General features: G+C 41.1%; 1 protein-coding gene across 1 annotated transcript; it reads right to left on the minus strand.

The window, feature by feature from the left end:
- Nucleotides 1-9,396: 9,396 nt before the first annotated feature.
- LOC106602268 (hydroperoxide isomerase ALOXE3) lies at nt 9,397-34,982 on the minus strand. The gene is made up of 15 exons (XM_014194793.3): nt 34,830-34,982; nt 26,254-26,398; nt 25,872-26,082; nt 21,158-21,239; nt 20,472-20,594; nt 18,450-18,553; nt 18,175-18,344; nt 17,898-18,041; nt 15,924-16,127; nt 15,579-15,665; nt 11,778-11,947; nt 11,098-11,219; nt 10,767-10,867; nt 10,461-10,631; nt 9,397-10,312 (listed from the first exon to the last, which is right to left on the minus strand). The coding sequence occupies exons 2-15, from the start codon at nt 26,389-26,391 to the stop codon at nt 10,133-10,135; spliced, it is 2,007 nt and encodes a 668-aa protein (XP_014050268.3). The 5' UTR covers nt 26,392-26,398; nt 34,830-34,982; the 3' UTR covers nt 9,397-10,132.
- Between the last annotated feature and the right edge of the window lie 37,107 nt (nt 34,983-72,089).

The following is a 72,089-nucleotide window of genomic DNA, read 5'->3' on the forward strand; positions in this document are numbered from 1 at the left end:
AACTAAAAATGCATGCATTGTCTAACATAATGTCCTAGGAGTGTCATCTGATGGAGATTGTAAAAGGTTAGTGCATCATTTTAGCTGGTTTTATGGTTTTGGTGACCCTGTCTTTGAATTGACAAAACATTACACACAACTCTTGTAAATGTACTGTCCTAACATACTCTAAATTTATGCTTTCGCCGTAAAACCTTTTTGAAATCGTAAAACGTGGTTAGATTAAGGAGATGTTTATCTTTCAAAGGGTGTAAAATAGTTGTATGTTTGAAAAATGTGAATTTTGACATTTATTTGGATTCAAATTTGCCGCTCTTGAAATGCACCTGCTGTTGATGGAGTGCACCACGGGTGGGACGCTTGCGTCCCACCTAGCCCATAGAGGTTAAATAAACTCAGAAAAAAAAAAACTTCCCTTTTTCCGGACCCTGTCTTTCAAAGATCATTCGTAAAATTACAAATAACTTCACAGATCTTCATTTTAAAGGGTTTAAACAATGTTTCCCATGCTTGTTCAATGAACAATTAATGAACATGCACCTGTGGAACGGTCGTTAACCTGTTGGGTCTAGGGGGCAGCATTTGCACGTCTGGATAATTTTTTTTTACCCGATTTAATCTGGTTACTAATCCTACCCAGTAACTAGAATATGCATATACTTATTATATATGGATAGAAAACACTCTAAAGTTTCCAAAACTGTTTGAATGGTGTCTGTGAGTATAACAGAACTCATTTGGCAGGCAAAACCCTGAGACATTTTCTGACAGGAAGTGGATACCTGATGTGTTGTATTGACTTTAAACCTATCCCATTGAAAAACACAGGGGTTTAGGAATATTTTGGCACTTCCTATTGCTTCCACTAGATGTCACCAGCCTTTACAAAGTGTTTTGAGTCTTCTGGAGGGAGATCTGACCGAACAAGAGCCATGGAACGATGATGTCCCATTAGACACCTGGCGCGCTAGTTCATGTTGGGTACCCTCGTTCCAATACGTTATAAAAGAGTATGCATTCGTCCACCTTGAATATTATTCATGTTCTGGTTAAAAAAGGCCCTAATGATTTATGCTATACAACGTTTGACATGTTTGAACGAACGGAAATATATTTTTTCCCCTCGTTCATGACGAGAAGTCCGGCTGGCTTACATCATGTGCTAACGAGACGGAGATTTTTGGACATAAATGATGAGCTTTTTTGAACAAAACTACATTCGTTATGGACCTGTGATACCTGGAAGTGACATCTGATGAAGAGAATCAAAGGTAATGGATTATTTACATAGTATTTTCGATTTTAGATCTCCCCAACATGACGTCTAGTCTGTATCGCAACGCGTATTTTTCTGGGCGCAGTGCTCAGATTATTGCAAAGTGTGATTTCCCAGTAAGGTTATTTTTAAATCTGGCAAGTTGATTGCGTTCAAGAGATGTAAATCTATAATTCTTTAAATGACAATATAATATTTTACCAATGTTTTCTAATTTTAATTATTTAATTTGTTACGCTGACTTGACTGCCGGTTATTGGAGGGAAACGATTTCCTCAACATCAATGCCATAGTAAAACGCTGTTTTTGGATATAAATATGAACTTGATAGAACTAAAAATGCATGCATTGTCTAACAGAATGTCCTAGGAGTGTCATCTGATGGAGATTGTAAAAGGTTAGTGCATCATTTTAGCTGGTTTTATGGTTTTGGTGACCCTGTCTTTGACTTGACAAAACATTACACACAACTCTTGTAAATGTACTGTCCTAACATACTCTAAATTTATGCTTTCGCCGTAAAACCTTTTTGAAATCGTAAAACGTGGTTAGATTAAGGAGATGTTTATCTTTCAAATGGTGTAAAATAGTTGTATTTTTGAAAAATTTGAATTTTGACATTTATTTGGATTCAAATTTGCCGCTCTTGAAATGCACCTGCTGTTGATGGATTGCACCACGGGTGGCACGCTAGCGTCCCACCTAGCCCCAAGAGGTTAAGACACTAACAGCTTACAGACGGTAGGCAATTAAGGTCACAGTTGTGAAAACCTAGGACAATAAAGAGGCCTTTCTACTGACTCTGAAAAACACCAAACGAAAGATGCCCAGGGTCCCTGCTCATCTGCGTGAACGTGCCTTAGGCATGCTGCAAGGAGGCATGACGACTGCAGATGTGGCCAAGGCAATAAATTGCAATGTCCATACTGTGAGTCGTCTAAGACAGCGCTACAGGGAGACAAGTCGGACAGCTGATCGTCCTCGCAGTGGCAGACCACGTGTAACAACACCTGCACAGGATCGGTACATTTGAACAGCACACCTGCGGGACAGGTACAGGATGGCAACAACAACTGCCCGAGTTACACCAGGAACACACAATCCCTCCATCAGTGCTCAGACTGTCCGCAATAGGCTGAGCGAGGCTGGACAGGGCTTGTAGGCCTGTTGTAAGGCAGGTCCTCACCAGACATCACCGGCAACAACGTCGCCTATGGGCACAATCCCACTGTCGCTGGACCAGACAGGACTGGCAAAAAGTGCTCTTCACTGACGAGTCGCGGTTTTGTCTCACCAGGGGTGATGGTCGGATTCGCGTTTATCGACAAAGGAATGAGCTTTACACTGATGTCTGTCCTCTGGAGCGGGATCAATTTGGAGGTGGAGGGTCCGTCATGGTCTGGGGCGGTGTGTCACAGCATCATTGGACTGAGCTTGTTGTCATTGCAGGCAATCTCAACGCTGTGCATTACAGGGAAGACATCCTCCTCCCTCATGTGGTACCCTTCCTGCTGGCTCATCCTGAATGACCCTCCAGCATGACAATGCCACCAGCCATACTGCTCGTTCTGTACGTAATTTCCTGCAAGACAGGAATGTTAGTGTTCTGCCATGGCCAGTGAAGAGCCCGGATCTCAATCTAATTGAGCACCTCTGGGACCTGTTGGATTGGAGGTTGAGGGCTAGGGCCATTCCCCCCAGAAATGTCCGGGAACTTGCAGGTGCCTTGGTGGAAGAGTGGGGTAACATCTCACAGCAAGAACTGAGAAATCTGGTGCAGTCCATGAGGAGGAGATGCACTGCAGTACTTAATGCAGCTGGTGGCCAGATACTGACATTTTTTATTTTATTTTGACTCCCCTTTGTTCAGGGACACATTATTCAATTTCTGTTAGTCACATGTCTGTGGAACTTGTTCAGTTTTTCTCAGTTGTTGAATCTTGTTATGTTCATACAAATATTTACACATGTTAAGTTTGCTGAAAATAAACTCAGATGACAGTGAGAGGACGTTTCTTTTTTTTTCTGAGTTTATGTATTCACCCTAAAAATATATGGGGGGTTGGAAATGATGCAGACAATTACATTGATGGAAGCGACAATCTGCAATATTAAAGCTGATCAACCCCCCCCCCCCCCCCCAAAAAAAAAAAAAACACTAAAGGAATAAAAAATATATATAAATAAATATACAATTATATATATTTTTAAATGAACAATTCACTCGAAAAGCACCCTGGGAAACCCTACAGTGGTAAAACACCCCCCCCCCCCCCAAAAAAAAAATACTGTAACACAACATGTGTAATTCCCTAACGCTGGATAAGTGTAACAGCATCAGCTCTAATAAAGTGCTAATTTAAGTCGGAATTTGAAACACCCATGGTGTTAGGGACCCAACACTCTGGGGGTGTTAGTTCATCAACATATTGAAAAATGTTAGTTTAACACCATTTCGGTGGGTCAAATAGAATTTCTAAGAAAGTATTATATTTAACACTGTGGGTGTTCAAATTCTAATCTCATTTGCTGTGTACTGGGCCAAACCGAGCCAGGCCAAACCAGGCTGTACTGAGATGGCCTGGTTACGTTGCTGGAAACAGTTTGGTTCGGTATGATAAAGGTGACTTAAAAAAAACGTAAATGAGAGTTGTACTATAATTTCATAATCGTTTTATGCATGTATTTTTTAATTTAATACATGAGGATGTTAGACAGCGCTTCAACCTAAATGAGATGCTGTGCAGGCAAATATCACAAGAGACCGGTGTCATAAGCGTCGTAAGGATTGGACCAAGGCGCAGTGGGTAAAGTGCTCATCTTCTTAATTTATTAGAAATAACACTTAAACAAAAGAAACAAACGACGAAACAGTCCCATAAGGTGTGACTATACAGGAAATAACCACCCACAAAACACAAGTGAAACAAACCTCAACTAAATATGGCCTCCAATTAGAGACAACGACAACCAGCTGCCTCTAATTGGAGGTCCTACCAAAAACCCAACATAGAAATAGAAAACTAGATTTAAATATAGAAATAGAAAACATAGAACCTAAACCAAAAACACCAAAACACACAAAACAAACACCCCCTGCCATGCCCTGACCAAACTACAATGACAAATAATCCCTTTTACTGGTCAGGATGTGACAACCGGAGATTAAAAATATTTGCTTTTAATTGCAAACGAGAGTCACACCTATTTTTCTCTCATATTATTCTGATACTTGTTTAATGTTCATCAACATTTCAGTGTCACATCATTTAGCAGGAGAGCTCATTTTTCTCCAGCAGTCCCTGTAGTCCATAGTTATATGGCCCCAGAAATGAATCTGTAAGAAAGACACTGTATTTATTAACATACATTAACACATACAAATGTAATAATAACATCAACAAGTTTTCTTTGTCCGTGAGAGGGACACCATGTGGTGGTGTGTGTTGGCTTAACACAGTTAACGCTCATGATACAGCGATAACATTCTGACTGAACCCATAGTGAGATTTCCCTTTATCTGATTGAATTGGGACAGTTTAGCGAAGCTCCAAAAATGGTCATGCTCAATAAAACATTGTCTAGATTGAAGGTGTGGCATGTTTACTAGTGTATGACTCCAGAATCATTACATGGCCTGGGTCGTGTTCATCAGGGCACGCAACGTTTTTGGTTTATCTAAATGGCCACTGTGTTCTCCACCACAGAAGGTAGGTGTATGGCACTGGTAGCCCAGAGTTCCTGGCATTGATGGTCTCGCTGAAGACTTTCAGCTCTGCCTGGAATTTCTTGATCATCTTGCATATGGAGACCTTCTTCTGGGTACTGGCCAATGGCCACCTGCATATGGAGAATAATCAAAGTTAGAGAAATATTGCTAGTTACAATATCATTAACATTAAAAAGCACACGTAAATAGGATATTTTGTACCTAAATATAGTATTTTGGGCCTAGATGATATTGATAATAGTTCATGAAAGATGGCGGACTCACAAAGTCACTGGATTGCTTGCTAAGGAGCCACATAGTGGACATGCCCTGTGCTGTTGTGCCGACATCGGGGAGGGTCTTCAGCATGGTGCTCTCAGTAGACTGCCCCTTAGTGGTGGGAGGTGGCTGTTGCAGGGAGATGGGGGTGTTGGGCATCCAGCCACCATAGTCATACTGTAACATGAAGAAGAATGACTGATTATTACTGACATCCAATATGGTGGTATTCTGAAATGATGATATGATAGTGGCAAGGAATTACAGCAAAAACCTTGCAACATTTTTACAAATACAGTACCAGTCTAAAGTTTTTCTTTATTTTTACTATTTTCTACATTATGGAGGCAAAGGGTAGCTACTTTAAAGAATCTCAAATATAAAATATATTTTGATTTGTTTCACACTTTTTTATTTACTACATGATTCCATATATGTTATTTCATAGTTTTGATGTCTTCACTATTATTCTACAATGTAGAAGAAAATAGTAAAAAAAAAGAAAAAACCTTTGAATGAGTAGGTGTGTCCAAACTTTTGACTGGTACTGTATGTGAATCCATTCAATTTACTTAGTTATTAAATACTTGATATTCACTTCTCATGACCATTCAAACGTTTACTAGACTTCGTATATGCATATTACACCATCGGATTATGGGTCTTGTTGAGGTTATTTTCCACTCGACTACATCATCAATCTAATACTAAGCATTGGATTCAATACCAATGTTTTTCGGAGTTGGTGTTTACCTAATCCCTCTCTTTTGTCTGGCTCCCTCTGGCCTCAAGGGAAAAAATTACTGGAAACTGATCTTGCTTTGGATAGGCAAGACCTCAAAGAGTGTGGAGATAGGCCATTTTGAAATGCTTGTGCTTTCTGCTAACACAAGCATTGCTCATAGGAGGGTTTTTCATACTACTTAATGGGACCCATGTCATCCAAAGGGTTGACTCAAGTTTGCCAAAAAACACCTGGAAGACCTTGGATGAACATCAAGACTCTTGGAATAATGTTCTATGGACAGATGAGTCAAAAGTATAACTTTTTGGATGACATGGGTCCCATTATGCCTGGCGAATACCAAACACTGCGTACATAGGGTCAAGCATGGTGGTGGTAGTGTGATGGTTTGGGGATGCTTTGCTGCCTCAGGAACTGGACGACTTGCCTTAATAGAAGGAACCATGAATTCTGCTCTGTATCAGAGAATTCTACAGGAGAATGTCAGGCCATCTGTCTGTGAGCTAAAGCTGAAGAGCATCTGGGTAATGCAGCAAGACAATGATCCAAAACACACAATCAAGTCTACATGAAATACCTAAAAAGCAACACATTTGAAGTTTTGGAATGGCTTAGTCAAAGTCCAGACCTAATCCCACAATTGAGATGTTGTGGCAGGACTTGAAACGAGCAGCTCATGCTTGAAAACCCACAAATGGTCGCTGAGTTAAAACAGTTCTACATGGAAGAGTGGGCCATAATTCCTCCAAAGCAACGAGAAACACTGATCGACAACTACAGGATGTGTTTGGTTGTAGTCATTGTAGCTAAAGGTGGCACAATCAGCAATGACTTTTTCACACAGGGGCATTAGGTGTTGGTTAACTTTGTTTATGAAACAAATGAAATAAGTATGCAGTTGTGTTATTTGTTCACTCAGGTTCCCTTTATCTAATATTAGGTTTTGGTTGAAGAAGGGGCAAATACTTTTTCACGGCACTAGAGTGTTCCCAGGACTGATGGAAAACTGGACACTCAGGGGAACATTACAAAAATGTTCTCTCCCTATACTTGCTAGCTGGGTAAGCCCCCATTTACAACTTGCATAAACATGCAACATGTGATAGGAACATGTGGTGCATGGATCATGGCCACATTGGACCAAATCGGGGACGTATTCATTAGCAAAATGTTTCACAACGGAAAACGAAAAAAACACATTTGTTATTGTTCTGCTTGGATCGTATACGACCCTGGTGTTGTCTAGAAACGAAGCGACATATTTTAATACCAAATGTAGACACTTAAATGTGATCTAATAGTGATTCTACTGTCTTGATCTGATAACAGTTGTTAATATAGTAGCATGTGTATTGTGAACTGGGCCAACAGTTTTTTTTACACTACAACAACAGGACATGATGGGTGATACATTGTGTTGAAATCATCTGGGAAGCATGTTGACACAAGTTAGATGGGTTCCAGAAGAGATGAAATCAGATTTTTTTTTTAAGATTGGGCGTGGATAAGGAAAGAAGGGGAGATCTGGTTCTCAATATGACTAAAAGAGAGGGACGGGCAGTTTAGTTTATTAATGCGACCATTTAAAAAAACAAGCATACATGAAACTTGAAAAAGCCATACATGCACATGAATAAAATCATCGAGGATAACACACAAAGTGTGGGACTTATTTCCATTGTGGTCCTCTTGAGACAAGATGGCTAGACAAGATCGAACACAGGCAACTGACTATTTCTCATTTCAGTTGTGTCAAACTTCCACTAAACCATTCAGATCACAACAACCTTCAAGTGACGCTCTAGCTTAAAAATGAAACAATAACAAGTATATTTTTTTGTTTAAAACCAAAGAGCCTTGACTGTGTTGGCATGTCACAATTTTACATTTTAATGCCACTGAGTTGGTTCCAGGCATCCTTTGTGTCAAAAATATCTCCATGTCAATTTGTGTAAAATCGTTGTATCCATTCCTGGAACTTACATGAAAGCATTTCTATGTTGAAAAGGACATTCTTTTCATGAGTGTTTGAGTTCAGGTCTGTGCTCTATCTGCATAGATTGCTTTCAAGGTAAGGCTTTGCGTTACTCAGAAAATGCATCAAAATAGGTAAGACTGAATATTTTTTGCAGTGTATCTCCTGAGTCGTTTTAGATGGCTACAATGTTCTCTACAGTCTCAGAGTTCAAATAGGTGTAGGGCTTCATTACAGACAGAAATAATCCTCAGTTTCATCGGCTGGTCTCAGACAATCCCGCAAGTGAAGATGCAAGATGTGGAGGTCCTTGACTGGTGGGGTTATACGTGGTCTGCGGTTCTGAGGCCAGTTGGACATACTGCCAAATTCTCTAAAACGACATTGGAGGCAGCTTATGGTAAATAAATGAACATTAAATTCTCTGGCAACAGCTCTGGTGGACATTCCTGCAGTCAATGTGCTGATTGCACGCTCCCTCAAAACTTGAGATATCTGTGGCATTGTGTTGTGTGACAAAACTGCACATTTTAGAATGGTCTTTTATTGTCCCCAGCACAAGGTGCACCTGTGTAATAGTCATGCTGTTTAATAGGCTTCTTAATATGCCACACCTGTCAGGTGGATGGATTATCTTGGTAAAGGAGAAATCACTAACAGCGATATAAACAAATTTGTGCACAAAATTTGAGAGAAAGCTTTTAGTTAAAATTGAACATTTCTGGGATCTTTTATTTCAGCTCATGAAACATGGGACCATCACTTCACATGTCGCATTTACATTTTTGTTCAGTGTATTTGCCGCCATCTTTTCGAGGTCATTGATCGAGACAGGTGGGTGTCATTCAAAGCAACTCTTGATTTCTGAGTCAGGCTCATGACATGCAGCACTTTAGGGTGGACCATCTGTGGGGTGGACACCCATGGAAGTGTAGAAGACACTAGTGCCTTCCAAGTTGAGAATTAAGTATCACCTAGTAAAGGTTAGTTGAAAAATGGTCCCCTATTCAATATCCAAAGCCATGACCCTGTTCATGGGAGGATAATCAATCACATTCCAAGTTATTTCAATAGCTGAATCATAGTGTAACATGAAGAATAATAACTGACTACTGTATTAACCACTATAGTCTTGTGGATATATACACGTTTCACCATCTGCACCTTTTCTTTTTTTTATTTCACCAGGTAGGCTAGTTGAGAACAAGTTCTCATTTACAACTGTGACCTGGCCAAGATAAAACAAAGCAGTGCAACACAAACACAGAATTACACATGGAACAAACATACAGTCTATAATATCAGTTATGTCCTTGCGCGCTACTCAGTTTAAGGCGCCGGTATGTAAGGGTCAACCAGTTGAACAAAACTGCTTGGGCCACATGGACAATGAACACTGAAAGAGACAAGGATGATGATTAACTAAGACTTTATTGCATGAAATCAAAAAGCTCTTGATCAGCCAGCAAATAGAGTTAAAGTTATAATCTCTATCTTGGCTGAATGGACAGTAGTTTCCTTTTGGCTCTCACACAATTGAGTGGGTTCAAGCTACACTGCTAATAAATCAGGAACGTCACATGCAGTTTCCTCTCAGCAGCAAGGCACTATGGGAAGTGATGTCTAAGTGTTGTCCATTTGGTAGTTTACTCTCAACACTCCCCTTTTAGAGGGAGGCAGGTAGCTGAAATAAGTTATCCTTAAGGTCACCTGTCTCTATAGGAACCACATACCACACCTCCTGCTGGTTAGCTGGAAAATGGAAGGCCAAATAATGAGTCTAGGTGAAGCAAATACAGTAGATTCCTGTTTTGCATGCAAGGTTAGGTTTTGCCAATAACAGGAACGGGCCCGAGGCACAAACTTTCAGTTATACAAGGGTGAAGAACCCAACTAAAGACTTAGATAAAAAGGATCAGCTAGTGGCATTCACAACACAGAAGTAGAAACATTTAACTTGTCATCTTGGCTGCATGTGGCTATTAAAAATAAAACGTGGACTGAACCGCAATTGACTAAACTGCCTGGGTCGTAATGATTAGGGCACACCATAAGATAAATGTTTTAAAACAGGTTTCAACAGAAAACATTTTTTAAAACGTTTTTTTTCCCCCATTTGGTGCCTAATAAATACGACCCCGATTCATTTTACAGGGCCACACTGTTCTCGACATTGTTGGGATTCAGGTAGGTATATGACAGGGGCAAAGAGACATTCCTGCCTTGGATTTCAAAGTTGTATTTCTTCAGCACGTCTTGAGTTTTGTGAATCAGTTCCAGAGGGGTCTTCTCGCTGAAGTGATCCTGATAGCCATTTCCAAGAGAGACCTAAGTAGGCAAGAGTTGACGAAATTCGAAATTCATGAACCACTGATATACTAATTATGACTACTAAGGAAACAATTCGATTTGAGATTGTCATGAAATGCTTTAACGTCATATATACATTTTTAAATACAGTTTCTCGTATACTCACAAAGTCAGTGGACTGCATGCTCAGAAGGTACACCGCTGCCATGCCATGGACCGTGGTATTGATGTCAGGGAAAGTCTTCAGCATTGTGCTCTCAGTACACTGCCCCTTAGTGGTGGGAGGAGGCTGTTGCAGAGCGATGGGGAAGTTGGGCATCCAGCCCCCAAAATCAAACTGGAATAACAATGGCGAAATAGATCAAACCACTGCTTTTCCAATATAATTCAACAGAAACAAACTAAAATCACATTTTGAATAACAGCGGAGGATACTGCACACAGGTCTTTCACATGTTTCAAAGTTTATTACCTGTCCATTGTTGACTGCAGCATGTTGGACAGTCACTGTGAAGATCACCATGGTGAGAAACTTGATCAGCTCTGTCACTGAACTGAAAGACTGAGGGATTCCTGCACAGAGGAGACAGTATGCCACAATGATCCGACACCGAATTGACAAATGATCCAGAATATAGTTTGAGATTGATAAGCATAAGGGAATGGACACGTTTATTATGAGAAATAATTGAAGTCTAGTCTGTCAAATTGCACCTTTTTCCCTATATAGTACAGTAGTTTTGACAAGAGAGCTGTTGCCAGTTGTGACTCAGATTGTGTCATTTAAATGAGTAAAACGTAACCTGTGCTGGTTTTGGCCAGGAACCCATGGAAGAAGATTTCCTTGATCCAGTTCTGCAGTTCAGAGTCCTTCTGGACGTCTGAGTCACAGGTGTAGTAGTGAGCAATCATTTTCTTAACAAACCTATACAAAATATCAGGCATTAGCCAAAACACTATGACAACATGGCAAAAGAGCACAAATGCATTTTAGAAAACCAGGTACTAAGAGAAGTGTTTTTCCAGTTTTGCTTTGGTGAAGACATTGAGTTTACTAGCAATTCTAAATATTTTGGTATTTTTATTGATGAACATATTAACTTTCTATGCGGAACATCAGCCCTAGCCGACTCAGCAAGTAGAGCTCTTGGAGTTATAGGAACAACAAAAACTCAAAGATATTGGTTATGTTACGTATTCCAAACTGCATCAGACATGCGTGTGTCCTGTTCTGGACTATTCAGCAGGAGTGTGGGGTGCTAAGAGGTATTTTAAAAACAAACATGTCCATAACAGAGCAGTACGTTACTTTTTAGGTGTCCACAAGACTAGAGTTTAGTAAACGGATCAATGCAAAATGCAGTTGCATGAATTTATAAACGCACAAATCAAATCATACTGCTTTATGATGTTTACAGAATTTCTTTGTGCAGATCTGGGCTTTTTTGCACCATGGAAATCTTTAGGCCTGTACAAGCATTACCTGTGGACGATGTCCCACAGCCTGAGTCCATCATCCCTGTAGAAGAAGTTGGGGATTGACTCCAGACCGCGTGCAGTGATGTCCTCTGGCAAACAGAGGGAGCTGTAGGTCAATGAGGCCATCGCTTTCTGCAGGAACTCCACCATCCCTGGACCTCCTACACCGGCATTCTTCAAGATGGGTTAAAGGGATAGTTAACCTTGTTTTGGAGGTCTAGTTTAGGGCAGACAGAGCAAAAATTGTAGTGTGTCTGGGGACTCGCGATGAGCATTTCTAAAATTGCAGATAAAGTAAACCCGAAGCAAACATTACATCGCAGCCCATAATCCTGGAATTTAGATTTTTACAGGCTCCCGGGCTCCACAGCATCCCAGTAATTTTTTGACATGTTCGAAAAATTCAGCATTATCTACAGTGTGAGTAGTACTAATCTAGTGTCAGCCATTAAGATAATATTAACTACCGTAAAACTTCCATTTCACAAGTTTAAAGACCAGACATGAAAATTGGTTTAGAATATTTGAGGAAATTAATGATTAAGGAGGGAAATGAGAATGGACCGGAGGAAGCTAAGGGATGCAGATGAAGGATCCGGAGAAGTTGACTGTAAGGTTTGGCTTGGAATCTCAGGTAGACATCAGTCAGGCCATGGTAGATAGGAATTGCCTTCACCACAGAAGCCTGATAAGAGAACGTCAAGTGAGTCGGACCCTGGAGGGGATGTGAGCTGCAGGTGCTGAATGGTTGGCGATATAGCGGAGGTACTACAAGATGCCCATGAGTGAGACAACAGACCCAAGGAGCAACGGTGGTAATTCCCTTCAAGTAAGGAAACCATGAGGAACCAGGCTCAGCTGGGGAGCCATTCCTCTTTTGGCTGGTTGGGTACGATATGGTCAGTGAGGTAGATGGTGTCCGTGAAATGAGGCATAGACTGGAGAACTGTGCCAGAGTTAATGCAGGTTTTGAGAGATGAGAATTTTGTGGGCTGTCCTGATGTTGATGTAAGAAGAGATGTAGGAACGATAGGCTTGAGAGGACCAGCGTTCAAGGAGTTGTACGGTGTTGTCTTAGATGCCATGGAAAAGGCTCCAATGTGGAAGGATTGTCCGGAGAATTAGTCAGCAGGATAGCCGGACAGGGATAGTATTTGTCCCAGATGGGAATGGAACCAGAATCTGTGATGAATAGTGGATCGGACCGAGAGGCATTTTTAGATTTAGCTGCAGGAAGCAGGTTCGATGGTAGACGGCAGCCAGAACAGGTAGACTGTGGTTCTGTGGTAATAGATGGTATGGAAACATCTCCAGGCTGTCCAGTAAGAGGACCATGTCATTGGTGCAACGGCAGATAGGATGGAATGGCTGGGAGATTAGGAGAAGGTTCACGGGAAAGTCGTCATGGCGTAAGGAGGGATTGGGGTTGGTAGGGGTTCTCCATATGGGGCCAAGCACCTGAATCTCTGAAATTGGAGACGGGACAGAGAATCAGCGAATGAGTTACATTGACCGGGTACATGTGCAGCTCTGAGAAGGAACTAATGGGTGACGGATGGCCAGGTTAGACATCTTAAGAAACTCATGATAGGGAGGTAGTCAGAACAGCCCTTGTTAATGATGTGTACCATGGAATGTTGTCAGAATGGATGAGTATGGCCCTTTGACCATTTGTTCCTCCAGAGAGAAGCAGCTACGACAATTAGGTACAACTCGAAAGGGGCAGATGGGGCTGCAGGAAAGGTTTGGCAGGCCATGCGGCAGCAAACCAACAACCACTGTAGAAATCCCCGTAAGCAGAAAGATTGATGATACGCTTCTTGCCTGAATACTTTTGGGTGGCAATTCTGAGGGGACTGATGCGGTAAGTGGAGAATAGCGGGGAGGAAAAGGGGCCAATCAGAAATCCCTGCTTCACCTCCTTGACCAGGAGGGAGAAGACTGGCTCATCAAGAGCAGAACAGAGGTTGAAGCAGAAGTGAGGAGACCAGAACAATATTTCAGGCCGTCAAGCAAATAAATATCGGACAAAGGAGGGGTCAGGGTGAAAATCCAAGTCCACAGCCATGGCGGTGAAGTTGATGGGGGTGGTGAGGTTGGCTAACAGTCATTTATCAGTAGAAGGAGTGGGATTGAGGGCAGGATTTTAGAGTGCCACTACAGAATGTGTACGAGCTTGCATTACGAAGTGCTGCAGCCGTAGTTATTGAAATCGTTGCAGATTATGCGACCGGTGAAGAGCACAGGATGACCACGGTGGTCCTTCCTCCCACAGGACACGGCAAACACATAATATCGTCTAGCAGGAGGAAGAAGGTAGGGCGGAACAGCGAGCAGAGGCAAGGCAGATGACACTTCAGGGGCGGCTGAGCAGAAAGCGAGCATGGTGGGATGGGCAACCACAGAGGTATTTCCCTCATTAAAATGCAAATCAGTTTATAACATTTCTGACATGCGTTTTTCTGGATATTTTTGTTGTTATTCTGTCTCTCACTGTTCAAATAAACCTACCATTAAAATTATAGACTGATCCTTTCTTTGTCAGTGGGCAAACGTACAAAATCAGCAGGGGATCAAATACTTTTTCCCCCCACTGTATTTCCTTTAGGCCTGTCAGGAGTTTTTTTATGCGTCAGCTAATTCAGTGTTTTCTAACGGCGATCAGTGTTTTCAACATCAAACGGGTTATCGATTACAGAACATGTGAATGACAGATTCCAGGGCTGCTCCGTAGTTGAAGCAAAAAAAACAGGCTATTAATTACATGTTTATGGCTGAGAGGTTCACATAAATGTGTCACAACAATGTAAACCTGAAAGAGTTCAGCCCGACTCTACTGAGGTATGTGTTGCTAGGTGTACATCTCATAACGATAACCAGCTCATTACGATTTGGCTTGACTGACTCGTCAAATGTGAGAGGTTCCCCAATGTTAAGATTGTATAATCGTATAGTCTTCAGAAGGCCTTATTTGAGATTTACCTAGTGTTGTTTCATCCATACAGTTTTTAACCTCTACAGGCTCCGTGTCCCCACTGTACCTTGTCACACCACCCTGGATTACTGAGCTCTGCCTGCCATTGACCTGTCGCTTTGCCTGCCCCTGTTCTAGTAATAAACTTTTGTTACTTCGACACTGTCTGCATCTGGGTCTTCCCTAAAACATGATAAGCGCTTGATGGTTTTTGATTGGTACTGTATATTTTCTGAGCTTTCTTAAATATCCTAGATATAGGACAGACAGTTAAAACTTTTATTCATTATGATTTGTCAATGCGTTTCTATGGGCTATAGTAAAGGCCAAATTCAATATTTCATCAAATAATTTGTACATATTTTGTGGGATACCTAAAGTGGTCCTACAATTCTACCACGTAAGCCTACTTTGCATTTAACATTTAATTAAGAAGGTTTATGGGAAAGTATTTGTCAACCCACAATACGGTTATCACATCAACTGGCTACACACAGACGAAGTGATAGACAAACGCACGCATCACACAAACAGACGGGAGCAATATTGCTGGAAATTAACTGGCAGATATTGTTTTAGGTTTCGCTTTTTAAGGCAATAGTGGCGAACCAGCGGTGGGATAATGTTGCATTGATTAGTTGGTGTCTAATACTGAGATTTGTTGATGAATAGTTTGGCGAGCTACTCATGTGGTCTGCGAGCTACTGGTATCTCGCGATCGACCTGTAGGAGACCCCTGTACTAACTGATACAATCAGTTTCCACTAGCATTTTGACATTCCATAAGTATTAGCGTATTATAGAACATTATAAGAATGGAATAGGCAGTACCTCTGTTATCACCCCCTTCTCTGATATGAGGGCCTGTCTAGCCAGAGTGTTGATCTGCAGAGTGTAGCGGAAGTGAGAGATCAGGAGCTATGGAGAAAGATGGAACGATCGTACATGAAATTCACACCTAAAAATGCTATGTATTGTACTGTACTACAAACAACCTACTGCTTCTTTCAATTACAAAAAATACATACAATGAATACATTTATTTCCAAATACTTCAGGTTCTCTTAATCATGTTAAAAGTATTGAGTTAATAGGAAAATGAGAACTCACACAACTGTAGTGTTATAAAAGTTGAAAACAAACTCAGTGTCTGCATGCACAGCAGTAGGTATGTACCTTGTAGATGGGATGCACCATTGGTAGGTTGCGCAGTGTCGACACGGCAAATACCTCAGCCAGCAGGTGAGTCCTCAGCAGGTGAAAGTTCAGCTCGTGTTCGGCGAAGTCGGAGTTCCTCACAAAGATCTTGGCCAGGAGCCAGTCATACTCAGAGTCAATAGGAAGGAAGATGGGGTTGTCTTCTCCAGGCTCCTGCTTCAGCTGTGAAAGGAAATGCAAAACACAAATCATTACTTGTTTCATTAATTGAGAATGTGTATATTATTACTATAATTAATTTAAAGACAGAGTACCAGTCAAAAGTTTGAACACACCTACTCATTCAAGGGTTTTATTTATTTTACTATTTTCTACATTGTAGAATAGTAGTGAAGACATTGAAACTATAAAATAACACATATGGAATCATGTTATAATGGGAATTTAAATTTTTGTGCTTTTCTTATAAATAATTTCTGTGTTCTATTCATGTGCTGTTCTATAAACCAATTTCTGTGTTCATGCAATTGGCTGACTGTACAAATCCTCACTCTCAGCAGCTGCAATTTGCCCAGACCGTGTTTTGAGAACGAACTAGAGATATCCGTTTCAAGGTCTCAGCTTAGAGAGAAAGAAGCCTCGTGAGGCATTGGTCTGTCACATGTTATGAACCAGTATTGGTCTGTCACATGAATTAAACAAAATGGTAATGATTAATTCATTATGCTAAATCATGCAAATATAACTTGTCTGTGTATTGCCGTATATATATGTAAGACAACTGCTAGGTCTGCCCAGGCAGAGCTCCTGATTGACATATGTACTATGATGCATTGAGTTGGTTGGAACCTCTCCAGCTCGCTGACTAATAATGATTCATTTAATATTGATTTCGAGTGTCCCTGTGAAAGAATTTCCACAACAATGTAGTAACCAAAACAGTGTGAAACAAATCAAAATATATTTCAGATTCTTCAAAGTAGCCATTGTCTCCTCAGACAAAGGAAATCTGTCCTTTGAGGAGTCAATTTTAGATTTTTGGTGCCAACCGCCGTGTCTTTATGAGACGCAGAGTAGGTGAACGAATGATCTCCGCATGTGTGGTTCCCACTGTGAAGCATGGAGGAGGTGTGGGGGTGCTTTGCTGGTGACACTGTCAGTGATTTATTTAGAATTCAAGGCCCACTTAACCAGCATGGCTACCACAACATTCTGCAGTGATACGCCATCCCATCTGGTTTGCGCTTATTGGGACTATGACCCAAAACATGGCCCAAACACACCTCCAGGCTGTGTAAGGGCTATATGACCAAGGCGGTGAGTGATGGAGTGCTGCATCAAATGACCTGGCCTCCACAATCACCCAACCTCAACCAATTGAGATGGTTTGGGATGAGTTGGACCTCAGAGTGAAGGAAAAGCAGCCAACAAGTGCTCAGCATATGTGGGAACTTCTTCAAGACAGTTGGAAAAGCATTCCTCATGAAGCTGGTTGAGAGGATGCCAAGAGTGTGCAAAGCTGTCATTAAGGCAAAGGGTGGCTACTTTGAAGAATCTAAAATATATAGTATTTTCATTTGTATTTTGACACTTTTTTGGTTACTATATGATTCCATATGTGTAATTTCATAGTTTTGATGTCTTCTCTGTCATTCTACAATGTATAAAATAGTACAAATATAGAAAATACCCTTGAATAAGTAGGTGTCCAAACTTTTGACTGGTACTGGACATAAGTTTAATTGTGTACTGAAAACTTTGTTTTGAGTGTTGTCTGTATGGTACATAAGGTCATATGATATAACATTAACCAAATTCTTAACGCTTTAGTTTTAGGCTAACAGTATATGCTGTTAGGTAATTTCTGGGCAATATTTCTGTCCATTTAGGGGACCCCTTATGGTTCAAGAGCATCCCCAGTGGCAAATGTTCTGTTGAGCTTCTTCAATGTGGAGTTCAGAACTCTGCATTTTTCTCTCATGTGAGATGTACCTGGATTGCGATGGGCATGAGCTTATCTTCTGGAGTCATGTAGAGCAAGCAGAGCGGAGCAGCCAAGAAGTGCCGTTTCCTGTTGATCACGTTTGCAGTCACTCCATGCAGGCGCTTGTAGTCAACCAGGAAGATGTTGCCTTTCTGTTTAGGTTAGGACATGAATGAGTTAGGAAGACGTCAACACCATACCAAAGAATACACACAACTTACTCAGGAAGAAACCAAAAGAGCAATAACAGAACGATGAGTGACAACAGTCAGACATTTGACAGACCTGAAATTCCGCTTCAAGGCTTTTTCCAAAAAGGGAAGCCTTCACCATGTCTTCTGTGACGGGGAAGTTCTCTGGAAGCTTGGAGCAGCGATGGATCATCATGGGGTTGAGGCCGTTCAGAAGCTGGTACCCGAAAAACTCGTCCTTCTTCCAGTTCTTTTCGACATAGTCTAATAGATAACAAAAGTATCAAATAATAATGAGATGCTAATGGTTCCAGTAAACCATTTGAATCCATGACTTATTCAAGACAGACACCACTGACCAGACCTTACCATAAACATCAGTCTTGCGGCTATTGAAGACGTGACTGAGTTCACCTAGGCTCTTCCATTGCTCCTTGTTGGTGGACAGTCCTGCTAGATTCAACTCCACCAATCTGCCGGGTCAGAGAAGGAAATTAACTTCAACATGCAAAAGATTTCGTTGGATGGTGCAGTTGGTTAGAGAATGGTTGTAACACCACCAGAGTGTCCCCCAGGTGTCTGTGTTGGGTCCCTTACTCTTCATCCTCCCCCTTGGGTGGTTGATTCATGCACAGGCCACATATTGAATATGTGTCAATCGCGATTTGATAAATGTCTGCTCTATAGTCCTGTGTGTCCAGTTGGTAGACCATGGCTACAATGATAGTGGGTTTGATTACTGCTGGGGCCACCAATATGAAAAATGCATGCACGCACTTTAAATTGCTTTGGCTTAAAGTGTCTGCTATATGGAATATATTAATGTATTATATTTATTTTGTATATAAACATACCATATACATAACATATAAAACTTTATTTGTCACATGCGCCGAATACAACAAGTGAAACAAACCCTTAACCAACAGTGCATTTCAAGAAGAGTTAAGTAAATATTTACCAAATAAACGAAATAAAAAAAGAAGTAACACAATAACATAACAATAACGAGGCTATAAACCGGGGTTATCGGTACCGGGTGTGGCAGACCAGGGGGTTGGGTCAAAACGTTTACACAGATCAGACACGGACAGACTAGGATTAGCTCAGTTTCAAAGGTGTTTATTAAACTAATAGTTCAAAAGAGAAGTATTTGTCTCCCTATTATTGGATATTTGCAGGAACTGGAACACGTTGTCGTACATGTCGATCCAGAGCATCCAAATATGTTCAATGGGTGATATGTCTGGTGAGTATGCAGGCCATGGAGGAACTGGGACATTTTCAGCTTCCTGGAATTGTGTACAAATCCTTGCGACATGGGGCTATGAATGATCATACTGAAAAATGAGGTGATAGCGGCGGATAAATGGCACGACAATGGGACTCAGGCTCTCGTCACTGTATTCAAATTGGCATCTATAAAATGCAATTGTGTTTGTTGTTCGTAGCTTATGCCTGCTCATACCATAACCCCACCTAAAATGACGTTGGAGGCGGCTTATGGTAGAGAAATTAACATTAAATTCTCTGGCAACAGCTCTGGTGGACATTCTTGCAGTCAGCATGCCAATTGCACGCTCCCTCAAAACTTCAGACATCTGTGGCATTGTGTGTTGCACATTTTAGAGTGGCCTTTTATTGTCCTCAGCACAAGGTGCACCTGTGTAATGATCATGCTGTTTAATCAGCTTCTTGATATGTCACAACTATCAGGTGGATGGATGATCTTGGAAAAAGAGAAATGCTCACTAAGAGGGATGTAAACAAATTTCTGAACAAAATCTGAGAGAAATAAGCTTTTTTGGGCATATGGAACATTTCTGGAATCTTTTATTTCAGCTCATATCAACACAACACTTTACATGTTGTGTTGATATTTTTGGTCAGTGTATATGACCTATATAACATTTCTGCTAAATGTCTTAATGGCTTGTTAGTTATACAATTTTAGATATGATTTGAGGAGCTAAAAATATAAATAATTTAGGCAAACCTAGCCAAGGTGTCATTCTTGGCATCGTTGCCATATTCCACTCTTCACACTCCTGGCGGCCAAATTCTCCTCTTCTCAGAATCTTGCAATTACCTAAACAGGTCTAGGAGAATCACATCTCATTGAAAAGGAAATCTTTTCACAGGTATGTTGGGGACATGCCAACATAGATTATGACAGATCGAATACATTTCCTGGTGTTGCCTCATGTTTCTCAACCTGGGGTCCATGTACCCCTGGGGGTTCTTGGCCTGTACTTGGGAAGATTCATAAGAAAATATGCCTAAAGGTGAAATTCACACAAAAGGGGGTACTTCAGGTGTTCTCCACAAAGAGCTAAATGTGATTGGAGTACAGTAAGCAAAAGAAGGTTGAGAACCAGTGCTCTAACTTACGCTTTGGCTGCTGTGAACTTGAACTCCAAGTCCTTGGTGAAAGAGAAGCGGACCTCAGCAGGGAGTTCAGAAGTGCTGGCAACTTTCATTATTTGGGGTAGACCCTCGGCATATATACTCCAACTGAACGGAATAGACATGGTAAATCAAGACGGGATACACAGCCTGTCGTTCACTATTACACAATAATTTTTTCCAATCTACTTGACAAAAATTACACACAATATCAAATTGGAATTCTGAAACACATAATTGATTATTTTGTTTAACACCCAGACCTGGGTTGATTCTTTTTTTTAAGTGCAAACCCCGCCCACCTGCTACTCCAGGCAGGCTAAACTAAGTGCTCAAAGTATTTGAAAGATTTTCAATGGTATTTGAACCCAGGCCGAAACCATGCAAAAAGGGAGGTGGCTTATATAAAAATGATGTCGTTAAGCAGACACACTTATCCAAGCAATTAGGGTTAAGTGCCTTTCAAACAGATTTTTCAAAAACTCAGCTCAGGGATACAAACCAGCAACCTTTTGATTACTGGCTTAGCGCTCTTAACAGCTTGGCCACCCGCTGCTTTTATTACAATTGCACATCAATTTATCTGTGTGTAAGAGTTATGTTTTTATTTGGATGTTGTTTAAAGTTGTTACTGTATCTTTACAAATTAGTAATGTTTCCATAAAGCTCACCGGTACACCTCATGGCGACTCTGCAGCTCCTTCTTTCTCTCCTCTATGGCCTCTGGGCAGGTCTCATTGAATATTAGCTTACCTTATATACAAAAGACCAGAAATGTTGATCATTTTCATGTTTTTATGGATTGGTCAACATCTTAAGAAATTCACTGTATACACTACTGTTCAAGAGTTTGGGGTCACTTAGAAATGTCCTTGTTTTCCATGAAAACATACATGAAATTAGTTGCAAAATGAATAGGAAATATAGTCAAGATGTTGACAAGGTTATATATAATGACTTTTTTGATTGAAATAATAATTGTCCTTCAAACTTTGCTTTTGTCAAAGAATCTGCCATTTGCAGCAATTACAGCCTTGCAGACCTTTGGCATTCTAGTTGTCAATTTGTTGAGGTTATGTGAAGAGATTTCACGCCATGCTTCCTGAAGCACCTCCCACAAGTTGGATTGGCACTTAGGTACCATACGGTTAAGCTGCTCCCACAACAGCTCAACAGGGTGAGGTCCGGTGACTGTGCTGGACACTCCATTATAGACAGAATACCAGCTGACTGCTTCTTCCCTAAATAGTTATTGCATAGTTTGGAGCTGTGCTTTGGGTCATTGTCCTGTTGTAGGAGGAAATTGGCTCCAATTAAGCACCGTCCACAGGATATGGCATGGCGTTGCAAAATGGAGTGATAGCCTTCCTTCTTAAAGATCCCTTTTACACTGTATAAATCTCCCACTCGACCAACACCAAAGCACCCCCAGACAATCACATTGCCTCCATGATGCTTGACAGAAGGCGTCAAGCACTCCTCCAGCATTTTCTCTGCATCTCACGAATGTTCTTCTTTGTGATCCGAACACCTCAAACTTAGATTTGTCTGTCCATAACACCTTTTTCCAATCTTCCTCTGTCCATTATCTGTGTTCTTTTGCCCATCTTAATATTTTCTTTTTATTGGCCAGTCTGACATATGGCTTTTCTTTGCAACTCTGCCTAGAAGATCACGGAGTCGCCTCTTCACTGTTGACGTTGAGACTGGTGTTTTGCGGGTACTAATTAATGAAGCTGCCAGTTGAGGACTTGTGAGGCGTCTGTTTCTCAAACTAGACACTAATGTACTTGTCCTTTTGCTCAGTTGTGCACCGGGGCCTCCCATTCTTTCTATTCTGGTTAGAGCCAGTTTGCGCTGTTCTGTGAAGGGGGTAGTTCACAGCGTTGTACGAGATCTTCAGTTTCTTGGCAATTTCTCGCATGGAATAGCCTTCATGTTTTAGTAGAAAGTCTTTGTTTCTGGGCATTTTGAGCCTGTAATCGAACCCACAAATGCGGATGCTCCAGATACTCAACTAGTCAAACGAAGGTCAGTTTTATTGCTTCTTTAATCAGAACAACAGTTTTCAGCTGTGCTAACATAATTGCAAAAGGGTTTTCTACATCATTTGAGTCAATTGGCGGTGTACCTGTGGATGTATTTCAAGGCCTACCTTCAAACTCAGTGCCTCTTTGCTTGACATCATGGGAAAATCAAAAGAAATCAGCCAAGACCTCAGAATTTTCTTTTGACCTCCACAAGTCTGGTTCATCCTTGAGAGAAATTTCCAAACACCTGAAGGTACCACATTCATCTGTACAAACAATAGTACGCAAGTATAAACACCATGGGACCACATAGCCATCATACCGCTCAGGAAGGAGACGCTTTCTGTCTCCTAGAGATGAACATACTTTGGTGCGAAAAGTGCAAACCAATCCCAGAGCAACAGCAAAAGGACCTTGTGAAGATGCTGGGGGAAACAGGTACAAAAGTATCTATATCCACAGTAAAACGAGTCCTATGTCGACATAACTTGAAAGGCCGCTCAGCAAGGAAGAAGCCACTGCTCCAAAACCGCCATAAAAAAGCCAGACTATGGTTTGCAAATGCACATGGAAACAAAGATCGTACTTTTTGGAGAAATGTCCTCTGGTCTGATGAAACAAAAATAGAACTGTTTGGCCATAATGACTATCGTTATGTTTGGAGGAAAAAGGGGGATGCTTGCAAGCCGAAGAACACCATCCCAACCGTGAAGCACAGGGTGGCACCATAATGTTTTGGGGGTGCTTTGCTGCAGGAGGTACTTGTGCACTTCACAAAATAGATGGCATCATGAGAGAGGACAATTATGTGGATATATTGAAGCAACATCTCAAGACATCAGTCAGGAAGTTAAAGCTTGGTCGCAAATGGGTCTTCCAAATGGACAATGACCCCAAGCATACTTCCAAAGTTGTGGCAAAATGGCTTAAGGACAACCAGTCAAAATGTTGGAGTGGCTATCATAAATCCTTGACCTCAATCCCATAGAATATTCGTGGGCAGAACTGAAAAAGCATGTTCAAGCAAGGAGGCCTAGAAACCTGACTCGGTTACATCAGCTCTGTCAGAAGGAATGGGCCAAAATTCACTCAACTTATTGTGGGAAGCTTGTGGAAGTCTACCCGAAACATTTGACCCAAGTTAAACAATTTAAAGGCAATGCTACCAAATACTAATTGAGTGTACGTAAACTTCTGACCCACTGGGAATGTGTTGAAAGAAATACAAAGCTGAAATAAATCATTCTCTCTACTATTATTCTGACATTTCACATTCTTAAAATAAAGTGGTGATCCTAACTGACCTAAAACAGGGAACTTTTACTAGGATTAAATGTCAGGAATTGTGAAAAACTGAGTTTAAATGTATTTGGCTAATGTGTATGTAAACTTCCGACTTCAACTGTCTCGACTAACCTTTACATCTGCACATTGACTCAGTACCGGGACCCTTTGTACAGTGGCTTGCGAAAGTATTCACCCCCCTTGGCATTTTTCCTATTTTGTTGCCTTACAACCTGGAATTAAAATAGATTTTTGGGGGGTTGGTATCATTTGATTTACACAACATGCCTACCACTTTGAAGATGCAAAATATTTTGTTATTGTGAAAAAGAAATAAGATTAAAAAAACTGAAAACTTGAGCGTGCAGAACTATTCACCCCCCAAAGTCAATACTTTGCATAGCCACCTTTTGCAGCAATTAGCTACAAGTCTCTTGGGGTATGTCTCTATAAGCTTGGCACATCTAGCCACTGGGATTTTTGCCCATTCTTCAAGGCAAAACTGCTCCAGCGCCTTCAAGTTGGATGGGTTCTGCTGGTGTACAGCAATCTTTAAGTCATACCACAGATTATCAATTGGATTGAGGTCTGGGCTTTGACTATGCCATTCCAAGACATTTAAATGTTTTCTCTTAAACCACTCGGGTGTTGCTTTAGCAGTATGCTTTGGGTCATTGTCCTACTGGAAGGTGAACCACCTTCCCAGTCTCAAATCTCTGGAAGACTGAAACCGGTTTCCCTCAAGAATTTCCCTGTATTTAGCACCATCCATCATTCCTTCAATTCTGACCAGTTTCCCAGTCCCCGCCGATGAAAAACATCCCCACAGGACAATGCTGCCCCCACCATGCTTCACTGGGGATGAAGTTCTCGGGGTGATGAGAGGTGCTGGGTTTGCGCCAGACATAGCGTTTTCCTTGATGGCCAAAAAGCTTAATTTTAGTCTCATCTGACCACAGTACCTTCTTCCATATGTTTGGGGAGTCTCCCACATGCTTTTGGCGAACACCAAATGTGTTTGCTTATTCTTTTCTTTAAGCAATGGCTTTTTTTCTGGCCACTCTTCTGTAAAGCCCAGCTCTGTGGAGTGTACTGCTTAAAGTGGTCCCATGGACAGATGCTCCACAGCAGAGATTGCAGTTTTGCAGCTCCTTCAGGGTTATGTTTGGTCTCTTTGATTAATGCCCTCCTTGCTTGGTCTGCGAGTTTTGGTGGGCGGCCCTCTCTTGGCAGGTTTGTTGTGGTGTCATATTCTTTCCATTTTTTAATAATGGATTTAAATGGTGCTCCGTGGGATGTTTAACATTTCTGATGAAACATTTTTATAACAGAACCCTGATCTGTACTTCGCCACATCTTTGTCCCTGACCTGTTGTTTGGAGAGCTCTTCGGTCTTCATAGTGCCGCTTGCTTGGTGGTGCCCCTTGCTTAGTGGTGTTGCAGACTCTGGGGCCTTTCAGAACAGGTGTATATATACTGAGATCATGTGACACTTAAATAAAGTCCACCTGTGTGCAATTTAACTAATTATGTGACTTCTGAAGGTAATTGATTGTACCAGATCTTATTTAGGGGCTTCATCACAAAGGGGGTGAATACATATGCACACACCACTTTTCCGTTTTTTATTTATTAGAATTTTTTGAAACATGTTATTTTTTTCATTTCACCAATTTCAATTATTTTGTGTATGTCCATTACATGAAATCCGCATAAAAACCCATTTAAATTACAGGTTGTAATGCAACAAAATAGGAAAAACGCCAAAGGGGATGAATACTTTTGCAAGGCACTGTACATAGCCTTGTTATTGCTATTTTATTGTGTTACTATTGTTTATTTAGCAAATATTTACTTTTTTTAAAACTCTGCTTTGTTGGTTAAGGACTTGTAAGTAAGCATTTCACGGTAAGGTCTAGACCTGTTGTATTTGGCACGTGACAAACGTAATTCGATTTTAAACTTCAAATGACATTCAGCTAGCTGACCAATAGCTATGTGTCATAGGCACAGCAGTTCTACCCAAAACTAAACCTACACAATGATCTATACTGTATACCAACATACTGACCAGTGGCCTCTCTGAACACCAGACGCTCATAGCCTGAGATCCAGCGGTAACAGGGGAAGTTGGCCGTGTTGATCTCTGGTGTGGTCACCACAACTTTAGAACAGAACCAGACATCGTTGATGTAGGCGAGCAGGGCATACGGCTCTGTGTCCAGCACCACAAACTCCAGGTGGCCCAGGGAGGAAGGACAGGGCACATCAAGCTCAATCACCTACAGAGAGATAGATGACATGTTGGAATGATCCCAGCAAACAAACAATGTTCTCTAAACGTTGATTAAGTTGAGCCTGTTTGTTATTTTTCGAATTCCAGAATCAAGCTTTCATTTGGCATTCGCAACACCCAGATGGATTGTGGTATAATACAACTTTTGAGAACTTACCGATCCTTGGCTGGCGGTTTTAGGGATGTACACGCGTTTACTTTCTCCCTTTGTGCCGACCAGTTTAACGTAAACACTATTCAGTGTGCCGGCAAGCAGCATTTCTCCGGTAAACACTTTCACTGTGTATTTCACCATGATGATTCTGTAAGACAAATAATTGTACACATACAGCTCGACAACGTATTAGACATACAGCATTACAACTTAACGAGAACCAACATAAGACGACCAACTGCAACCAAATATTTGCCACAGTAAAGATGAAGATGTACCATACAACTTTTTCCACATTTTGTTGTGTTACAGCCTGAATTTGAAATGGATTAAATTGAGATTGTGTCACTGGCCTACACACACACACACACACACACTACCACATAATGTCAAAGTGGCATTATGTTTTAGAAATGATTACAAATTAATTCAAATTTAAAATCTGAAATGTCTTGACTCAATATTATATTCAACCCCTTTTTTAGGGCAAGCCTAAACAAGTTCAGGAGTAAAAATGTGCTTAACAAGTCACATTATAAGTGACATGGACTCACTGTGTGTGTGAAATAATAGTATTTAACATGATTTTTGAGTGACGACCTCATCTCTGTACCCCACACATACAGATAATTGTAAGGTCACTCAGTCGAGCAGTGAATTTCAAACCCAGAAATAACCACAAAGACCAGGGAGGTTTTTCAATGCCTCGCAAAGAAGTGCACCTATTGGTCGGTGGGTAAAAAAAAGCTGACATTGAATATCCCTTTGAGCATGGTGAAGTTATTAATTACACTGTGTCAATACACCCAGTCACTACACTGAAAAAAAAGCGGGATAAGGTGGGCTGTCAGATTTAAGAAAACATGTGATTTACTGTTTTGTTTCTCCTCTCAATGCGATTTCTTTGCTTGCAATCAATGCAACATGAAGCAAAATCTGATCTACAGTACTAGTTTGAATCATGTAGGGGGACTGTGAACCAATAAAGTTAATTAATGACGAGTAAAGAGGAACGATTCAAACAGCACGAGAGAAAAATCTTCCAGAAAGAACGCTGGTGCGTTAGCGGAGAAGACAGTACCTCGAGAATTTTGGTCAAGGTAAGCATGGTGATTGATTTTATTCAACGTTTGTCTGTGTGGTTGTAGTCAATTGTAAGCAGTAACGTTATTAGTGATTGCTCCATATCTCCATTTTGTGCTCTTGAGTCTGAAACATATTGGCGTGGCAGCTAAATATGTGTTTATGGACATATTCACTCATTCCTTATCCCAGTCTGCTGTTCCCACATGCTTTAAGAGGGCCACCATTGTTCCTGTTCCCAAGAAAGCGAAGGTAACTGAGCTAAATGACTATCGCCCCGTAGCACTCACTTCCGTCATAATGAAGTGCTTTGAGAGACTAGTCAAGGACCATAATCACCTCCACCCTACCTGACACCCTAGAGCCACTCCAATTTCCTTACCGCCCCAACAGGTCCACAGACGACGCAATCGCAATCACACTGCACACTGCCCTAACCCATCTGGACAAGAGGAATACCTATGTAAGAATGCTGTTCATCGACTACAGCTCAGCATTTTACACCATAGTACCTTCCAAACTCGTCATTAAGCTCAAGACCCTGGGTCTCGACCCCGCCCTGTGCAACTGAGTCCTGGACTTCCTGACGGGCCGCCCCCAGGTGGTGAGGGTAGGTAACATCTTCACCCCGCTGATCTTCAACACTGGGGCCCCACAAGGGTGCGTTCTCAGCCCTCTCCTGTACTCCCTGTTCACCCATGACTGCGTGGCCATGCACGCCTCCAACTCAATCATCAAGTTTGCAGATAACACTACTGTGGTAGGCTTGATTACCAACAACGACGAGACGGCCTACAGGGAGGAGGTGAGGGCCCTCGGAGTGTGGTGTCAGGAAAATAACCTCACCCTCAATGTCAACAAAACAAAAGGAGATGATTGTGGACTTCAGGAAACAGCAGAGGGAGCAGCCCCCAATCCACATCAACGGGACAGTAGTGGAGAAGGTGGAAAGTTAAGTTCCTCGGCGTACACATCACGGACAAACTGAAATGGTCCACCCACACAGACAGCGTGGTGAAGGCAGCGCAGCACCACCTCTTCAACCTCAGGAGGCTGAAGAAATTCGGCTTGACACCAAAAACACTCAAACTTTTACAGATGCACAATTGAGAGCATCCGACCACAACTGTAAGGCTCTCCAGAGGGTAGTGAAGTCTGCACAACGCATCACCGGGGGCAAACTACCTGCCCTCCAGGACACCTACACCACCCGATGTCACAGGAAGGCCAAAAAGATCATCAAGGACAACAACCACCCGAGCCACTGCCTGTTCACCCCGTTATCATCCAGAAGGCGAGGTCAGTACAGGTGCATCAAAGCGGGGACCGAGAGACTGAAAAACAGCTTCTATCTCAAGGCCATCAGACTGTTAAACAGCCGTCACTAACATTGAGTGGCTGCTGCCAACATACTGACTCATCTCTAGCCACTTTAATAACGAAACATTTATTACATCAATGTATCACTAGCCACTTAAACAATGCCACTTTATATAATGTTTACATACTCTACATTACTCATCTCATATGTATATACTGTACTCTATACCATCTACTGCATCTTGCCTATGCCGTTCGGCCATCGCTCATTCATATATTTTTATCTACATATTCCTATTCATTCCTTTACACTTGTAGGTAGTTGTTGTGAAATTGTTAGGTTAGATTACTTGTTCCGACCATGCAATAATATCTAACTAGAAGCACAAGCATTTCGCTACACTCGCATTAACATCTTCTAACCATGTGTATGTGACAAATAACATTTGATTTGAAAGGTAAAAGACCATGTTGCTAGCAAGCTTCTATGAACAGTAAAACAGGACTAGGTCAAGATTAACATTTTGCAAGGAGGTAAAGTTAGGCGGCGAAACACCATGATATTTACCTATTGTTCAATAACTTAGAATTTACCAAGTTTTGCTGAGGAGTGCACACCGCTTGAGCTAGCTAACTAATGCTTTGGTGCTTGTGCACGTCCTCGTCTGCAATCACTTTGCAGCAGCATTCAGTGCACCTTTTTTTTTTGTTAGATAAAAGTTAAACATTTAAAAAAGTTCATGTATTTGCATCAAAACAGACATTTAAAAAAAAAAACGTTTTTCATTACATATTTAAGATCTAATGATTATACACCTAATCCAATAAGATTGGTGCTTTCATGCAGTTTAACAGTTTTCCCATGGCTGCCTCCATGTTGTAAAACGTGGTGCAAAGGTGACATACAGACTTATTGAAATGGGATGTGGAGTTCATTTTAGCATTTTAGCAACAGTGTTACTTTATATTATGGGTGTCCATTTATCAATACATTCAACGTATGTGCATATGAGTGGATGCATGCATAAATCAATAGATAAAACATTTCATAATGAAAAAAATATATAATTTCATGAACAAAATTTATATTTACAGGTTCATGATGTTTGCCAACTACATTTGTGCTGCTTTTTTCCCCAGTGTTGTGGAAATGTAAGGGGTCTTCAGAATTGGTGTCAAGTAGGTTCCAACTTTTGCATCATTACAAGTTAAAGCACCCACATTACGGCCATACTGTCCGTTACTTATGTACATACATTGACTGTCCATGCGCATTTAAGACCTGGAATGCCTTAATTGTGCACCAAAGTAATGTCCACTCAACAGAGGTTACTAAAATTCTGACTGAGAAGTGTTCCTTCACTGTATGTGGAGGATGGAAAACCAGTTTGAAATACAAGCTGGCAATCTACCGCACCCGCCTGAGAAGACTGGGATGTCCAGAGGTGATGATAAACTCCTTGAAGCACAAACCTGCAGGGAAGTCAAGTGCAGCCTATGGTGTTAAAAAGCCACAGAGAGCAGAAGTTAACTTTTGCAGAAGAGAGCCTCGAGGACATGCGGAAAGTTCTGCTGTCCGATGTGAAGAAAAGGAAAAACAGAGAGACAGTGAAGTTCAAAAATGGAGAAGACATTTGCATACAGGAGACATGAAGTTGTCCGTGATGCACCCATGGCAGAGGACTTCATGGCAAGATGGCCTGCGCTCTTTGAAGTCATTGTGGTAAGTTAGCCATGCTTGTCTTATTGTTGGGTATGTTATCTGGGATTTGTTGGTGAAGGTAGAAGATTATTTTCCTTCAGCTTGCCACATAAGTGAGCCTTAATCAGAGTTATCACCATTTGTGCCGACTGCCTAGTTATTTCTCTCCCTATAGAGAACCCTCTTGTTTGCTGCATGTGTGATCATCTCCAGTCTATTTTCCTTTCTGCTTTAAAAAAAAAAATCTAATTTGTTTAACTACCATTTTTCAGGTCAATGCTGAGTTTAAGAGAATCACCACAATCCCAGTCCAAATGTCTTTCTCAACGTGATATACACTCAGATAACCTGCTGAAGTTGTTCCAAAGAAGGAGGACGACAGCTGGGCAGAAGACTCATATCAAGCATGGCACCTATGGCTGATGTAAGAATTCCTTATGCTTCAAAAGACATATTCATATGTGGTTCTACACCAAAAGTTGATTTAAAAATTAGACAAATAAAAAAAAAATCCTTCTCTTTTCTTAGAATAGCAACATAGATGTCGGACGAGAGTGCATCACAAAGGAAGTGTCAGTGTATATGGGTGAAGACCCAGAAAACCTTGTTCAGGAATATGTGGTATGTTATTTATATTTGTATTATTTCACCATTATTTAACCAGGTAGGCCAGTTGAGAACAAGTTCTCATTTACAACTGCGACCTGGCCAAGATAAAGCAAAGCAGTGCGACAAAAACAACAGAGTTACACATAAACAAACGTACAGTCAATATCACAATGTTATTGTGTGTTAATAGATGGAAACACTTCATTCTTCCTTCCTTTTTCTTTCTCTTCCTTTCCTGTTCGGTGCCACCATCATATTCTATCACTAGCTATTATATTACTGTGTCATCTCCTCTGTCTTCCATCTTGTTTCAATAGCTGCGGTTAGATGCACTTTTTGAAATTCAGAATTGTATTATTCAGATTAGACTCCAGGTCTTTGTTTGTTTGCATGAATGCTGAATACAGTGATCAAATGTAATCGGAATAGAATGGAAATCTTGGTTAGAACCGCTTAATTTTAGCCTTGTAATAGGCGGTGTTCAAATATTACCAGCAGTTCTTGATTTAGTTGACTCCAGTCTTGATTGATTTCTGTCTGTATCATGCTCTTGTGCTTCATGAGCTATACTGTTTTGCAATCTAGAGTCCCTAACTGTAAACACTTCATTGATGAAGGATTCATTTTGTATGATTGACAAATGTTGCTTTTGTGTCTTGTTCAGGGCATGGATGAAGAGTCCACCAATGCAGTCATTGAGGAAACTACTGTGGGGGATCTAACATTATCGAAGACCATTGCCGCGAGTGAGGAAACAGAGGACACTGGGATTGTCCTTGAAGGCGTCAAGTTGCTGCAGGATCTGGGCAACGTAGCATTTGCTGTTCGGCCTGATGTATGCCATGAACCTCAGTTACCCTACTGAGCTCCGCCACACCTTTGAAGTCTTTCAGAAGGTTATGGAACTGAATAGGAACAAACTTTCAAACAAAGCTGTTGCATTTAAAAACAGGCTGTTTCAGTGAGCTGTTTTGTTGTGTGTTTCAGACTGTATGTTGTGTTTCAGACTGTTTGACTTATGCTGAACTTGTTCACAAACACTCAAAACAGAATGTGCATGTCCAAAGATGCCCTTATTTTTCTGCTTATGGAAAAAGTTCAGCTTCACTTTGTAATGACTTTTAGTCAATAGAATTAACATGCACAAATATGTACACATACCTACCTCATTCTTTGTCTGTTACTCCTTATGAAAAATAACTACCTCATTTTGTAACAAAATGCATTAGAGAGAGTGCCCAATCATTGTTAGGCAACTCTTTTTTTATATACAGTCATATAGCCTACAGCACTGTGATTTAGACCTGTGCAATTCATTGAACACTGAATGTCAGTGAATTTACATTTGTCATTCCAAAGAGCTGAACCGTTACAGAAAAATACAGTACCATTTTTTTAACACATGCCTTTTGCCTTTGTTGCTGGTGCAAATGGTCTCTTGCTCCTTGGTTACACATCTTTAGCATGTACTTTATATTTCCCTATTATTTTGTATGAATACAAACACTAAGGTAGAAAATGGCAGCATTTAATCTTGTGCTTACATTAATAATTATGTAGAACCTTGTCCATAATACAGAGTGATGTCATCAATAAAAGAATGTTAGTGATCAGGTTTAGGGAACATGATCAAATCCATTTGAAGCTACACATTTAATTCAAATCAAATTAGCTTTACCAAATCATGTTAAATTGATTTTATTCCATTACAATGCATTTATGCAAATTATTATATTTGCTTCCCAAAAATAAAAAGTTGTGTTTAGCATTTCATTCATGTTGAACCGATGTACACATTTTAATTAAGTAAATTCAAGGCACCATTTTTTTCAGTGTACCAAGATGCAGGCATCCTTCCTAACTCATTTGCCTGAGAGGAAGGAAACCACTCAGGGATTTCACCATGGGGACAATGGTGACTTTAAAAACAGTTACCATTCATCAAAGGCTGTGATAGGAGAAAACTGAGGATGGATCAACAACACTGTAGTTATTCCACAACACTAACCTAAATGACAGAGTGAAAAGAAGGAAGCCTGTACAGAATACAAATATTCCAAAACATGCATCCTGTTTGCAACAAGGCACTAAAGTAATATTGCAAAAAAATTTGGCAAAGCCATTAACGTTTTCGCCTGAATACAAGTGTTACGTTTGGGGCAAATCCAAGACAACACATTACTCTTCAAATTTTCACTTTATCAATGGTCTTGACTAGCCTATTTGATTACATTGGGCAGGACAAAAAGAAAACAGCCTTCATTGAGAGGAGGGAAGGCAATGTTTGGTTTTTAATTAAATAAAACGAAATGGGGAAAAATCATTAGTCTTTGATGTTTCTAAATATTAAGTATACAGGCACCAAAAGTACATCTCATTCCATACACATATGGGCAATGTGCTTCACGGCTGTATAACCTGCATTTCCGCTGTCAAAATTCATGCCATGACCAACTGCGTTTCCACTAAAACCAGCTTTGGTTGGTCTTAAATATCTCTACCAGTGCTGTCTGAAATTAGCACTTTGAACTTTTCCTGAGTTTTTCCTAGCCACTGTGCTTCTACAGCTGCATTGCTTGCTGTTTGGGGTTTTAGGCTGGGTTTCTGTACAGCACTTTGAGATATCAGCTGATGTAAGAAGGGTTATATAAATAAATTTGAATCATATTTTTAAGGACACACATCAAATATTTCCACCCCTCCCATCTGAGCGCTGATGTTAGACAGGTAAATTGCTTTCTGTCAACGTTCTTATCCCTTGCTTGCTAGCTAGCCAACTTTGGCAAACACAGTCACGTCAAACAGTGCAGCCAGAATAACAACAAAGTAGCTTCATATGCATTTGTTCAAGCTGTTTTCTAGTGATTTATTTTTTGTACATCCATAACAAATCAGCTAATGATGTGCCATTTCGCATGGCATAGAACATTTGCTCTTTCGCCAGGCCACTGTTCTAAGAGATTGCCAACTACACAGCTAACACAATCACTTCAAACTGAAGCTGGAATGACAGCAAACTAACTGCATTTTGTGTTTTTCTATTGATTTCTTTGTATATATGCATAAAACTCATGCTGATTCATGATTTCGACTGGCTGAGAAAAGCTGCCAGCCTGTCTGTCTTGTCCCGACACATTCATTACCATAGGACAGATGGGGATCGATATTTGCAACAGTGAAATTCAGAGAGACAGACAGCAAGGTTACTACGAATCTCCGCTGTTGAAAACCAAAATGTTAGTCTAAAAGAAATGGGAGATAATGTCTAGATGCTTTTTACAGTGTAGATCTAGTATATACTGATGAGACAGTGGATTGCGCAGTCAGATGGAACAGAGTAAATAGGCATTTCAACATCAGATTTAGCAGGTGACTTGTATAATACACACCAGCTGGAACGCGGTTTTAACAAATGAGCATCCAGGATTAGACCCACACGTTGTATAAAATAAATGGTATATTTAATTGAGAGACTGATGACCAATCATTTTGTTTAGCTATTGTGTCAGAATAAGGCCACACAAGGATCCAAAAGGATTGTCATCTTAGTATTTTTTGTTTTCTAAAAACATATAGATGACAATCAGTACAGTATACTTTATACAAAGATCCACAAATATTAGGTACAAGGTCAAAATTAGAGTCAACACTTATTGCAATATAAAGTTAAAAGTTTTAAAGTCGTATGTACGGGATACGCATGGTATACACGTCCAACGAAATGCTTACTCGCAGGTTCCTTTTGACAATGTGAAACGTTATATTCAACAGCAACGTCAAATTAGAAAAGGCCATGGAATCCATCTATTACATGTCAAATAATAAAGAACGTTATGAATATATAGGTTCATATAAGCTTTCTTACCCCGATAAGATGCAGTAATTCAGCAATGAGAAATCGTAGTTCCACTGTACTCAGCACCTCAGACATCGTGGCTCTTTTATATGGTTTGTTGTCTTGTAGGGACAATGAAAAGCGTTCATTGACACACCTTCCTGATTCAGTGGAAAAAGGAAATGTTTTATTTGCTTATGTTAAATGGACATTCTCTGGAAACAAGACAGAACAAAAAAAACATCCTGCTTGTGCAATGTATTCAGAGTAGTAAGACAGGACGTGCTCACAACCCAACCCCCCCCGAGAAACAAAATGTTGCCACTTTGTATGAATCTTGTCAACCAAGCCCCTTAGTGTGAATTGTATTTGCTCAAGCTTAGAAATCAGAACATTTTATTGGTCACATACACATATTTAGCGGATGTTATTGCAGGTGTAGAAACATGCTTGTGTTCCTAGCTCCAACAGTGCAGTAGTATCTAACAATTCACACAAATCTAAAAGTAAAAGAATGCAATTAAGAAATATATAAATATTAGGATGAGCAATGTCGGAATGACATTGACTAAAATACAATAGAATACAGTATATACATATGAAATGAGTAAAGCTGTATGTAAACATTATTATAGTGGCTTCTGTTACATTATTAAAGTGACCAGTAATTCCATGTCTATGTACATAGGGAGGCAACCTCTAAGGTGCAGAGTTGAGTAACCGTGTGGTAGATGGCTGGTGATGGCTGTTTAACAGTCTGATGGCCTTGAGATAGAAGCTGTTTTTCAGTCTCTCGGTCCCAGCTTTTATGCACCTGTACTGACATCGCCTACTGGATGATAGCGGCGTGAACAGGCAGTGGCTCGGGATGTCCTGATGATCTTTTTGGCCTTCCTGTGACATGGGGTGATGTAGGTGTCCTGGAGGGCAGGCAGTGTGCCCCCGGTGATGCATTGGGCAGACCACACCACCCTCTGAAGAGCCCTGCGGTTGTGGGCGGTGGAGTTGCTGTACCAGGCAGTGACACAGCCTGACAGGATGCTTTCAATTGTGCATCTGTAAAAGTTTGTGAGGGTCTTAGGGGCCAAGCCGAAGTCTTCAGCCTCCTCAGGTTGTTGCGCCTTCTTCACCACTGTCTGTGTGGGTGGACAATTTCAGATTGTCATTGATGCGTACTTTGAGGAACTTTTCACCTTTTACACTGCGGTCCCGTCGATGTGGATAGGAACTTACTCCCTCTGCTGTCTCCTGAAGTCCATGATAAGCTCCTTGGTTTTGTTGACGTTGAGGGAGAGGTTATTTTCCTGGCACCACTCCGCCAGGGCCCTCACATCCTCCCTGTAGGCTGTCTCGTCATTGTTGGTAATCAGGCCTACTACTGTTGTGTTGTCTGCAAATTTCATGATTGAGTTGGAGGCGTGAATGGCCATGCAGTCATGGGTGAACAGGGAGTACAGGAGGAGGCTGAGCATGCACCCTTGTGGGGCCACTTTGTTGAGGATCAACATAGTGGAGGTGTTGTTTCCTACCTTCACCACCTGGGGGCGGCTCGTCAGGAAGTTCAGGACCCAGTTGCACAGGGCGGCGTTCAGACTCAGAGTGCAGTGCGATGGCGATTGCATCGTCTACGGATCTATTGGGGCGGTATGCAAATTGAAGTGGGTATAGGGTTTCAGGTAAGGTGGAGGTGATATGATCCTTGAACCTCTTAGGGCTAGGGGGTACTATTTTCATGTCCGGCTGAAAAGCGTGCCCAAAGTAAACTGCCTGTTACTCAGGCCCAGGATTATTTTTCAACGCCGATACCGATTATTGCACTTTTACTTTCTTCTCCAACACTTTGTTTTTGCATTATTTAAACCAAATTGAACATGTTTCATTATTTATTTGAGGCTAAATTGATTTTATTGATGTATTGAATTAAGTTAAAATAAGTGTTCATTCAGTATTGTTGTAATTGTCATTATTACAAATAAATTAAATAAAAAATTAAATAAATAAAAAAATTCGAAAAAAAATTCGAAAAAAATATATATAAAAAAAAATTGGCCGATTAATCGGTATTGGCTTTTTTTGGGCCCCCCAATGATCGGTATCGGCGTTGAAAAATCACAATCGGTCGACCTCTAGTTCACACCCTCTTAAGCCTTAGCCCCACCGATCTCTTCAAGGGTTGAGCCAACCATTCTGTACTAACTTGCCAGCTACTTCCAGATGAGAGAGCGAGCACAGCTCACTGAACATTACTCGCCCTATCGCTCTGTGTTTTCGCATTCAGTTCACACACTGGACGCTCTGGCCAATAAGTAGGGTTGTCCCGAATGCTCTGACCTCACAACTACAGTCAAGCACCCAAGCTAACAATTGCTAGCTACTACCAGACACATAATGAGAGAACACCACACTCTGACCATTTTACTCACCCTAGCAGAGCTGGTTAAGCTTTTTTTCATGTTATGCAGAGCATTGGTGACTGTAATGTGCTGCTGGCAACAATTTAATTACGCTTTGTTGCCGAAGTTTACTGACACCGGACATATTCAACGGGGTTGAGCGTTCAAAAATGCATCAGTTATTTTGCGCTCCGGCACACTGAGAGTCTTTTGTTAAGAAACTTAGCTAGATAGCTAGCTAGGTAAACAATGAATCCCAATGCATAACGTAACGTTAGTTAGCAAGCCAGCCAGCTAACGTTAGCTAGCTAGCTAACAGTACACTAACTTGAAATGAAAATACTTTGTCAAAATTAGAGTGGAGTCTTTTGTTACAGACATGTAGCTAGCTAGCTAAACAATGGACCATAATCACAACTCAGGACATTCCTACCCTGCATGAATATGCAGGTAGCTAACCAACCAGGTTCTATGGCTATAACTAGTCAAGCAAATGTTTCTGAGATACGAAAAATAAGATCATACACATAACATTAGCTATCAACCCAGCCAGCTAACGTTAGCTAGTTAACAGTACAAAATTAGAAACGTGTAATATCTGAAAATCTTACCAGTATACATCATGGCTGGACAGGTCTCCTGTCTGATGACATGCATAGTTGCCTTAGTTTGACGATGTAATCCAGACTGGTGTTTTTTCCATCTCCTTAGCTATCATACTCAAATTCCACTGATTTCAAAACTCGGTCCTCCAGAAAGTGGAAAGCATACACATAACGTAACAGTACACTTTAAAAATTTACATTAGGTTTATGCAGTTTTACGTGATATATATATTTTTTAAAGCCGCGTTCCTAAACATACTGACCAATAGACAGACACTCTTGGTGTTTCATTATCCACTTTTGGATGTTGGTGTTTTGGCGGGAAGAATCTCTTTGTAACAAAAGGGTTCTTTCCCCTCAATACCGCATGGCAAGGGTTCCTGCAAGGCATTTACGACCTTCATATAACTGGCCAACTCCCCCAGGAGAGGGGGGTCTTGAAGCCTTTAATTAGCCGGCACTTTTGATCTCCATCCAGGAGGGCAGGTCATGACGCAGATTATGCAGCCTGTTTTCCACTCAACTACATCAATCCAATACTAATTACTTTTTCGGAGTTGGTGTTTACCGAATGCCTCTCTTTTGTCTGGCTCCCTCTGGCTTCAAGGGAAAAATGTAGTGGATAGGCTTTGGATAGGCAAGATCTCAAAGAGAGTGTGGAGACGGGTCATTTTGAAATGCTTGTGCTTTGTGCTAACACAAGCATTGGTCATAGGAGGGGTGTTCATACTACTTAATGGGACCCATGTTATCCAAAAATGAAAATCAAGTTTCCCAAAAAGCACCTGGAAGCACCTGGATGATCATCAAGACTCTTGGAAGAATGTTCTATTGACATATGAGTCAAAAGTATAACTTTTTTCACGACATGGGTCCCATTATGCCTGGCGAAAACCAAACACAGCATTTCACATGAAGAACCTCATACGAACGATCAAGCATGGTGGTGGTAGTGTGATGGTTTGGGGATGCTTTGCGGATGCTTTTCTGCCTCAGGATCAGGACGACTTGACCTTAATAGAAGGAACCATGAATTCTGCTCTGTATCAGAGAATTCTACAGGAGAATGTCAGACCATCTGTCTGTGAGCTAAAGCTGAAGCGCAGCTGGGTCATGCATCAAGACAATGATCCGAAACACACAATCAAGTCTACATGAAATGCCTAAAAAGCAACAAATAATTTGAAGTTTTGGAATGGCCTAGTCAAAGTCCAGACCTAATCCCAATTCAGATGTTGTGGTAGGACTTGAAACGAGCAGTTAGTTCATGCTTGAAATCCCGCAAATGCTGCTGAGCAGTTCTGTATGTAAGTGTGGGCCAAAATTCCTCCAAAGCAACGAGAAAGACTGATCGACGACTACAGGAAGTGTTTGGTTGGAGTCATTGTAGCTAAAGGTGGCACAACCAGTTATTGAGTATAAGGGGGCAATTACTTTTTCACACAGGGGCTTTGGGTGTTGCATAACTTTGTTTATGAAATAAATAAAATAAGTTTGAGTTTATTTTATTTTTACACGGACAGTGCACATTAATCAACGTTTCAGTAAAAGTGCCGGTTTTAGCCAGCCGGCTAATTTTCAACCGCAGTCCCTGGGCAGTTGTTGTGTTACTTGTTCACTCAGGTTCCCTTTATCTAATATTAGGTTTTGGTTGAAGATCTGATAACATTCAGCATCAAAAATATGCATAAGTTGAGAAAATTAGGGCAAATACTTTTTCACGGCACTGTAGAATGTTCCTAGGACTAACGGGAAACTGGGCATTCAAACATCAGGGGAACATTACAAAAATGTTCTCTCTCCCTATACTTGCTAGCTGGGTAAGCCCCCATTTACAACTTGCATAAACATGCAACATGTGATAGGAACATGTGGTGCATGGATCATGGCCACATTGGACCAAATCGGGGACGTATTCATTAGCAAAATGTTTCACAACGGAAAACGAAAAACACGCATTTCTTATTGGACAAATTCTGCTTGGATCGTATACGACCCTGGTGTTGTCTAGAAACATACAGGACACATTATGATCCGAAGCGACATATTTTAATACCAAATGTACCATTAATCTAATAGTGATTCTACTGTCTTGATCTGATAACAGTTGTTAATATAGTAGCATGTGTATTGTGAACTGGGCCAACAGTTTTTTTTACACTACAACAACAGGATATGATAGGTGATACATTGTGTTGAAATCATCTGGGAGGCATGTTGGCACAAGTTAGATGTGTTCCAGAGAACAGGTGAAATCAGAAAAAAAGATTGGGCGTGGATAAGGAAAGAAGGGGAGATCTGGTTCTAAATATGACTAAAAGAGAGGGACGGGCAACTGACTATTTCTCATTTCAGTTGTGTCAAACTTCCACTAAATCATTCAGATCACAACAACCTTCAAGTGAAGCTCAAGCATAAAAATTTAACAATAACAAGTATAGTTTTTTGTTTAAAACCAAAGAGCCTTGACTGGGTTGGCATGTCATCATTTTACATTTTAATGCCACTGAGTTGGTTCCAGGCATCCTTTGTGTCAAAAATATATCCATGTCAATTTGTGTAAAATCTTTGTATCCATTCCTGGAACTTACATGAAAGCATTTCTATGTTGAAAAGGACAAAAATATTATCAACGTAAAGGAACATTTGGATTTTGTTTTTTGTCACTCAACTTTTATCCTAAATCCAATTACAAGGTTCACATTTTGTGGGGTTTCACATTGAACTCTCACAACTCAATCAAATGTAACTAAACGTTGAACTGACATCTGTTTTTTGGAGCTGGTTTTTTGGAGCTGGTGTTCACCAAATGTCTCTTTCTTCCCTCTGGCCTCAGAGAAGAACTGGACATTTGGTCATGCAAGAATATTACATTGGATAATATTTGGAAGAGCAAGATTTCAAAGGGATGCTCAAAATACTAGAGAGTGAGTGAGTGTGAAGGTAAGTTATTTGATATTAAAATACAGGACATGCGGTGGTTTAGAGCAGGAATGAGAGTGGCGTAACAAAAACATCTGGAATTTATCTAAGCTCATGATTTTCTTTGTATTGACAGGTTTTTTTTAATTGAGACGAGCTTAAAGTTCTTTGCTGACCATCATTTTCACTTGTCTGACCGCTTGCATGATGATGAGTTTCTCACACGACTGGCCTATCTGGGTGATGTTTTTTTATCTGAATCTAGGATTACAGAAACGCTCCACAACTATATTCAATGTCCGGAACAAAATTGAGGCTATGATTAAGAAGTTGGAGCTCTTCTCTGTCTGCATTAACAAGGACAACACACAGGTCTTTCCATCATTGTATGATTTTTTGTGTGCAAAGGAACCCAAGCTTATGGACAATGTCAAATGTGATATAGCGAAGCACCTGAGTGAGTTGGGTGCGCAATTACGCAGGTACTTTCCTGAAACAGTTGACATCCCTTTCATGCCCTGCCTCCAGTCCACTTACCGATATCTGAACAAGAGAGCCTCATCGAAATTGCAACAAGCAGTTCTGTGAAAATCGAATTTAATCAGAAGCCACTGCCAGACTTCTGGTTTGGGCTGCACTCAGAGTATCCTGCCTTGGCAAATCCCCTGTTAAGACACTGATGCACTTTGCAACCACGTACCTATGTGAGAGTGGATTCTCGGCCCTCACTAGCATGAAAACTAAATACAGGCTGTGTGTACACTGTGTGTGGAAAATGATTAAAGACTGAGACTCTCTCCAATACAACCCAACATTGCAGAGTTATGTGCATCCTTTCAAGCACACCCTTCTCGTTAACCTGTGGTGAGTTATTCACAATTTTCGATGAGCAAATAAGGTTTTATATGTAAGACGGTTAAATAAAGAGCAAAATTAATGATTATTATTATTTGTGCCCTGGTCCTATAAGAGATCTTTGGCACTAAGAGCCGGGTTGTGACAACTCATTCTTATGTTTAATAAGTATATGGTATAGTGTGTGTGGCAGGCTTACAATGATGGCAAAAAACAACATTTGAGAGTGCGCTGACCCTGGTGCTACAATGGGTACGCAGCTGGAGGTTGAATGTTTGAAGGGGACTATAAAAAGTTTGGGAACCACTGCTTTAGACCATGCGTACGCACAGTTTCTAGTGGGGATATGATGACACGCTTATTCATAACAAACAAGAGAGGTAAATGCAATTATAAGATGCAATCTTTTGCCATTAATGAGAAGAGCGAGGATATTTTTTTTGCATCTTTGTATTCTAAAATAGTTAGAAATAGGCAACTATTTCCTATTTCATTTCCATGAGTTCCTCACCTTTTCTGACTGTGATGGCTACTCAAGTATAGGAAGTTAGCTCATGCTAGCTAGATAGCCAGTTAACTCATGCTAGCTAGCTCCTGAAGTTGTATTTTTCCTTGTGGTAAAACATTACTGGATATTGTTGTACTGTTAGTTATTACTGGAGTCACCATCTTAACATGATGGAGATAGGCACAGCTAGGCAGGCTTGCTAGCATTGGCATAGACCTCTTCTTATGAGATACTTAATTTGTATGCTCTAACTCTGCCATGGCTCGTTGGCCAAAGCCTATGGGGAAATGTTTTTTTTTTTTATAGGGTTTTGGATAAATTCAGAAAGAAAAGTCCAGTGGTAAACACAGGCTTAGGAGATCTTATACGTTTTGTTCTATGAGATCATCTTCAGCTGTCATCACTTTGTGAATTTTGAAGCATTTAGGTAATAAAAAACAAGCACATATAGCACTTAAAGGCTTCATAATTCATAAAGGCCATGGTAACCAGGTCAACTCTGAGCAGTTGTTTTGGGCCCTGTACAGGGCCCAGTGAGTTTGTGGGGTACCCCCCCCCCCCAACAAAAATAATAATCAGAAAATAGATAATGACATATCATTTGAAAGCTATAAGCGATGTCTTTTCAGAAATCAAACTCAAATCTTGCTGCTGGGAATGTCATAAGAACCCCCCTCCCACTCATTAAGGCCATAAATAATGCAGTATGGACATTCTCATGGAGTATGCAATGTAGGTCATGTCACCAAAAGTACAAGATTTTAGTATGAATGGAAAGGGTACACCCTGATGGTCATTGTAAAGCAATGCATTTTCGAATCCATCCACATTACCTTATATGCATCCTCCACATGCTCCGTTTAGCTAGCTCATCGTTTACAATAGGATAAGTGAATAGGAAAACAAGTTTGAAGTTTTTTTAAATAAATATCAGTAACTTCAAAGCCCTGATTGCTAAGGTCATTTTAAGTTGTCAAGCTTGAAAACTCTGTTCAGCAATTTTGGCATAGTGACTCACTACCCAAACCAGACGCAACTAGTTTCAACTTTCCAGGAGACGTCATGTGATCTTTACCGCTATCTAGTGGGCAAACTGGGAATTAGGATTTATTTACATCAATGGATAGACAGACTTCAGCTTTGTCTTCATATCTACAGTACCAGTCAAAAGTTTGGGCACACCTACTCATTCAAGGGTTCCTCTTAATTGTAATATTTTCTACATTGTAGAAAAATAGTGTAGACAAAAACGATGAAAACACATACTGAATCATGTAGAAACCACCAAAAAGTGCTAAACGAATCAAAATAGATTTTAGATTAGAGATTCTTCAAAATAGCCACCTTTTGCCTTCATGAGAGCTTTGCACACTCTTGGCATTCTCTCAACCAGCTTCACCTGGAATGCTTTTCCAACAGTCTTGAAGGAGTTCCCACATATGCTGAGCACTTGCTGGCTGCTTTTCCTTCACTCTGCGGTCCAACTCATCCCAAACCTTCTCAATTCTGTTGAGGTAGGTGATTGTGGAGGCCAGGCACTCTATCATTCTCTTTCTTGGTCAAATAGCCCTTACACAGCCAGGAGGTGTGTTGGGTCATTGTCCTGTTGAAAAACAAATTATTGTCCCATGAAGCACAAACCAGATGGGATGGTGTATCGCTGCAGAATGCTGTTGTAGCCATGCTGGTTAAGTTTTCCTTGAATTCTAAATAAATCAGACAGTGTCACCAGCAAAGCACCCCCACACCATCAAACCTTCTGCTCCATGCTTCATGGTGGGAACCACAAATGCAGAGATCATCTGTTCATCTACTCAGCATCTCACAAAGAAACGATGGTTGGAACCAAAAATCTCAAATTTGGACTCATCAGACCAAACTACAGATTTCCAATGGTCTAATATCTATTGCTTGTGTTTCCTGGCACAAGCAAGTCTTCTTATTGGTGTCCTTTAGTTGTGGTTTCTTTGCAGATGTGTCTATTACTTGAACTCTGTGAATCATTTTTTTGGGCTGCAGTTTCTGAGGCTGGTAACTCTAATGAACATATCCTCTGCAGCAGAGGTAACTCTGGTTCTTCATTCCTGTGGCGGTCCTCATGAGAGCCAGTTTCATCATAGCGCTTGATGGTTTTTGCGACTGCACCTGAAGAAACATACAAAGTTCTTGAAATGTTCCAGATTGACTAAACGTAATGTCTTATAGTAATAATGGACTGTCATTTCTCTTTGCTTATTTGAGCTGTTCTTGCCATAACATGAACTTGGTCTTTTACCAAATAGTGCCATCTTCAACTGATTGGCTCAAACGCATGAAGAAGGTAAGAAATTCCATCCACATGAGGTCTAGCATTGTCTTGCATGAGGAGGAACCCAGGGCCAACCGCACCAGCATATGGTCTCACAAGGTGCCTCCTCCACGTCTCCTGATGTACTGGTATATATACACTGCTCAAAAAAATAAAGGGAACACTTAAACAACACAATGTAACTCCAAGTCAATCACACTTCTGTGAAATCAAACTGTCCACTTAGGAAGCAACACTGATTGACAATAAATTTCACATGCTGTTGTGTAAATGGAATAGACAACAGGTGGAAATTATAGGCAATTAGCAAGACACCCCCAATAAAGGAGTGGTTCTGCAGGTGGTGACCACAGACGACTTCTCAGTTCCTATGCTTCCTGGCTGATGTTTTGGTCACTTTTGAATGCTGGCGGTGCTTTCACTCTAGTGGTAGCATGAGACGGAGTCTACAACCCACACAAGTGGCTCAGGTAGTGCAGCTCATCCAGGATGGCACATCAATGCGAGCTGTGGCAAGAAGGTTTGCTGTGTCTGTCAGCGTAGTGTCCAGAACATGGAGGTGCTACCAGGAGACAGGCCAGTACATCAGGAGACGTGGAGGAGGCCGTAGGAGGGCAACAACCCAGCAGCAGGACCGCTACCTCCGCCTTTGTGCAAGGAGGAGCAGGAGAAGCACTGCCAGAGCCCTGCAAAATGACCTCCAGCAGGCCACAAATGTGCATGTGTCTGCTCAAACGGTCAGAAACAGACTCCATGAGGGTGGTATGAGGGCCCAACGTCCACAGGTGGGGGTTGTGCTTACAGCCCAACACCGTGCAGGATGTTTGGCATTTGCCAGAGAACACCAAGATTGGAAAATTCGCCACTGGCGCCCTGTGCTCTTCACAGATGAAAGCAGGTTCACACTGAGCACGTGACAGACATGACAGAGTCTGGAGACGCCGTGGAGAACATTCTGCTGCCTGCAACATCCTCCAGCATGACCGGTTTGGCGGTGGGTCAGTCATGGTGTGGGGTGGCATTTCTTTGGGGGGGCCGCACAGCCCTCCATGTGCTCGCCAGAGGTAGCCTGACTGCCATTAGGTACCGAGATGAGATCCTCAGACCCCTTGTGAGACCATATGCTGGTGCGGTTGGCCCTGGGTTCCTCCTAATGCAAGACAATGCTAGACCTCATGTGGCTGGAGTGTGTCAGCAGTTCCTGCAAGAGGAAGGCATTGATGCTATGGACTGGCCCGCCCGTTCCCCAGACCTGAATCCAATTGAGCACATCTGGGACATCATGTCTCGCTCCATCCACCAACGCCACGTTGCACCACAGACTGTCTAGGAGTTGGCGGATGCTTTAGTCCAGGTCTGGGAGGAGATCCCTCAGGAGATCATCCGCCACCTCATCAGGAGCATGCCCAGGCGTTGTAGGGAGGTCATACAGGCACGTGGAGTCCACACACACTACTGAGCCTCATTTTTACTTGTTTTAAGGACATTACATCAAAGTTGGATCAGCCTGTAGTGTGGTTTTCCACTTTAATTTTGAGTGTGACTCCAAATCCAGACCTCCATGGGTTGATAAATTGGATTTCCATTGATTATTTTTGTGTGATTTTGTTGTCAGCACATTCAACTATGTAAAGAAAAAAGTATTTAATAAGATTATTTCTTTCATTCAGATCTAGGATGTGTTGTTTAAGTGTTCCCTTTATGTTTTTTGATCAGTATATATATATATATATATATATATATATATATATATATATATATGCATCTTTTGGTCAAAGAAACCTTAAGAAAATGGTTGTCACAGATGTAGCCGTGTTGAATAGACCAAATCGCAGCCGGGATATGAATGCTCATTTTTTAATTACTTTAGAATAAAGCATACACGGGAAAACAATAAACATGAACGACTAGACAGTTTCACAGGCTATGTACTTACATACAGCAGTGCGAAATAAAACAACCCACAAAAACCAGGTGACAAACACTCCTAATATATGACTCCCAATCAGGAACAACGATAACCAGCTGTCCCTGATCGGGAGCCACACAGACCATCATAGAAACAGAAATACTAGACAAACACATAGCCAGTACTTCTGCCACGTCCTGACCACAATACTAAACAACTACTCCCTCTGCTGGTCAGGACGTGACAATGGTAGGGGAGTGGATAATTATTATTTTTTTTAAATAACTGTCAGTAGGGTATATATCATACTCATCATACTCATCATCATCATCATACACACATCTCTCATCATATATTATATATATATATACACATACACACACATACACACACACACAACAATTTATATACACAACAATTTATATACAACAATGTTAATTTCTCTACCATAAGCCCCCTTCAACAGTTTTTGAGAATTTGTTAGTACGTCCAACCGGCCTCACAACAATTTCAAAGATTTTACTGACTTACAGTTCATATACGGAAAACAGTCAATTGAAATAAATCTACTAGGCATTAATCTATGGATTTCACTTGACTGGGAATACAGATATGCATCTTTTGGTCAAAGAAACCTTAAGAAAATGGTAGGGGAGGGGATAATTATTATTATTTTCTTTTAAATAACTGTCAGTATCTGCTGTGACCACCATTTGCCTCATGCAGGGCAACACATTTCCTTTCCTTCGCATAGAGTTCATCAGGCTGTTGATTGTGGCCTGTGGAATATTGTCCCACTCCCCTTCAATGGGTGTGCGAAGTTGCTGGATATTGGCGGGAACTGGAACACGCTGTTATAAACGTTGATCCAGAGCATCCCAAACATGCTCAGTGGGTGACATGTCTGGTGAGTATGCAGGCCATGGAAGAGCTGGGACATTTGAAGCTTTCAGGAATTGTGTACAGATTCTTGCATTATCATGCGGTGATGGCAGCAGATGAGTGGCACAACAATGGGCCTCAGGATCTCGCCACGGTATCTCTGTGCATTCAAATTTCCATTGTGTTCATCATAGCTTATGCCTACCCATACCAGAACCCCACCATGGGGGACTCTGTTCACAATGTTGACATCAGCAAACCACTCGCCCACACGATGCCATACACGTGGTGTACGGTTGTGAGGCCGGTTGGACGTACTAACAAATTCTCAAAAACTGTTGAAGGCGGCTTATGGTAGAGAAATTAACATTCAATTATTATCTGGCAACAACTCTGGACATTGATACAGTCAGCATGCCAATTGCACGCTCCCTCAAAACTTAAGACATCTGTGCCATTGTGACAAAACTGCACATTTTAGAGTGGCCTTTTATTGTCCCCAGCACAAGGTTCACCTGTGTAATGATCATGCTGTTTAATCAGCTTCTTGATATGCCACATCTGTCAGGTGGATGGATTATTTTGGCAAAGTAGAAATGCTCACTAACAGGAATGTAAACAAATGTGTGCACAAAATGTGAGAAAAGATTTTGTTCATACAGACAATTTTTGGGATCTTTTACTTCAGCTCATGAAACATGGGATGAACACTTTAAAATGTTGTTTATATTTTTGTTCAGTGTATATGCCGCCATCTGTTTGAGATCTGATCTTCTCTCATTGATCGATACAGGTGGGAATCATTCAAAGCGACACTTGATTTCGGAGTCACGCTCATGACATGCATCACATTTGGGTGGACCGTATCTATGGGGTGGACACCCACCGGTCTTGACCATGGAAATGTAGAAGACACTGGTGCCTTCCAAGTTGAGAATTAAGTATTGCCTAGTAAAGTTTGGTTAAAGAATGGTCCCCTATCCTAATATCCTGTTCATGGGAGGATAAGCCATCACATTGCAGGTTATTTCCATAGTGAATCATAGTGTAACATGAAGAAGAATGACTGACAACTGAAAGGTATTAACCACTAAAGTCTGATGGATATATACACTCACGTTTCACCATCTGTACCTTTATATCCTTGTGTGCTACTCAGTATAAGGCGCCGGTATGTAAGGGTCAACCAGGTGAACAAAACTGCTTGCGCCACATGGACCATGGACACTGAAAGAGACAAGGATGAAGATTAACTAAGACTTCATTGCATGAAATGAAAAATCTCTTGATCAGCCAGCAAATAGAGTTACAAAGCAGAGGTACAAAAATATAATCTCTATCTTAGCTGTATGGACAGTAGTTTTCTTCGGGCTACCACACATTTATTGAGTGGGTTCAATTTAAAGCTACACTGCTAATAAATCAGGAACGTCACTTGCAGCTTGCTCTCAGCAACAAGGCCCTATGGGAAGTGACGTCTGTAGTTTTTGTCCATTTGGTAGTTTACTCTCAACACTCCCCTTTTAGAGGGAGGCAGGTAGCTGAAATAAGTTCTCCTTAAGGTCACCTGTCTCTATAGGAACCACATACCACACCTCCTGCTGGTTAGCTGGAAAATGGAAGGCCATGGGGAGCAGCAACAGTAGCTTCCTGTTTTGCATTCAAGATTAGGTTTTGGCATTAACCATGAACAGGAAGGGAGCCAAGGCACAAACAATTCAGTTAAACAAGGGTGATAAACCCAATTAAAACACTCAGCTTGTGGCATACAAAACAGAAGTAGAAACATGTAACTTCTCATCTTGGCTGCATGGCCAGCTGTAGTTATGTGGCTATGGTGCTATTAAAAAGAAGAAAAAGTGGACCGAACCGCAATAGAGTAAAGTGCCTGGGTCGTGATGATTAGGACACACCATAAGATTAATGTTTTGAAACATGTTTCAACAGAAAACAAGGTAGTCTCCCCATTTCAGTGAGTTTCCTTCCGTTTGGGGCCTAATAAACACAGCCCTGACTCATTACAGGGTCCCACTGTTCTCCACGCCGTTGGGATTCAGGTAGGTGTATGGCAAGGGCAAAGAGACATTCCTGCCTTGGATTTCAAAGTTGTATTTCTCCAGCACATCTTGAGTTTCATGAATCAGTTTCAGAAGGATCTTCTCACTGAAGTGATTCTGATAGCCATTTCCAAGAGCGTAGGCAAGAGTTGATGAAATTTGAAATTCATGAACCACTGATATACTAATTATGACTACTAAGGAAGCAATTAGATCGAGATTAAACATTTCATTACAAACGTCAGAATATAGTTTCTCTCGTACATTCACAAACTCAGTGGACTGCGTGCTCAGAAGGTACACCACTGCCATGCCATGGACGGTGGTATTGATGTCAGGGAAGGTCTTCAGCATGGTGCTCTCAGTACACTGCCCCTTAGTGGGTGGAGGTGGTTGTTGCAGAGCAATGGGGAAGTTGGGCATCCAGCTTTAGAGAACCGTTGTGATTTAATATTATACTTTGAGTTGCAGCGATGCAACAGTATCACACATTTTGAAATGTGTAGTCTGTCAAATTGCACCCTTTTCCCTATATAGTGCACTAGTTTTGACCAGAGAGCTGTTGACATTTGTGACGCAGATTGTGTCATTTTATTGAGAAAAGTGGAACCTGTGCTGGTTTCTGCCAGGAACCCATAGAAGAAGATATCCTTGATCCAGTTCTGCAGTTCAGAGTCCTTCTGGACGTCTGAGTCACAGGTGTAGTAGGGACCAATCACATTGTGAACAAACCTATACAAAACAACATCAGGCATTACCCAAAACACAATGACAACATGGCAAAAGAGCACAGACACTATGTGCAAAAGACACTGTAAAAGTCAATATAATCTGACAGCATGGGGGGTATTCTAGCGATTAGTAAACTGGGCAATGCAAAATGTAGTTGCATGAATGTACAATCCTTAATACACAAATCATGATGCTTTATGAGGTTTACAGAATTTCTTTGTGCAGATCTGGGCTTTTTGGCACCATGGAAATCTTTTGGCCTGTACAAACATTACCTGTGGACGATGTCCCAAAACCTGAGTCCATCATCCCTGTAGAAGAAGTTGGGGATTGACTCCAGACCGCGTGCAGTGATGTCCTCCGGCATACAGAGGGAGCTGTAGGTCAATGAGGCCACCGCTTTCTTCAGGAACTCCATCATCCCTGGACCTCCTATACTGGCATTCTTCAAGATGGGTTAAAGGGATAGTTCACCTTTTTTTTAACTTTAGGGCAGATACTGGACATTTTTTGCTCTGTCTGTGGACTCCCGATGAGCATTTCTGAAATCGCAGCTAAAGTAAACTCAGGGGCGAACATTACATCGCAGCCCACTTTCCTGGAATTTAGATTTTTACAGGCTCCCGGGCACTCTACAGCATACCTAAAAAAAAAATGCGGAGATGTTAGAAAAATTCTGCCTCAACTTTAGTGAGAGTAGTGCTAATCTAGTGTCAGTCAATCAGATACTCAAAACTACCATACAACTTCCATTTCACAAGTTTAAGGACCAGACAGGAAAATTAATTTTGAATATTTATTGATGAAATGGATGTGAGAATGAGGATTAAGGAGGGAAATGAGAATTGATCAGAGGAGATAAGGACAGCAGATGAAGGGTTGTCTGTAGGGTTTGGCTTTGCGTCTCAGGTAGACAGTCAGGCTAGGATGCTGTGGTGAAGACAAATCTCCAATAAGAGAACTTCAAGTTAGATGGACCCTGGAGAGGAAGTGAGCTGTTCTGGACTGCAGGTGCTGAATGGTTGGCGATATATTTGAGGTAGTACAGACATACGAACAAGATGCCTATGAGTGAGCCAACAGACCCCAGGAGAGCAAGCAGAAGCGACGGTGGTAAGGAAAAAAATCTCTTCAAGGAAGGCAACCTTGAGGAACCAGGCTCAGCTGGGGAGCCAATCCTCTTTTGGCTGGTTGGGTACGATATGGTGCGTGAGGTAGATGGTGTCTGAAATGAGTCATAGACTGAAGGACTATGCCAGAGTGAATGCAGTTTCTGAGAGGTGAGCATGTTGTGGGCTGTCCTGATGTTGTTGATGTCAGAACAGATGTAGGAATGATAGGCTTGAGAGGACCAGCAGCCAAGGAGTTGTACAGTGTAGTCTTCGATGCCATGGAAGTGGCGTCGATGCAGAATTATTGTCCGGAGAATTAGTCAGCAGGATAGCCGGACAGGGATAGTATTTGTCTCAGATGGGAATGGAACCATTGGCGATGGAACCAGAATCTGTGATGAATAGTGGATCGGATGGAGAGGCATGTTGAGATTGAGCTGCAGGAAGTAGAGGAGTGGTTCGTAAGGGATGATGGGAGCTGGAACAGGTACACTGGTGTGGTTCTGCCAAAGTGATCGGTTTTGCTATGTTTGATGGTGAAATCTTTGTTGAGGATGGTGACATCTGACATGCTGGGATGACAAGGGTTGTAGATAACAGATGTGAACATTGCAGGAATCCCAAAATAAACATGTATTCTAATGTGGAAGAGACTGCGATTGAGATGTAACCAGACCACAGCTTCTGGATTCAAGCAGACGATATTGAGTGTGATGGGCTGGTGACGAGGGGGGTGGTGGACTTCGGTGCATTGGAGGCCCTTGAGAAGGGAGGCTTGTGGGAGAGAGGAGGAACATGAAGACCCAGTAAGCAACTTGAGAAAGATTTTGATCCCGGCCAGGTATATCCAGATGGAGGATGTGGAGAGGGATGACAAAAGGCAGACATGGTGACCAAGTTGAATGCTAAAGGCAGGTAATAGATGATATGGAAACATCTCCAGGCTGTCCAGTAAGAGGACCATGTCATTGGTGCAACGGCTGATAGGATGGAATGGCTGGGAGATGAGGAGTGGATGGTTCATGGGAAGATCCTCATGGAGTAAGGAGGGACTGGGGTTGGTAGGGATTCTCCATACGGGGCCAAGCACCGAATCTCTGAAATTGGAAGCGGGACAGAGAGTCAGCGATTGAGTTACATTGACCTGCAACATATGCAGCTCTGAGAAAGAACTGATGGGTGACGGACAGCCAGGTTAGATGTCTTATGAAACGCCTGATAGGGAGGCAGTCAGAACAGCCCTTGTTAATGTGTACCATGGAAAGTTATCGGAATGGTTGAGTATGGCCCTTCGACCAGTGATAAGAGAATTATCTAATAAAGGTAAATGAACAATAATCCATTATTAATTAGTAGTTATGTAGCATGGATATATATAGCCTGTAGCATAAGTAACTAAAGGGTTATGCATAAGTCTCATGAGATTGACAAGGATAGGAGAGGAATGGAGGTCTGTGGGTTTAAGTAAACATCAAGAACTGTTAAACTGTGGTTGACCTGACCTAGCTTGAACCCTCCAGGTTTCCCTAATCTCAGAGTACTGAAACTGTTGGCTGGGTAAGAATTTACGGTGTTGAGAGTTCTATTTTGACAACCAGTCATTCCCCCAGAGAGAAGCAGCTACAATTAGGTAAGACTAGAAAAGGGCGTAGGAGGGGGCTGCAGGAGAAGAAGCAAGTTTGGCAGGCCATGTGGCAGCAAACCAACAACCACTGTAGAAACCCCCTAACCTGATGGAAGGGCGAGCATCAGAACATAAATTGAAGCCTGTTGACCTTCAGCAAAATCCAAAACAGGGCCTTGGCTAAGGTTTCGAATATTCAAGGGATGCTTTGGCATCCAAAAGTCAGGAGGACAGAAGTAGTATCACCCTTCCTGGCAGACTCCAAAGAGATGCCAGGTTTCGGGATAGAGGGGCAGCACCTTCAAGGCAGAGATGGATGTCAGCCTTGGCAAGCCAGGCTCCACGGCAAGCAAGTTTAATGAGAGTGATGGCATGGTTAACTGTGTTGTACTGTAAGGAGATGTCAGGACTGGGGATGAGGTTGTTGACACTGGATACTGAAGTTTTTAGCTGTGCTAACATAATTGCAAAAGGGTTTACTAATGATCAATTAGCCTTTTAAAATGATGAACTTGGATTAGCTTACACAACGTGCCATTGGAACACAGGAGTGATGGTTGCTGATAATGGGCCTCTGTATGCTTACATAGATATCCCATTAAAAAATCTGCTGTTCACAGCTACAATAGTCATTTACAACATTAACAATGTACTTCTGATCAATTTGATGTTATTTTAATGGACAACAAAATGTGCTTTTCTTTCAAAAACAAGGACATTTCTAAGTGACCCCAAACGGTAGTGTATATTTTGAGCTTTCTTATAGATCCTAGATATAGGACAGACACTTCAAAATCTTATTCATTATGATTTACAGTATCAATGTGTTTCTATGAGCTACAGTAAAGGCTAAATTATATATTTTATTTAACCTAAAGGTGTCCTAAAATTCTAAATTCAGAAGGTTTTCGGGAAAGTATTTCTGTCACCAACGCTCTAGATAACATTACTCGCCCTAGCAGCGTTGGTTAGGCTGTTATGTTCAGTGAGCTGTTCACTCACACTTAGATGTCTGGAAGTAGCTAGCAAGTTATCTTGGGTGCTTGACTGCTGTTAGTACATTTGGATCAACCCTTACAGAGATTACTTTCTCATTGTTCCTCAACTGTAGTGTCTGAAATACCATTTTGTAGCTCTGACTCTACTTTTATCCAAAAACACAATTTCAATTTGCTCCATAAGACTGATTTGAGCCGGTCAGTGACATATACATAAAATATAACATACACTGAACAAAAATATAAAATGCAACAATTTCAAAGATTTTACTGAGCTACAGTACACATAAGGAAATTAATTAGGCCCTAATCTATACAGATATGCATGGATCAGAAAGCCAGTCAGTGTCTGGTGTGACCACCATTTGCCTCATGCAGCGCAACATTTCCTTCGCACAGAGTTGATCAGGCTGTTGATTGTGGACTGTTGTCCCACTCCTCTTCAATGGCTGTGCAAAGCTGCTGGATATTTGCAAGAACTGGAACACGCTGTCGTACGTCGATCGAGAGCATCCCAAACATGTCCAATGGGTGACATGTCATGCTGAAAAATGAGATGATGGCAGTGGATAAATGGCACGACAGTGGGCCTCAGGCTCTCATCACGGTATCTCTGTGCATTCAAATTGCCATCGATAAAATACAATTTTGATCGTTATCCGAAGCTTATGCCTGCTCATACCATAACCCCACAATGGGGCAAAATGTTGACATCAGCCACCTGCTCGCCCACATGACACCAAACACAGTCTGCCATCTGCTGGTACAGTTAAAACCAGGATTCATCCACAAAGCAAAGAGCACACTTCTCCAGCGTGCCAGAGGCCATTGAAGGTGAGCATTTGCCCTCTGAAGTCGGTTATGACGCCAAACTGCTGTCAGGACAAGACCTTGGTAAGGACGACAAGCACGCAGATGAGCTTCACTGAGACTGTTTCTGACAGTTTGTGCAGAAATTCTTAGGTTGTGCAAATCCATAGTTTCATCAGTCGTCCTTCCTGGTGGCCGTTTTCAGACGATCCCATAGGTGACGAAGCCGGATGTGGAGTTCCTCGGCTGGCGTGGTTACACTTGGTCTGCAGTTGTGAAGCCGGTTGGACATACTGCCAAATTCTCTAAAATGACATTGAAGGCTACTTATGATAGAGAAATGAACATTCAATTCTCTGGCAAAAGCTCTGGAGGACATTATTGCAGTCAGCATGCCAATTGCACACTCCCTCTACTGTTTTGTGACAAAACTGCACATTTTAGAGTGGCCTTTTATTGTCCCCAACACAAGGTGCACCTGTGTAATGATCATGCTGTTTAATCAGCTTCTTGTTATGCCACACCTGTCAGGTGGATGGATTAAACACATTTGTGCACAAAATCTGAGAGAAATAAGATTTTCGTGCATATGGAACATTTCTGGAATCTTTTTTTCAGCTCATGAAACCAACCCTTTACATGTTTATATTTTTGTTCAGTGTATATAACATATATACAATTTCTGCTAAATGGCTAAAAGGCTTGTTAGATATACAATTTTAGATATGATTTGAGCAGCTAAAATATATAATTTAGGCAAACCTAGCCTGAGGTGTCATTCTTGTCAGCATTGCCATATTCCACACTTCACAATCCTGGCGGCCAAATTCCCCTCTTCTCATGATCTTGCAATTACCTGAACAGGTCTAGGAATCACATCTCACTTAAAAGGAAATATTTTCACAGGTATGTTTGGGACATGCCAACATAGATTATGACAGATCGAATGCATTTCCTGGTGTTGCCTCATGATTCTCAACCTGGGGTCAATGTACTGGGAGAGAAATGATGTATTTACTAGATTTGTTTCATAATAATAGATAAAATATGTACTTAACAAATAGTAAGATTTCAGCCTGCATTCCATAGGCAAGATGTGGTGGGTGTAACAGAGAGCCTGGAGGAGTGGAACCAAACCCTCATTGTCTCTAATCATCCTTGCATCTGGGAGTCTTGGGAATTATTTTAGATCCCAACCAAATGTATCTTTTCCCTTCGGAATTGGCTGATGTATTTTGTGCATTACATGTTAATCTTATAATAATAGACATTCAATAAGTGTGAAGCAGAGGTTGGTATTCAAAATATAGAGTAATATTGTTAAGGTAGATATTGCCTTCTAGTAAGGAGAGAAAAATAATGTATTTTATTTTCTAAACCTTACGATGGGAGACAGTGACGAAAACGTTGATAAGGAGCGTTGATGTAAACTTAATTAGTGTTGATAATATGTGAATGGTAATATGTTTAGTGGGTTTTTTCTATAGCTCTAATAATGCAATATTTACTTCATTTGAAGAAGCTGAGGTTTCAATACAAGGTTAAATAATTGAGCCTTGAGATGGAAAAATAGATCAGCTGCAGTTGAAATCGAGCGGGCTGTAAGGGACGAAGTGGGTTAAATTTGGTGTAGAGGTATGACTAAGTTGAATGCGGAGATCATTTCTTCTTATTATTACTAAGTTCTGTAGTTTAGGTAACACCAGTGATTTAAGCAAGCAGTTAATATATTCTAAAACGATAATCTGTTTCCATTACATGGAACATGGTCAAGCAATTGAAGTGGATTGCAGGTCGTTTTGACTATAACGCTGATGAGACAGCACCAACTTGTTGAAGGTGCTAGATTTGTTACAACAGGTTTTATATTGACTAAATGAATGCATCAGGTTAAAATGATAGGATTACCAGAAAGCGGCTCTGAGATTGTTTACTTTAGAAGGTGTCTATTCCACTAAATGGAACACTGTATTATCTGATGTGTTTTGAGTAGGATTCTTTTTTCCCAGGACTGATGGAAGTCCACTACAGTATGTTAAGGCGAACTGAATGATTTTTAAAAATGAGCAATTGATTTGAGTAAGTTTAGTATGTTAATAATTCTTTGAGTGAAACAATGAATGTATTAAGGATTGATTGTTGTGCTGATTGTGACATGTGTAAAGAAGTTGTGTACTAAAGATGTTGACATTGTTTTCACCATGCCCTGGTGAATGGAGAGGGTGAACTCTGATCCTGAGAGTGAATCTGATCCTAATCTGTTACTGAAATTACATTTGATGATAATGATAACACTCAGAAACTATAGCAGGTTTATGGATTCCATAGATGTTACCTTGATGCTTGTGCTGGAACATGTTCATTAAGCACCAAAAGGAAGACATTTTACTTAAACCGGAAATCACTACCTGGATTTGTCCAACAAGACATGCTAATTTCCGTTTCTACAGATGGTGCTATAAGGATGAAAATGGCTACTTCCATCATGCTGACCCCTACCATTGTGCATGGTGCCAGCGTGATGACTGTCCTATTTGCAGTAATGAAACTTGTGATCAAAAATGGTTTGCTTAATTTCCTGTTCCAGAATGACTGTTTTGATAAGGTCAAACTCAGCAATTTATATGCACTTTGTTTAAATATATGTATAACAATAATTATGTAACGCTTGTACCCTTAAATGTTTCTAGAAGAAACTGAGTTTCTTGAGAGGGGATATGTGAGAGAAATTATGTATTTACTAGATTTGTTTAATATTAATAGTTGAATTATACACTCAACAAATAGTAAAAGACATTTCTCTTCTACTAACGCAGTGTTTTAATGGTCTCCACTTTAGCTCGCTGCAGCTAGTCTGGGAGTATGGTCACTAGAGATAGCTTGAGCTGACAACTGATTTCATCCTGCACTCCATAGGCAAGATGTGGTGGGTGTAACAGAGAGCCTGGAGGAGTGGAACCAAACCCTCATTGTGTCTAATCATCCTTGCATCTGGAGGACTAAGCCAGGTTGGGTGATAACCACAAGATGAACCCAAGGTGGCTTATGATTTTTAGTGTCAGATATAAGAACCATGATTCCTCTGCTCATTGGTCTCTCAACGAATCACCTACGGGTGAGTCATTGACTAGCCTCATTACTGCAGAGCACTCCCATTGTTCACTTGTGTGTGGTGTGACCTGCTCCTGTATTAATATGTTCTGAATAAAGTAATATCCTGATTGGTGATTGACCTTGTCTCTCCTCATTATTGATTAGATTTCCCACGACAGTACCCCTGGGGGTTCTTGGCTTATACTTGGGAAGACCCATAAGAAAATAGGCATAAAGGTGAAATTCACACGAAGGAGGTACTTCAGGTGTACTCCACACAGAGCTAAATGTGATTGGGGTACAGTAAGCAAAAAAACATTTGAGAACCAGTGATCTAACTTATGCTTTGGCTGCTGTGAACTTGAACTCCAAGTCCTTGGTGAAAGAGAAGCGGACCTCAGCAGGGAGATTAGAAGCACCGTCAACTTTCATTATTTGGGGTAGACCCTCTGCATATATACTCCAGCTGAAGGGAATAGAAATGGTAAATCAAGACGGGATACCCAGCCTGTCATTCACTATTACACACTACCATACCAGACCTGGGTTGATTATTTTAAGTGCAAACCCCGCCCACCTGCTACTCCAGGCAGGCTAAACTAAATGCTCAAAGTATTTGAAAGATTTCCAATAGTATTTGAACCCAGGCCTAAACCATTCAAGGGAGGGGGCTTATATAACAATTATATTGTTAAGCAGACACACTTATCCAAGCAATTAGGGTTAAGTGCCTTTCTCAAGTGCATATCAACAGATTTTTCAACAAGCTCAGGGATCCAAACCAGCAACCTTTCGGTTTCTGGCTTAGCGCTCTTAACCGCTAGGCCACCTGGCACTTTTATTACGATCGCACATCAATTTATTTGTGTGTAACAGTTGTTTTTATTTGGATGTTGTTTGAAGTTGTTACTGTATTTTTACAAATTAGTAATGTTTCCATAAAGCTCACCAGTACACCTCATGGCGACTCTGCAGCTCCTTCTTTCTCCCCTCTACGGCCTTTTGGCAGGTCTCATTGAATATTAGCTTACCTTATATACAAAAGACCAGAAATGTTGATCATTTCATGTTTTTATGTATTGGTCAACATCTTAAGAAATCCACTGCGTATATCGACCATTATTCCATAAATATGGACCCTTTCACACACATTTCAAAATAAACTATGACTACCCAGACTATTTTCAATGAACCCCTCTTTAATCTTATTTATTAATACATTCACATATGCTGCTGCTATTCTCTGGTTATTATCAATGCACTTTACCCTTCATGTACGTAGTACCTCAATTACCTCGACTAACCTGTACATTGACTCGGTACCGGTATCTCTTGTATATAGCCTCGTTATTGTTATTGTGTTACTTAGTCTAGTTTATTTAGCAAATATTTACTTCATTTTCTTTAAATCGGCATTGTTGGTTAACCTGTTAGGGCTAGGGGGCAGCATTTGCACGTCTGGATAAAAAAAATGTACCCGATTTAATCTGGTTACTAATCCTACCCAGTAACTAGAATATGCATATACTTATTATATATGGATAGAAAACACTCTAAAGTTTCTAAAACTGTTTGAATGGTGTCTGTGAGTATAACAGAACTCATTTGGCAGGCAAAACCCTGAGACATTTTCTGACAGGAAGTGGATACCTGATGTGTTGTATTGACTTTAAACCTATCCCATTGAAAAACACAGGGGCTGAGGAATATTTTGGCACTTCCTATTGCTTCCACTAGATGTCACCAGCCTTTACAAAGTGTTTTGAGTCTTCTGGAGGGAGATCTGACCGAACAAGAGCCATGGAACGATGATGTCCCATTAGACACCTGGCGCGCGAGTTCATGTTGGGTACCCTCGTTCCAATACGTTATAAAAGAGTATGCATTCGTCCACCTTGAATATTATTCATGTTCTGGTTAAAAAAGGCCCTAATGATTTATGCTATACAACGTTTGACATGTTTGAACGAACGTAAATATATTTTTTCCCCTCGTTCATGACGAGAAGTCCGGCTGGCTTAGATCATGTGCTAACAAGACGGAGATTTTTGGACATAAATGATGAGCTTTTTTGAACAAAACTACATTCGTTATGGACCTGTGATACCTGGAAGTGACATCTGATGAAGAGAATCAAAGGTAATGGATTATTTACATAGTATTTTCGATTTTAGATCTCCCCAACATGACGTCTAGTCTGTATCGCAACGCGTATTTTTCTGGGCGCAGTGCTCAGATTATTGCAAAGTGTGATTTCCCAGTAAGGTTATTTTTAAATCTGGCAAGTTGATTGCGTTCAAGAGATGTAAATCTATAATTCTTTAAATGACAATATAATATTTTACCAATGTTTTCTAATTTTAATTATTTAATTTGTGACGCTGACTTGACTGCCGGTTATTGGAGGGAAACGATTTCCTCAACATCAATGCCATAGTAAAACGCTGTTTTTGGATATAAATATGAATTTGATAGAACTAAAAATGCATGCATTGTCTAACATAATGTCCTAGGAGTGTCATCTGATGGAGATTGTAAAAGGTTAGTGCATCATTTTAGCTGGTTTTATGGTTTTGGTGACCCTGTCTTTGACTTGACAAAACATTACACACAACTCTTGTAAATGTACTGTCCTAACATACTCTAAATTTATGCTTTCGCCGTAAAACCTTTTTGAAATCGTAAAACGTGGTTAGATTAAGGAGATGTTTATCTTTCAAAGGGTGTAAAATAGTTGTATGTTTGAAAAATTTGAATTTTGACATTTATTTGGATTCAAATTTGCCGCTCTTGAAATGCACCTGCTGTTGATGGAGTGCACCACGGGTGGCACGCTAGCGTCCCACCTAGCCTATAGAGGTTAAGGGCTTGTAAGTAAGCATTTCACAGTATTCGGCACGTGACAAATAAAATTAGATTTGATGACATTCAGCTAGCTGACCAATAGCTATGTGTCATAGCCACAGCAGTTCTACCCAAAACTAAACCTACACAATGATCTATACTGTATACCAACATACTGACCAGTGGCCTCTCTGAACACCAGACGCTCATGGCCTGAGATCCAGTGGTAACAGGGGAAGTTGGCCATGTCTCCTTCTGGTGTGGTCACCACAACTTTAGAGCAGAACCAGTCATCGTTGATGTAGTGGAGCAGGGCACACGGCTCTGTTTCCAGCACTACAATCAATCAAATGTATTTATAAAGCCCTTCTTACATCAGCTGATGTCACAAAGTGTTGTACAGAAACCCAGCCTAAAACTCCAAACAGCAAGCAATGCAGGTGTAGAAGCACGGTGGCTAGGAAAAACTCCCTAGAAAGGCCAGAACCTAGGAAGAAACCTAGAGAGGAACCAGGCTATGAGGGGTGGCCAGTCCTCTTCTGGCTGTGCCGGTGGAGATTATAACAGAACATGGCCAAGATTTTCAAATGTTCATAGATGACCAGCATGGTCAAATAATAATAATCACAGTGGTTGTCGAGGGTGAAACAGGACAGCACCCCAGGAGTAAATGTCAGTTTGCTTTTCATAGCCGATCATTCAGAGTGTCTCTATCGCTCCTGCTGTCTCTAGAGAGTTGAAAACAGCAGGTCTGGGACAGGTAGCATGTCCAAACGTGCTACGTGCTACAAACTCCAGATTTCCCAGGGAGGAGTGATTGAGCACGGTGTGTTCTCTCACCTACAGAGAAATAGGTGAAACGTTATAATGATCCTGCAAACAAACATCCGATATATCAGCTTAGACTCTGTTTCTTTAGTTGTTTTTCAAATATCAGAATGTAGCTTTAATTTTGCCATTTTTACAGTACATGTGGTTTAATACTTTGTTAGACTTCCACACCCAGATGGATTGTGGCATAATACAACTTACTTACTTTTTTGGGGGACTTACCGATCATTGAAAAGTGGTTTTAGGGATGTACATTTCTTTATTTTATTTTTATTTCACCTTTATTTAACCAGGTAGGCCAGTTGAGAACAAGTTCTCATTTACAACTGCGACCTGGCCAAGATAAAGCAAAGCAGTGCGACACAAACAACAACACAGAGTTAAACATGGAATAAACAAGCGTACAGTCAATAACACAATAGAAAAAAAAGAAAGTCTATATACAGTGTGTGCAAATGGCGTGAGGAGGTAAGGCAATAAATAGGCCATAGTAGCGAAGTAATTACAATTGAGCAAATTAACACTGGAGTGAAAGATGAGCAGATGATGATGTGCAAGTAGAAATACTGGTATGCAAAAGAGCAGAAAATAAAATAAAAACAATATAGGGATGAGGTAGGTAGATAGGGTGGGCTATTTAGGGTGGGCTATTTACAGATGGGCTATGTACAGCTGCAGCGATTGGTTAGCTGATGTTTAAAGTTAGTGAGGGAAATATAAGTCTCCAGCTTCAGCGATTTTGCAATTCGTTCCAGTCATTGGCAGCAGAGAACTGGAAGGAAAGGCAGCCAAAGGAGGTGTTGGCTTTGGGGATGATCAGTGAGATATACCTGCTGGAGCGCGTGCTACGGATAGGTGTTGTTATCGTGACCAGTGAGCTGAGATAAGGCGGAGCTTTACCTAGCATAGACTTATAGATGACCTGGAGCCAGTGGGTCTGGCGACGAATATGTAGCGAGGGCCAGCCAACTAGAGCATACAGGTCGCAGTGGTGGGTGATATAAGGGGCTTTGGTGACAAAACGGCTGGCACTGTGATAGACTACATCCAGTTTGCTGAGTAGAGTATTGGAAGCTATTTTGTAAATGACATCACTGAAGTCGAGGATCGGTAGGATAGTCAGTTTTACGAGAGTATGTTTGGTGACGTGAGTGAAGGAGGCTTTGTTGCAAAATAGGAAGCCGATTCTAGATTACATTTTATATTGGAGATGTTTAATATGAGTCTGGAAGGAGAGTTTACAGTCTAGCCAGACACCTAGGTATTTGTAGTTGTCCACATATTCTAAGTGAGAACCGTCCAGAGTAGTGATGCTAGTCGGTCGGGCGGGCGGGTACAGGCAGAAAACGGTTGAAAAGCATGCATTTGGTTTTACTAGCGTTTAAGAGCAGTTGGAGGCCATGGAAGGAGTGTTGTATGGCATTGAAGCTCGTTTGGAGGTTAGTTAACCTGTTGGGGGTAGGGGGCAGTATTTACACGGCCGGATAAAAAACGTACCCGATTTAATCTGGTTATTACTACTGCCCAGAAACTAGAATATGCATATAATTATTGGCTTTGGATAGAAAACACCCTAAAGTTTCTAAAACTGTTTGAATGGTGTCTGTGAGTATAACAGAACTCATATGGCAGGCAAAAACCTGAGAAGAATCTGTACAGGAAGTGCCCTCTCTGACCATTCCTTGAGCTTCTTGACTCTGTTTATTGAAGACTGAGGATCTTTGCTGTAACGTGACACTTCCTACGGCTCCCATAGGCTCTCAGAAGGCGGGAAAAAGCTGAATGATGTAATTCCAGCCAGTGGCTGAAAAACATTAGCGCTTTTGGTAAGTGCTCTATCAGAGGACAATGGGCTGAGGCGCGTGCACGAGTCGACCCCATGTTTTATTTTCTTTCGTCTTTGAACCTAAACACGCTTTCCCGGTCGGAATATTATCGCTTTTTTACGAGAAAAATGGCATAAAAATTGATTTTAAACAGCGGTTGACATGCTTCGAAGTACGGTAATGGAATATTTAGAATTTTTTTGTCACGAAATGCGTCGTGTGCGTCACCCTTGTTTACCATTCGGATAGTGTCTTGAACGCACGAACAAAACAGAGGATATTTGGATATAACTATGGATTATTTTGAACCAAACCAACATTTGTTATTGAAGTAGAAGTCCTGGGAGTGCATTCTGACGAAGACAGCAAAGGTAATAACATTTTTCTTATAGTAAATCTGATTTTGGTGAGTGCTAAACTTGGTGGGTGTCTAAATAGCTAGCCCTGTGATGCCGGGCTATCTACTGAGAATATTGCAAAATGTGCTTTCGCCGAAAAGCTATTTTAAAATTGGACATATCGAGTGCATAGAGGAGTTCTGTATCTATAATTCTTAAAATAATTGTTATGTTTTTTGTGAACGTTTATCGTGAGTAATTTAGTAAATTCACCGGAAGTTTGCGGGGGGTATGCTAGTTCTGAACGTCACATGCTAATGTAAAAAGCTGGTTTTTGATATAAATATGAACTTGATTGAACAAAACATGCATGTATTGTATAACATAATGTCCTAGGTGTGTCATCTGATGAAGATCATCAAAGGTTAGTGCTGCATTTAGCTGTGGTTTGGGTTTATGTGACATTATATGCTAGCTTGAAAAATGGGTGTCTGATTATTTCTGGCTGTGTACTCTGCTGACATAATCTAATGTTTTGCTTTCGTTGTAAAGCCTTTTGAAATCGGACAGTGTGGTTAGATTAATGAGAGTCTTGTCTTTAAAATGGTGTAAAATAGTCATATGTTTGAGAAATTGAAGTAATAGCATTTCTAAGGTATTTGAATAACGCGCCACGGGATTCAACTGGCTGTTGAGTAGGTGGGACGATTTCGTCCCGCCGACCCTAGAGAGGTTTTAACACAGTGTCCAAAGAAGGGCCAGATGTACACAGAATGGTGTCGTCTGCATAGAGGGGGATCAGGGAATCACCCGCAGCAAGAGCGACATCGTTGATATATACAGAGAAAAGAGTCGGCTCAAGAATTGAACCCTGTGGTACCCCCATAGAGATTGCCAGAGGTCCGGACAACAAGCCCTCCGATTTGACACACTGAACTCTGTCTGAGAAGTAGTTGGTGAACCAGGAGAGGCAGTCATTTGAGAAACCAAGGCTGTTGAGTCTGCCGATAAGAATATGGTGATTGACAGAGTTGAAAGCCTTGGCCAAGTCGATGAAGACGGCTGGACAGTACTGTCTTTTATCGATGGCGGTTATGATATCGTTTAGTTCCTTGAGCGTGGCTGAGGTGCACCCGTGACCAGCTCCGAAACCGGATTGCACAGAGGAGAAGGTACGATGGGATTCGAGATGGTCAGTGATCCGTTTATTAAATTTGCTTTCGAAGACTTTACAAAGGCAGGGCAGGATGGATATAGGTCTATAACAGTTTGAGTCTAGAGTGTCACCCCCTTTGAAGAGTGGGATGACCGCGGCAGCTTTTACATGCGTTCACTTTCTCCCTTTGTGCCAACCAGTTTGACGTAGACACTGTTCAATGTGCCAGCAAGCAGCATTTCTCCAGGAAACACTTTCACTGTGTACTTCACCATGATGATTCTACAAGACAAATATTTCTACACACACAGCAAGACAACATATTAGACATAGTGCATTACAACTTGTGCCAAGATGATCAACTGCAACTAAATGTTTGCCACAATAAATGGGTTATTCCACAAAAAGTCCCTTTGATAACTTAAGTAGAAATTGTCCACCAATATTGAATTTTAAAAGCCTGTTATATTTAATGAAGTGCCCTTTAATTATAGACCACCTTTTAAAAATGAATAAAAACTTTCTAAAGTGCCAAAGTTCAGCATTTGGACATGACCCTCTGCATACCCTCTGACTTTTAGGAAGATTTTAACCCACTTAACCAACAAAGTTGTCACCATCATTGTAAAGCTCTACATATTACTTTACTTTGACACATTTCTGAAGATGATTATTTACTTAATGTGATTAGTGATTCATCTAAATCAAATGTCTGTTCCTCATTTTAAGGTCAACTCTGTTAAGTGAACTGAACTCTCATTTTAATATGGTGAAACTATTCCTCATTAGATATTCATTTTTAAAGAAACATTGAACATCTAGTAGTCAAATCATAGTGTGAAAGCAGGTGAGCTTGTTATATGCTTTTTGACCTTCATCTGATGTTTTGTGGTAGGAAACTGAGCGGGTCAAGCATAACACATAGACAGTCTAGACATGTTGTAAAAAACAAAAACAAACAACAAGAAACACGTGAAGCTTGTATTCAATTGCCCCGCTCTGTTGCACAAAACAAGCTTCGATTACTTCTGTCATTTAGGCTATTTATGGCTAATTTAAGATGAAATTGTCAACCATGTTACTGTAGTCATTCTGTTATTTAAATGTTTTTATTAAGTTGAACATGTAGTCTTTATAAAGTTAAAATTAGGTGCATTATTATTCATTTCATTTGTTGGAACAGCCCAAATATTGGTAGTCTTTTACAAGATGAAAATGTTGCTTCATGTATCGACCATACAACATGTTTAAAATGAAAACATAAATTACAATGTATTATTGTACATCCAAGGTTGAACTAAAAAAAATACTGTCAAGCAGCCTCCTGTGTCCTGTTCATAAGGAACCATCACATTAAAATCCACAGACAGTGCAGCAGAATTCAATTGACAAAGTATCAAGCTTTCCTTACCTTGGTGCGTAGTTTCAGATCAAGTGTGCTCTGGATAAACATCACTGGCTTCTAAACTCTATATATTCATCGGCTTATGAGAGTTGCTACAGCTGACTCACAAGCAGTTCCGTAGAAATTAGAATGCACCTAGAGGAGAACATTTTCTAAACCTGACTCACACATCTGCTGAAACTGGAACTAAAGGTTACAGTTCCATAAAAATAAAGTCAATGACAGTGCATTCGGAATGTATTCAGACCCCTCCACTTTTTCCACATTTTGTTATGTTACAGCCTTATTCTAAAATGGTTTAAATAAAAATTCTCAATCTACACACAATACCCCATAATGACAAAGCGAAACAGGTTTAGACATTTTTGCAAGTATTAAAAATAAAATAACTGAAATACCTTATGTCGTGTCTTTGGCTATGCCGGATTAAGTGATATGACATGCTATTCTATAAAATCATTTCTCTGTAATTAATAGTACCTGATTAAGCTAATCAGGTAAATAATTAACTAGAAAGTCGGGGCACCACAAAAGAATGTTTATAGAGCTGTTATCTTCTGAATAAACTCTTAAAGACCTAGTCATCTTTGACCTCAATAGCCGTCAATATTTAATCGTCACTTTATTTAGTCTCATCTTCACGAACCCTGGCTAACAAGTTGAATCAGCAATACAAAATTTGGTTTAATTATTTATTTACTAAATACCTAACTAATCACACAGAATTACATATACACAGAATGAATCATACATTGATGGACCTGGTGAATGGAGCCGATATAGTGGCTGGTTACACATAGAAAAGGGGGGGTGAGTGAAAGAGTGGGAAGACTGAGGAACAAAGGGAGAAGCTATGCTATCGTAAATACAGTATCTTCTGCATTCTAAATTACCGCCCATTTGAAAAAGGAGAATGCAATAAATATTTACTCTGAGCTGCGCTTCGGTAGATTGGTCGTTGATGGAAGGCTGGTTTGTCCTTTGAAGAATGTCTCTGGTGGTAAACTGGATACGTTGTAGTATCGTGGTGTGCGTTAGACTGGATACGTCGTCCGTCCTTTCCTAGCCCATGTTTACAGCGACTGCTGCTAACTCAACGGCTAGGAGGTCACTTCTGGAGTGGAATAAGAGCTCAAAGTTCATACCAAGTTGCCATACTTTTAAGCTCATGCTATATTCTGGCTGGTATAGTCGAAATTCATCCTTTCGGCGTGTTGACCGTCATCTTCACGTTGAAATTCGATGCTGATTTCGTTAGGTTATTATCTGAGCCCTTTTAACATAGGACCGTCGCCCTAACGTCCTCGGAACAGGAAGTTACATTTTCGTCAAGGGGCTTATATAGGATTGGGAGAGAGGGCTGTGTTTCATAGTTTACAACCCATGTTTGTTCACTGGGGTGGGGCCTCTGAGTGAGCAGAGTGGTGTTCTTCTGACAAACCGTTCTCTCATTAAGAAGCTAAAAATTACATTTCATCTTTTCACAAATAGTTTCATATTTAAACATTTAAATTGCGCAACAATTCCATGTGAATCTGATAACTAGAATGTGTAGATTTTCCAAGATACAGTTTATGTCGTCCTATCATCAGTAATCATGTCTCAGATGCCAACTGAACCGACATCATATTCATTAAGTCCCAACGCATATTTTCAACTGGTTGGATTACAGAAATATGGTTCCGTTTTCCCATCTTTTGATGTCACCAGACTCTCTATGTTAACAAAGGGATTTTCAATAGTCACATCGGTAGAGTAGAGAGAGGAAAAAGGGGAAAGGTATTTATGGGGGTCATAAACCTCCCCCAACAGGCCAGCGTCATGACACTTATTTACATAAGTATTCAGACCCTTTGCTATGAGACTTGAAATTGAGCTCAGGTTTATCCTTTTTCCAATGATAATCCTTGAGATGTCTACAACTTGATTGGAGTCCACACCTGTGGTAAATTCAATTGATTGGACATGACACACGTCTATATAAGGTCCCACATATGGCAGTGCATGTCAGAGCAAAAACCAAGCCATGAGGTCAAAATAGTTGTCCGTAGAGCTCCGAGACAGGATTGTGATGAGGAACAGATCTGGGGAAGGGTACCAACACATTTCTGCAGCTTTGAGGGTCCCCAAGAACAGTGGCCTCCATCATTAAAATCAAATTGTATTTGCACACATGCACCAAACAGGACCTTACAGTGACCTTACAGTGAAATTCTTACAAGCCCTTAACCAACAATACAGTCAAGAAAAAAAAAGTGTTAAGTAAAAAATAAAAGTAACAAATAATTAAAGAGCAGCAGTTATCAGGATATGACCCAGATGCAGGCACGGGAGGCGGACAGTACAGTTCTCAGATGATTAGAAACACGGGGAAGCAAAGGTCAGGTCGAGGGCAGGCAGAGGTTCGTGTTCAGGTCAGAGACAGGCAGGTACAGGATGGCAGGCAGGCTCTGGGTCAGGGTCGGCAGAGGTTCATAATCAGGTCAGAGTCAGGCAGGTACAGGACGACAGGCAGGCTCTGGGTCAGGGTCGGCAGAGGTTCATAATCAGGTCAGAGACAGGCAGGTACAAGACGGTAGGCAGGCTCGGGGTCAGGGTCGGCAGAGGTTCATAATCAGGTCAGAGACAGTCAGGTACAGGACGGCAGGCAGGCTCTGGGTTAGGGTCGGCAGAGGTTCATAATCAGGTCAGAGACAGGCAGGTACAGGATGGTAGGCAGGCTCTGGGTCAGGGTCGGCAGAGGTTCATAATCAGGTCAGAGTCAGGCAGGTACAGGACGGTAGGCAGGCTTGGGGTTAGGGTCGGCAGAGGTTCGTAATCAGGTCAGAGTCAGGCAGGTACAGGACGGTAGGTAGGCTCTGGGTTAGGGTCGGCAGAGGTTCATAATCAGGTCAGAGACAGGCAGGTACAGGATGGTAGCAGGGGCGAAAATCTGATATCAACTTTGGAGGGGACAATTACATTAAATTTTCTCAAGAGCAATTCCTGAGGGGGACACCAAAACTAGTGCTGTAACACATAGCCTACGTTTAATATGGTAAATGTATATTGAGGAACCAAAGAAATAAGGTGTTTGCCGTACTCCTAGCTACCGGTACCCAAAACTACACAACTAATCACAACAGCAATACCATTGCCTTTAACAAATCTTAGTTCAGTCACCAGTTTAAGTTGAGAGTGGGGGTATCCACGGCATTTTCCAATTATGTTCCTATTTTACAAGTCAAAAAAATTGAGAACCTTTCATAATGTTGCCAAACAAAGACTCAACAAACTTACCTGAGACTCCCTGTCTCTGCCAGTCTGTCCCTGCATATCTGTCCCCAACTCTGCTGTCTGTGTGCCATCTGTTGCCTGCTCTGCCTAATGACATCATTGTGAAACATTTCCATTAGAATTTCATTTCTTTCTTATGAACATTTTATCAACTAGTCTTTGAGATATTAGGCTACTAGGGTTCTTACTTTGCGTTTTGGTGTACTGAAAAATACTCTGATGTCCGTCTTTTTTCTGCCATTTTTCTACCTGGCTGGCTACACACACACAGTATGTAGGTTATTTACAGTAGGAGATGGGCTTCTATCATCTTATCTTCTATCATTCTATATGGGCTTCGATCTAAAAGGTAGCTAGCAAATGTGAAACGGATTGCGGTGACAAGAGTTGACAGCTGTATGAGTTCACCATTTACACAACATATGCTGCAACCTTTTGTAATTTTAATTGTTTGTTTCATATTGGCTGGCTTCTAACAATAGCTGAATTTGCAAAGCTAGCGAGCACCAATTCAGTGGTGTTTGCTATAATCTTTGCTACCCGGGTTAAATAAAGGTGAAATAAAATATATAAATAAAAGTTCCCTTGCGACAATTTAGCTTTTGCAACGAGACCATTAAATATATTTAAAACAATGGTAGAAGAGAGTGTAGTTCTGTTCAGTTTATCACTAACCTTATCACAGGGACTTTGAAGCACTAACTTACATGCATGCTGATCTTGGAATAAATTGACGATAGCAAAGATTCCATCTTTGACGACGCCACATAAATGGAATAGGTACTAGCTAGCTTAATAGTTAATATTTGCGCGCTAGCTCTGCATATTCAGCTAGTGTGTGTGCGCGATTGACTGGATTAACCTCACGTCAGTTACGTGCATTGAGTGCCTTTCAGACAGTAGATACGACCTCTACGTTACCTAGCAAGCTAAGGAACTGGCAGTGGATCAAACCATTGTGAGGCAAAGGGTGGGGGGGGTCGCAATCTTTTGAAACTTAAAAACGCGCTATTAAGTGTCTATAATCAGCACAATTGCTTTCATTGCGTATTATTCATATTATTTAAATTACATAGTTATGTTTCAGTGATATATTGGGGGGGACAAATCATATTTTTCCCAGGATGGGGGGGTCGTGTCCCCCCCGTCCCCCCTGGGATTTCCGCCCCTGGATGGTAGGTAGGCTCGGGGTCAGGGTCGGCAGAGGTTCGTAATCAAGTCAGAGTCAGGCAGGTACAGGACGGTAGGCAGGCTCTGGGTCAGGGTCGGCAGAGGTTCATAATCAGGTCAGAGACAGGCAGGTACAGGACGGTAGGTAGGCTCTGGGTCAGGGTCGGCAGAGGTTCGTAATCAGGTCAGAGACAGGCAGGTACAGGACGGTAGGTAGGCTCGGGGTCAGGGTCGGCAGAGGTTCATAATCAGGTCAGAGTCAGGCAGGTACAGGACGGTAGGTAGGCTCTGGGTTAGGGTCGGCAGAGGTTCATAATCAGGTCAGAGACAGGCAGGTACAGGACGGTAGGCAGGCACTTTTTCAAGGTCACATAGCTGAAACACTTTCACTCGAAGAATAATTCACGAAATTAAACCCCAAATCTCATCACATTATGGTAACTAGAGATTTTCTTGAAAATAAGGGAGAGCCGCACACTCTAGGAGCTCAGATGCAAAAATGTAATATCCAACGTTTCGACAGCCAAGCTGTCTTCATCAGGGTATGATCACAAACACTGCGAGATGAGTCATTTATATAGTGTCAAAAGACACACAGGTGTCTGTAATCATCGACTCAGTGGGTTTTGTCCAACATGTCTCTGGACCTACTCACTGCCACAGTCATACTCTGGACCTAGTTTTGTCCCATGGAATAAATGTTGTGGATCTTAATGTGTTTCCTCATAATCCTGGACTATCGGACCACCATTTTATTACGTTTGCAATCACAACAAATAATCTGCTCAGACCCCAACCAAGGAGCATTAAAAGTCGTGCTATAAATTCTCAGACAACCCAAAGATTCCTTGATGCCCTTCCAGACTGCCTCTGCCTACCCAAGGACGTCAGAGGACAAAAATCAGTTAACCACCTAACCGAGGAACTCAATTTAACCTTGCGCAATACCCTAGATGCAGTTGCACCCCTAAAAACTAAAAACATCTGTCATAAGAAACTAGCTCCCTGGTATACAGAAAATACACGAGCTCTGAAGCAAGCTTCCAGAAAATTGGAACGGAAATGGCGCCACACCAAACTGGAAGTCTTCCGACTAGCTTGGAAAGACAGTACCGTGCAGTATCGAAGAGCCCTCACTGCTGCTCGATCATCCTATTTTTCCAACTTAATTGAGGAAAATAAGAACAATCCGAAATTTATTTTTGATACTGTCGCAAAACTAACTAAAAAGCAGCCTTCGCAAATGGAGGATGGCTTTCACTTCAGCAGTAATAAATTTATGAACTTCTTTGAGGAAAAGATCATGATCATTAGAAAGCAAATTACAGACTCCTCTTTAAATCTGGGTATCCCTCCAAAGCTCCATTGTCCTGAGTCTACACAACTCTGCCAGGACCTAGGATCAAGGGAGATACTAAAGTGTTTTAGTACTATATCTCTTGACACAATGATGAAAATAATCATGGCCTCCAAACCCTCAAGCTGCATACTGGACCCTATTCCAACTAAACTACTGAAAGAGCTGCTTCCTGTGCTTGGCCCTCCTATGTTGAACATAATAAACGGCTCTCTATCCACCGGATGTGTACCAAGCTCACTAAAAGTGGCAGTAATAAAGCCTCTCTTGAAAAAGCCG

The sequence above is a fragment of the Salmo salar genome, chromosome 04 (assembly GCF_965601325.2).
Source record: "Salmo salar chromosome 04, fSalSal1, whole genome shotgun sequence".
Lineage (NCBI taxonomy): Eukaryota > Metazoa > Chordata > Actinopteri > Salmoniformes > Salmonidae > Salmo > Salmo salar.

What these genes read in the sequence shown, in the direction of transcription:
- LOC106602268 (XM_014194793.3), bottom strand. Translation starts at nt 26,391, where the DNA reads ATGGTGAAATACACAGTGAAAGTGTTTACCGGAGAAATGCTGCTTGCC. An exon ending in AGTCGCCATGAGGTGTACCG is followed by an intron (nt 20,595 to 21,157) that starts GTGAGCTTTATG and finishes TATTCCGTTCAG; the next exon opens with TTGGAGTATATATGCCGAGG. An exon ending in AAGTTCACAGCAGCCAAAGC is followed by an intron (nt 18,554 to 20,471) that starts GTAAGTTAGAGC and finishes CTGACCCGGCAG; the next exon opens with ATTGGTGGAGTTGAATCTAG.